The sequence below is a fragment of the Aethalodelphis obliquidens genome, unplaced genomic scaffold (assembly GCF_003676395.1).
Source record: "Aethalodelphis obliquidens isolate GAN/ISIS:26980383/991018 unplaced genomic scaffold, ASM367639v1 scaffold93, whole genome shotgun sequence".
NCBI classification, from domain to species: Eukaryota; Metazoa; Chordata; class Mammalia; order Artiodactyla; family Delphinidae; genus Aethalodelphis; species Aethalodelphis obliquidens.
The window spans coordinates 4888182-4960270 of NW_020838037.1; the positions used below are offsets into that span (position 1 = coordinate 4888182).

Consider the following 72089-nt stretch of genomic DNA (forward strand, 5'->3'; position numbering starts at 1 on the left):
AAATGCCCTTTGCCTTTTTCTCTACTAGTCCAAGCCCCTCACCAAAGCCCTGCAGAACCTAATGAAAATTCACAGCCTCATAGAAGTATTTTCCAGTTGAGGGATTTCTACCTGATCTGCCCTAGCTCTTGATTATTTCTGTTGTCCCATATTAGAATGTGGTAAGAGAAATACTACTGCTTTGTAAAAAGGATTCTGTTAATTGGGATTTTCCCTTGTTTTGTCTAAAAGATTAAATCTTCTATGTCTTGCATGTCTTCTAAAACTTTATGCTTCATGCATGACTGACGCTCAACAAATATTAGCTAATCTTCAGTAATAACAAATTACAACAACAATAACTGACATTGATGATAAGTAGGAAGACCTGCTTATATATCAGGTAAGGTGCTGCTGCTTTACTCATATTATCTCTATTCCTTATATTGTTATGAAAGAAGGATATTTTTCACTCCTAGTTTATACACAAGAAAAATGAAACTCAGAAAGTTAAATAATTTTGCCAAAGTCACACAGCTTTCAAGTCACCCCATGAAGATTACACTCAGTGCCTGTTTCCATTGTACACCAATGGTTAACTTTTTCAGGTGAGTGGACTCTATGGCTCAAGTACCACTGTTGCTTATTACCTGAAATTTGTTTTTATAGCTGTCTACTTTATTTTGAAAATAATTTGCCCTTCTGAACTAAGATTTTTCTTCCTTAAATGGCTTTTAAGGAAATAAAAATTCATTTATTTGTTATTTATATTTCTCTCTTTCTCTCTCTCTTTTGTGGTTATGGAAAATCCAGCAGTGATTCATACATACAGAATCAATTTAAAAGTTTTTATTGAAGGTATGCAGCACCATCTTCCCTGCCCCAAGGGCATGGCTCACAAACTCTTCATATCATTTATACTTTAATCCAATGTTAAGCCACAATCATTGTCTGGAGTTGAAGCCAGACAACATGACTCACATTATTTAGTGACTCTTGGTAACTTAAAATCTTACTAACTTACAAGAGATTGCAAACAGCTTCTTTAAACTGTATGTATTAATGTTAATAGTATAATAATAATATTTAGGTTACTAACATTCTAATTAAATAAGGCTACTTACAATTTAAACTGAATTTGGGTTTAGACGATTTTTCTGTTTAATCTGTCCATCAACCAGGGAATTTTGAGCACTGAGTTCATAAGTATCAATAATTAATAAATAATTGCAAATAGCATGCAACCCACAGAAAACCTTATGAATTATACAGAGGTTAGGTTCACAGAAAATTCTCTTCAGACAACTAAAAAGAAATCTATAAGCCTCCTCCTGATTGATTATATCATGATCAGGGAGTTGCTTTTTTCATATTTTGTTGTATTTGTTTTCCTGAGACTCAAACAGGCGTGTACTGAAAAGGCAATTGCATTTCTATGGCAGAGCAAAGAGCAGATAAATACACTTTATAACAGGTAATCTGGTCTGGGATGGAAGAGTAGTTACAAAGCTCAACTAAGTTACCACCGTTAGTCTTCTTATATCTCTACTGCTCTAATATCTTTCTTTTTTTTTTTTTGCGGTACGCAGGCCCCTCACCGCCGTGGCCTCTCCTGCTGCGGAGCACAGGCTCCGGACGTGTAGGCCCAGTGGCCACGGCCCACGGGCCCAGCCGCTCCGCGGCACGCAGGATCCTCCCGGACTGGGGCACAAACCCGTGTCCCCTGCATCGGCAGGTGGACTCTCAACCACTACGCCACCAGGGAAACCCTGGTCTAATGTCTTTTGCCTTAAACATCATCTCTGGATCATGGCAGTTCAATGCAGACCAGAGCTATTCACAAGAAACTGACAAATCAGTGTGCCAGTGTTAATTTGGACAAAGGAATATCTGCTAGGTAAAAATATGACTATTAAAGAATCATATCCAATAATTTATGCATTCTTTTCCACTGAGATACCTATATGAGTAATATAATCAAGAGCATAGTTTTCTTGGTTTATTTGGAGACAGAGCAAAAGGCCCTGGGTGATCTTAAAGGACGGTTCCTTCAGATTTTATCTGTTACCCCATTCTCCCTCACAGACCAGATACTCCAGACAGAACAAGTAGATATTGCTGCAGACAAATGCGTCTATATGTCAATCCTTACTCTGTTAAAATTATATAAAAGAAACAAAAGTTATAAAACTCTATAAGAACCAAGACAATGCGAGGGTTTATTAACACTTGAGAGATTTCAATAAATTTCTGAAATTAACAAAATGATAATACTGGTGTTTCAGTACTTGTTTCATAAAATTCTGTGTTTGATACTCATTTTATTTTTTAAAAACATATTAAGAATTTATAAAAAACTTAAGAATCATTGAAATAAGTTAGTTAATGCATTTTAAATATAAACATTTATAAGAATATTCTAGGACATAAAATTTATTAGCACTTGTCAAATATGTATTATCTTTCTAAAATAAATTATCAAAATAAATTGTTAAAATAGAAAACAACTTATTTTCATAGTCTTTTGTTTCATCATTTGTAAATGAATTTTTCCTATACATGAACTAATTTCAATATTCTCATCTTCATACCTAAAATTTTGGGGAAATCCTCCACTTTTCTGTCATAACTCAATAATTTGTCTCCATTAATTGTGTGAGCTTGGTCATGAGGAATAATAAAGTGCTGAATTTTTCAAACAATTTACATTTTAACATTTTTTGTATCATTTTCTGGGCTATCTGTTTTGATAGTGTCACTCTCACTGCTTTCTAGTGTGTTTTTTTGAATTGGAGAGAAAGGGGTAGAGTTTCAAGTGGTATCCTGTACAGTTGAATGTTATCTATCACAGGGGACCACAGAACATGGCTGAGAATGGATGCGTTTACATGGATCTCATCAGCAAGTCATTTTTTTTAAAGTGATTATATCATGATTTAGAGACCTAATGTTCTTTATTTTCAAAAAATTAATTAATTTTTTTAAAATTAATTAATTAATTAATTTATTTTTGGCTGCATTGGGTCTTTGTTGCTGTGCACGGGCTTTCTCTAGTTGTGTCAAGAGGGGGCTACTCTTTGTTGCAGTCCATGGGCTTCTCATTGCGGTGGCTTCTCTTCGTTGCGGAGCATGGGCTCTAGGCGCACAGGCGTCAGTAGTTGCAGCATGTGGGCTCAGTAGTTGTGGCTCGTGGGCTTTAGAGCGCAGGCTTAGTTGTGGTGCATGGGCTTAGCTGCTCTGCGGCATGTGGGATCTTCTCAGACCAGGGCTTGAACCCGGGTCCCTGCACTGGCAGTCGGATTCTTAAACACTGCGTCACCAGGGAAGCCCCAGCAAGCCATTTTTGACCACCGCTGGTTTTTGGGAACCATTTCCTGATTGACTGCCTAAATTTGGCGGGTGGGTCATCTTAATTTTTGAGATTGTGACCTATCTCCATTCCCATCAACTGACTAAATTCTATAAGATAATGAGTAATGGTGGAGAAAACTGGTTCAAAATCATTCATTTAATCTGGATATGGCAAAATACCTTGAAGCAAATAAAATATTAGGATGAATGTCTCTTATGCAATGTACTTGCCTCTTCAAACTGAAAGCACTCCACTCTGCAGTCATCCAAAAACTGGCGGGTATAGAACTTTCCAAGATGTGTAAAGTATTTATCATTGGAGGAAGAGTAGATCAAATTCTATATTTAACCTCTTGCTTGAGTGGTTTCATCAGCTTGCATATTTGTACAAGAAGGGGTCAGGATCTACTTAATCGTTTGTGTTTGTCAGTGTTTGGGAAATTTTGAAAAGAATTTTGGTTTTGGAAAAAATTGACACATATCCTCAGTGATGCTATACCAGGAATATGGCTCATTTCCTAACATCTGGATTATATTAATCCCATTAGCATTGGACTCATGGTTAAAATGGTCTGGCAGCAAGGTGATTAGATGAGTTCCCAAATTGAGGCAAACTAGCAGTGAGGGTCCTTGGGTTATGACCCATAGGGAAAATTCCTCCCATCCCTACAGTCCTGTCTAGTTCTGTTAGTATCTTTGTATTTAGGTGTCTGGAACAGACTCACTTGGATTCTTGGCCACCCTCTAGTTAAATAAGAGTCAAAGCAAAAGGACAGTGCTTGGTCCTTTGTTGTTTCAGAATAAATGCCATTTTCTTTCTAACCCACCTCCCTTCCTCCTTACCTTTTCTCCTTCCGTCTTTTTCTATTATGTTGCCCCTTTCCTTCTTTACTCTCCTTCCTTCCTTCCTTTTTCTTCTTCCTTTCTTCCTCCCTCCCTGCTTCACTCATTCTCTGCCTTCCTTTCTCACTCTATTCTTTGTTTCCTCTCTCCCTCCTTACCTTCCTTCCAATGTCAGAGGGCAAATTACAAGATCCCTGTTGCTCAGCCAATTTTAGTGATAAAGTCCTCAAAAAAAAAGAGCAAAACTTACATTCTACATTTAAGGCAACTAAACAAGGAGTGAAGCCTTTGCTTCTATCCATAAACTTTTACTTTGGACAAAAGAATGGGCTATACTTGCTCTGTCCCTGAACAGAAAAGAGTGCAAAAAGAAAATAGTGATAAATAAATCACCTGCCAACATTTTGATCCTATAAAAGAGGCTCAGTGAGGCAGAGGATCAAAGTATCTCCTTCCAAACCCCCACCCTCAAGTGAAGGTCTTCAGAATCCCAAGCAGCAGAGGCCACCATATCTGTGCTAATGGCCTTTCTGTTCTGGAATCTCGATGTCTGCAGGCCCCTATCAATCCCACATCTATTATACTTGTAGATAACAAGATCTCCTCACCAAGGCAGAATTGTTTCTCACAGAGGTGATATCTCCTTCTCTTTTAGTTTTCTGAATTTAGCATGTAGTTGTTACATTTAATGGGTATAATTGTGTGCTTTATTTCTAGCACTATTTGAAAGGCTTTTATCAACTCCCCTTGAAATGAACACATGGGAAGAAGAGCTCCTGGGGAATAGACTTCAGCACATGCAAGCGTTCTTTGGTCTAAAAGCAAAAGACTAACTAGATGCTGAAACTTTAAACCTTATGAAGCAGCTAAGGTGTATGTATATGTGTGTGGGGGCTTCCTGGCATAGTGGAGTATAATTTTTTCCTAAGAAAATGAAATGACTAACTGATAATTTGACCTACAGGGAAAAAAGTGGCTTATAATTTTTTCTCTGTGCAATGTGTAATATTACTTTAGCTGGCAAGATCAGCTTTAGCAGTTTAGCATGTATTAAGAAGTAGTAGGAGGAATACATAGTATCCTAGACTATCCCAGTCAGCAGTCTGAACTTCTAATCCTAGCATTAACTTTATCTTTTGGTGTGGTTTTGAGGAAGTTTCTCAATGTCTTCGAACCTGTTTTCCAATGTAATATAAAGGGATTAGGTTAGATGACCTCTAGGTGTACTTTAGGGGTCTATGTAAGTCTGTTATCCCTAAATCACATTCTTATGTATTCCAGATGAGGCTAATCTGGTCTGGAATACTTGAATATTGACTTAGTAAATCAATATTGACTTAGTAAATATTGATACTTGATTATTGACTTAGTTACTTGAATATTGACTTAGTAAATCTTCCCTAAAGGGCTTAACATATCTTAGAAGAAAATAATTTTTTAATTAAAAAATATGATGGAGAACTAATGATTTCATTTTTACCTTGTGTAAGAATTTTAAATGAAAATTGAAATTTAAAATTGTTAAAATCAGTTGTTTCTTAAGAACAGTAGTGCTAAGAATTTTCCTGCAAATTTAGAGTTCAAAAACAACAAATATTGAACCTATGTTATTGGGCGGAACTGATTCTTTTTTTTTTTCACAACTCACACACACACACTATATTTTATTTTTACAAGAGATAAATAAACTGACACCAAGCATTGTAAATGGATGACCGTAACAAAAGCAACAATGATTGCAATTACCAAAACGAAACACACTCATACTATGTCGTAATATTGACATTCAGTCCAGTAATCCTCCACTGTAACAGCTCCTTTACTTTGCAGTGAAAATTGATTTGTATATTTTTTTGCCTCTGAGTCCTTGTGGGATTTTTTTTTTAATTCAAACAGAAAGTCACAAAAATTATAATCATCCTCATCAGTCCCATGTAATTAATTTTTTTCATCTTGATTTTTGTTAGCACTTTTATGAATTCATCAGTTTTCCATTTGAGTTCTGAAAATGCTTATTCATTCAGTTCAGCAGTATAGTCAGTTACCAGAAACCTGTACTTGTCAGAGTCTTTTCCATGAATTCTTTGAAGATGAAACCCTTTTATAGGAACATTTTTGCGAAAGCATCAGAGTACACCCAGAACTGTCTGTAAATAACAAAAGACTTAAAAATGACCACGGTTAAAGATTTAATGAAAGTTCATAATAATGCAATTGACAAGGAAATTTAGTTATTTCTAAGATATACATTTTAAAGTAATAACTAGAATTATGACTTATAATATTATACCAGACCATATAAGATTTTTAGAAATTTCATGTAATGTCTGAAACATTTATATTAACATATTTCCATACAAATAAACCAAAGAAAGTTTAGTATTAGTTGTTGTTTTTGTTTGTTTTTTTATACAGCAGGTTCTTATTAGTCATCAATTTTATACACATCAGTGTATACATGTCAATCCCAATCACCTAATTCAGCACACCACCATCCCCACCCCACTGTGGTTTTCCCCCCTTGGTGTCCATACATTTGTTCTCTACATCTGTGTCTCAACTATTGCCTTGCAAACCAGTTAATCTGTACCATTTTTCGAGGTTCCACATACATGTGTTAATATACAATATTTGTTTTTCTCTTTCTGACTTACTTCACTCTGTATGACAGTCTCTAGGTCCATCCACATCTCAACAAATGACTCAATTTCGTTCCTTTCTATGGCTGAGTAATATTCCATTGTATATATGTACCACATCGTCTTTATCCATTCATCTGTCAATGGGCATTTAGGTTGCTTCCATGACCTGACTATTGTAAATAGTGCTTCAATGAACATTTATTATGTGTCTTTTTGAATTATGGTTTTCTCTGGGTATATGCCCAGTAGTGGGATTGCTGGATCATATGCTAATTTTATTTTTGGTTTTTCAAGGAACCTCCATAGTGTTCTCCATATTGGCTGTATCAATTTACATTCCCACCAACAGTGCAAGAGGGTTCCCTTTTCTCCACACCCTCTCCAGCATTTGTTGTTTGTAGATTTTCTGATGATGCCCATTCTAACTGGTGTGAGGTGATACCTCATTGTAGTTTTGATTTGCATTTCTCTAATAATTAGTGACATTGAGAAGCTTTTCATGTGCTTCTTGGCCATCTGTATGTCTTCTTTAGAGGAATGTCTATTTAGGTCTTCTGCCCATTTTTGGATTGGGTTGTTTGTTTTTTAATACTGAGCTGCATGAGCTACTTATATATTTTGAAGATTAATCCTTTGTCCGTAGATTCGTTTGTGAATATTTTCTCCCATTCTGAGGGTTGTCTTTTGGTCTTGTTTATGGTTTCCTTTGCTGTGCAAAAGCTTTGACGTTTCATTAGGTCCCATTTATTTACTTTTGTTTTTATTTCCGTTACTCTAGGAGGTGGATCAAAAAAGATCTTGCTGCGATTTATGTCATAGAGAGTTCTGCCTATGTTATACTCTAAGAGTTTTATAGTGTCTGGCCTTACATTTAGGTCTCTAATCCATTTTGAGTTTATTTTTGTGTATGATGTTAGGGAGTGTTCTAATTTCATTCTTTACATGTAGCTGTCCAGTTTTCCCAGCACCACCTATTGAAGAGACTGTCTTTTCTCCATTGTCTATCCTTGCCTCCTTTGTCATAGATTAGTTGACCATAGGTGCATGGGTTTATATCTGGGCTTTCTATCTTATTCCATTGAACTATGTTTCTGTTTTTGTTCCAGTACCATGTTGTCTTGACTACTGTAGCTTTGTAGTACAGTCTGAAGTCAGGGAGTCTGATTCCTCCAGCTCCGTTTTTTTCCCTCAAGACTGCTTTGGCTATTCCGGGACTTTTCAGTCTCCATACAAATTTTAAGATGATTTGTTCTAGTTCCGTATAAAATGCCATTGGTAATTTGATAGGGATTTCATGGAATCTGTAGATTGCTTTGGGTATTATAGTCATTTTCACAATGTTGATTCTTCCAATCCAAGAATATGGTATATCTCTCCATCTGTTGTTATCATCTTTAATTTCTTTCATCAGTGTCTTACAGTTTTCTGTATACAGGTCTTTTGTTTCCCTAGGTAGGTTTATTCCTAGGTATTTTATTCTTTTTGTTGCAGTGGTAAATGGGAGTGTTTCCATAATTTCTCTTTCAGATTTTTCATTAGTGTATAGGAATGCAAGAGATTTCTGTGCATTAATTAGGTATCCTGCTACTTTACCAAATTCATTGATTAGCTGTAGTAGTTTTCTGGGGCATTTTTAGGATTCTCTATGAATAGTATCATTTCATCTGCAAACAGTGACAATTTTACTTCTTCTTTTCCAATTTGTATTCCTTTTATTTCTTTTTCTTCTCTGATTGCCATGACTAGGAATTCCAAAACTATGTTGAATAATACTGGTTAGAGTGGACATCTTTGTCTCATTCCTGATCTTAGAGGAAATGCTTTCAGTTTTTCACCATTGAGAATGATGTTTGCTGTGGATTTGTTGTATATGGCCTTTATTATGTTGAGGTAGTTTCGCTCTGTGCCCACTTTCTGGAGAGTTTTTATCATAAATGGGTGTTGAATTTTGTCAAAAGCTTTTTCTGCATCTATTGATATGACCATATGGTTTTTATTCTTCACTTTGTTAATATGGTGTATCACATTGATTGATTTGCATATATTGAAGAATCCTTGCATCCCTGAGATAAATCCCACTTGATCGTGATGTATGATCCTTTTAATGTGTTGTTGGATTCTGTTTGCTAGTATTTTCTTGAGGATTTTTGCATCTATATTCATCAGTGATATTGGTCTGTAATTTTCTTTTTTTGTAGTATCTTTGTCTGGTTTTGGTATCAGGCTGATGGTGGCCTCATAGAATGAGGTTGGGAGTGTTCCTTCTGCAATTTTTTGGAAGAGTTTGAGAAAGATGGGTGTTAGCTCTTCTCTAAATGTTTGATAGAATTCACCTGTGAAGCCACCTGGTCCTGGACTTTCGTTTGTTGGAAGTTTTTTTTTTTTTTTGCGGTATGCGGGCCTCTCACTGTTGTGACCTCTCCTGTTGTGGAGCACAGGCTCCGGATGCGCAGGATCAGTGGCCATGGCCCACAGGCCCAGCCAGTCCACAGCATGTGGGATCTTCTCAGACTGGGGCATGAACCCATGTCCCCTGCGTTGGCAGGCGGACTCTCAACCACTGTGCCACCAGGGAAGCCCTGTTGGAAGATTTTTAATCACAGTTTCAATTTCATTACTTGTGATTGGTCTGTTCATATTTTCTATTTCTTCCTGGTTCAGTCTTGGAAGGTTATACCTTTCTAAGAATTTGTCCATTTCTTCCAGGTTGTCCAGTTTATTGGCATAGAGTTGCTTGTAGTAGTCTCTTAGGATGCTTTGTATTTCTGCTGTGTCTGTTGTAACTTCTCATTTTTCATATCTAATTTTATTGATTTCAGTCCTCTCCCTCTTTTTCTTGATGAGTCTGGCTAATGGTTTATCAATTTTATTTATCTCCTCAAAGAACCTGCTTTTAGTTTTATTTATCTTTGTTATTGTTTCCTTGTTTCTATTTCATTTATTTCTGCTCTGATCTTTATGATTTCTTTCCTTCTGCTAACTTTGGCTTTTGTTTGTTCTTTCTGTAGTCCCTTTAGGTGTAAGGTTAGATTGTTTACTTGAGGTTTTTCTTGTTCCTTGAGGTAGGCTTGTATAGCTATAAACTTCCCTCTTAGAACTCTTTTTGCTGCATCCCATAGGTTTTGGATCATCGTGTTTTCATTGTCATTTGTCTCTAGGTATTTTTTGATTTCCCCTTTGATTTCTTCAGTGATCTCTTGGTTATTTAGTAATGTATTGTTTAACCTCCATGTATTTGTGTTTTTTACTTTTTTTCCCCCTGTAATTCATTTCTAATCTCATAGCGTTGTGGTCAGAAAAGATGCTTGATATGATTTCAATTTTCTTAAATTTACTGAGGCTTGATTTGTGACCCAAGATGTGATCTATCCTGGAGAATGTTCTGGGTGCACTTGAGAAGAAAGTGTAATCTGCTATTTTTGGATGGAATGTCCTATAAATATCAATTAAATCTATCTGGTCTATTGTGTCATTTAAAGCTTCTGTCCATTGGTGTACATGAGGTGTTAAAATCCCCCACTATTATTGTGTTACTGTCGATTTCCTCTTTTATAGATGTTAGCAGTTGCCTTATGTATTCAGGTGCCCCTATGATGGGTGCATATTTATTTATAATTGTTATATCTTCTTCTTGGATTGATCCCTTGATCATTATGTAGTGTCCTTCCTGTCTCTTGTACCATTATTTATTTTAAAGTGTATTTTATCTGATATGAGTATAGCTACTCCAGCTTTCTTTTGATTTCCATTTGCATGGAATATCTTTTTCTATCCCCTCACTTTCAGTCTGTATGTGTCCGTATGTCTGAAGTGGGTCTCTTGTAGACAGCATATAGATGGTTCTTGTTTTTGTATCCATTCAGCAAGCCTGTGTCTTTTGGTTGGAGCATTTAATCCATTTACCTTTAAGGTAATTATTGGTATGTATGTTCCTGTGACTATTTTCTTAATTGTTTAGGGTTTGTTCTTGTAGATCATTTTCTTCTCTTGTGTTTCCCACTTAGAGAAGTTTCTTTAGTATTTGTTGTAGAGCTGGTTTGGTGGTGCTGAATTCTCTTAGCTTTTGTTTATCTGTAAAGCTTTTGATTTCTCCATCAAATCTGAATGAGATCCTTGCCTGGTAGAGGAATCTTGGTTATATGTTCTTCACTTTCATCACTTTAAGTATATCATGACACTCCCTTCTGGCTTGTAGAGTTTCTGCTGAGAAATCAGCTGTTAACCTTATGGGAGTTCCCTTGTATGTTATTTGTCCTTTTTCTCTTGCTGCTTTCAATAATTTTTCTTTTCTTTAATTTTTGCCAATTTGATTACTATGTGCCTTGGCATGTTTTTCCTTGGCTTTATCCTCTATGGGACTCTCTGTGCTTCCTGGACTTGGGTGGCTATTTTCTTTCCCATGTTAAAGAATTTTTCAACTATAATCTCTTCAAATATTTTCTTGGCTCCTTTCTCTCTCTCTTCTCCTTCTGAGACCCGTATAATGCGAATGTTGTTGTGTTTAATGTTGTCCCAGAGGTCTCTTAGGCTGTCTTCATTTCTTTTCATTCTTTTTTCTTTATTCTGTTCCACAGCAGTGAATTCCACCATTCTCTCTTCCAGGTCATTTATCCATTCTTCTGCCTCAGTTATTCTGCTATTGATTCCTTCTAGTGTATCTTTCATTTCAGTTACTGTATTGTTCATCTCTGTTTTTTTGTTCTTTAATTCTTCTAGGTCTTTGTTAAACATTTCTTGCATCTTCTCAATCTTTGCCTCCATTGTTTTTCTGAGGTCCTGGATCATCTTCACTATAATTATTCTGAATTCTTTTTCTGGAAGGTTGCATATCTCCACTTCATTTAGCTGTTTTTCTGAGGTTTTATCTTGTTCCTTCATCTGGTATATTGCCCTCTGCCTTTTCATGTTGTCTATCTTTCTGTGAATGTGGTTATTGTTCTGCAGGCTGCAGGATTGTACTTCTTCTTGCTTCTGCTGTCTGCCCTCTCGGAACTTATTCTTTCTCAAGTGAGGTTCTAAATTACAACTCAAGTGAAGTGAAGGATTAAGACATGAGATAATTCCAGCATGAAATCTGTAGATACTCACATTGAGCCTGTTTTTATTCGCATCTGTCCATTTATTCATTGGTTTATCCATTCAACACATTTTAATTGAGTAACAAGCCTGGGTTGAATCTCTAGGGATATAAAAATGAATAAGAAGCATTTTTGCACTCAATCTCTAGTACATCAGAAAGATATTTCTCCACTAGTGAATGCCTTTTAAAGTAAAGCCTCACTGATTTAAAGCCTGCTGATATAGTTAAATATTTTATTTAGTATACATAAATCTCATCTAGCAGAATGATGCAGAAAGGAAACACTTTAATGTTTTTCTGTGCTAATGTTTAGTTTTACTTGAAAGGCAAATCCAGTTAGAGTGCAGTAGGTAATTTTTCCCAAGAATCTATGAACTTAATGGTTCTTTAATTTTTTTTACAATAATATTTTTTAAATGTTTTGCCTCCAAACTCTGGGACCACCAATTCAATCATTTAGTGCATTACTTATTGATATATAGCATAGGCTGAATGTTAATTAGTTGTACTGAATTATCTCTTGCCTGTCACTTAAATGAAATAAAACAAACATTCACACATTTTATATTAAGTGGAATTTTGTACCCTTATTTAAAATTATTAATGTCTTAAGTATTGTTTAAATATTAGCTGATTATAGTGCAATTTAGATTTTTTTTAAGTAAGGATACTTGTATCACATAAAAAGGCTGTGTCTAAAGAAATTTGAATATATCATAGTGTACCTTAGACTTCTGATTCTATAAGGAAATAAGAATCATGAAAAGTCTAGATCCAAAAGTACAACAATCTTTAAAATGTCACATTTTAATGTCTCTCTGTGTTAATCAGAATAGCAACTTACACTCCAGCTCTTTTCCCTAAAACTGTGGACCATGCTGTCCAAGCAGCCTTCAAGGTTTGGAGTGATAAGACCCAACTCAAATTCACTAGAGTTTTCTGGGACACTACTGACATATAATCATCTTCAAAAGCAGAGGTAATAATGATGAAAAGACTGTCTTTATTGAGGATGTCTCATTTTTTAATACACTCCACCTGAAGTGATAGGTTTTGTTCTTGTCTTGACAATTTTTCCACAATTATTTTCTGAGTTGTTTCCCTTTTAGAATATGGAGATTTATTTCCCATTTGAAGGATCATTTGGACCACGAGCGCATGCTTTTTCTCCTGGTGAGGGTCTGGGAGATGATGTTCACTTTGATGATGATGAACTCTGGACAAATGATTCCAAAGGTAAAGGTGAATAACCTTCAGTTAGAATTGATGTAATCCTATTCACTGAACTTGTGTAATCACTGATCTCAAAGAGTGGTGAAAGTTACAGAAATCCCTCATTTGGGAGAAAATTGCTTTTTCCATCTTATGTAAATAGGTTGTCAAAACATTGAGTTTTCCATCTCATATCCCCAACAGCAATTAAGGCAATAAAACAGAATCAACCAAAATGCTTTTTGATGTCTTAGAAGGTTAAGCTGACACTGCAGGGATTGTGTGGTAACACTACAAAGTTTGAATTGACCCAGGTTTTTTCCCTCCTATGGTTGAAGAAAGTGTAACATAGTTTGCTAATTGATCATTTAAACTTCAGCATGGTGGAAATAATTTATAGTGATTCACAAATAAAACATATTGTCATATATTCAGATATAAAACAATGACCTTTATTTCATGTTTTGCTGCTTTATGTTATATTCCTATTCTTCACTAACACTTTGACTAAATATCATATCAAGGGGTAGACAACACAGGCATTAAATATCAATCTATAATCTCTCTTCTTTCTTATTAGAAAAACAATGTGTCACTCTGTCCCCAAGCTGGCATAGAAAATATATCCTTCATAGTAAACTAATGAGCATTAGAAAAGCTTGCTGTAAAAAATTCTCTAACTTGGGCAAATATGGAATTAGGAGGGTGTGTGTTTATATCAACTACATAGTAATAGTCATGTTTGCCAAGTACTTTCTGCCAGAAGGCTTGCCTGAATCAACAAGAATTACTGTGATTGGCATGTTTATTGTTTTTATGCAAATATTGCTAAATGCTTTAAAACAACCTAAAGCTTCAAATTTGAATACCCCTAGTGTGTCTATTATTGCTTGCAGCTCAGCAATTTTTTTCATAGTGCCAAAATAAACTCTGGATAAACTCCATTATTAATTTATATTTCAATCTTTGTAGATACTGTACATTAGGCACTTACTATTTGCTGGGTCCTTTGGATATTAATAATATAAACAACAAAACTAATCTCTAGTACAGTGGTTGAATTCTTATAATGTGCTATGTGCTTTACCATTAAATACTCTCACTAATCCTGTAAGACTGGTTTCGTTATCCTCACTTCACAGGTGAGGAATCTGTCTGGCTTCGGGGCCCATATCCCCTACCAGTACAGGATTCGCTATTTCTTTTACATATTCTAAACTAATTAAGTTTTTTTTTAAACATCTTTATTGGAGTATAATTGCTTTACAATGGTGTGTTAGTTTCTGCTTTATAACAAACTGAATCAGCTATACATATACGTATGCTCCCATATCTTCTCCCTCTTGTGTCTCCCTCCCATCCTCCCTATCCCACCCCTCTAGGTGGTCACAAAGCACCGAGCTGATCTCCCTGTGCTACGTGGTGCTTCCTACTAGCTATCTATTTTACATTTGGTAGTATATATAAGTCCATGTCACTCTCTCACTTCATCCCAGCTTACGCTTACCTCTCTCTGTGTCCTCAAGTCCATTCTCTACGTCTGAGTCCTTATTCCTGTCCTGCTCCTAGGTTCTTCAGAACCTTTTTTTTTTTTTTTAGATTCCATATATATGTGTTAGCATATGGTATTTATTTTTCTCTTTCTGACTTACTTCACTCTGTATGACAGACTCTAGGTCCATCTACCTCATTATAAATAACTCAATTTTGTTCCTTTTTATGGCTGAGTAATATTCCATTGTATATATGTGCTACATCTTCTTTATCCATTCATCTGTTGATGGACACTTAGGTTGCTTGCATCTCATGGCTATTGTAAACAGAGCTGCAATGAACATTGTGGTACATGACTCTTTTTGAATTATGGTTTTCTCAGGGTATATGCCCAGTAGTGGGATTGCTGGGTCGTATGGTAGTTCTATTTTTAGTTTTTTAAGGAACCTCCATACTGTTCTCCATAGTGGCTGTATATACTTGTACAGTTTTGTGGTGTCCAAATGTTCTTTTTCACTGAAAGTAAAGTGACCATAGTTTTTCCCTTATTCATTACTGCCTAATAACACAGCAGTCAAAGTGCACAACAAAATCAGTAATGGAATCTCAGTGGCTCCAACCTGCACCACTTGGGCACTTGCTGTGTCAGGGTCACTGACGAATGTATCCTTACAGATTTTGGTTTTTGTCCTTCTTCATTAAATATGCAACAAGGGAGAGATGTAATTAATAAGGCTTAAAGAATTTGTCTAAAAAATCTTTTAAAAGAACTGATTTTGGTGTGCTTCTACTTACATCATCAACACTGTGTTCCTTCATAGACATTAACCTGTTTGCTGTTGCTGCACATGAATTTGGCCACAACTTGGGCCCCCATCACTCCAGGGACCCCAAGGTTCTGATGTACCTTATCTGATATACACCCACTTTAACCAGAGGAAGATCTTCTCTGAGGATGATGTCAAAGGCATCTGGGCTTTCTGTGGTTTGCTGATGTTTGGTTTTCTTCTCATTCTAGAAGTATTCATTTGCCCTGCTAATTTCATAAAACAGCTTTTCTCAGTCTGTGTACTGTGGAACTCCAATGCTTCAAGAAGCAACTGAAAAGACTGTTCCAAGCTCAAATAACTGAGGGACTCATTCCAAGCTCTAGCCCTTTTCTTAGATTATCATGATGTCATGAAGCTCTAGGAAGTCCTCCAGGAAAGAAACTGGTTCACAGTTGTTTAACTCAACATCTCCTAAGTTTATTTGACCATAGACATTTCCCTCTTTTTCTCCCTCCTTCCCTCGCTACCTTTCTTCATTCCCACCATTAATATTGGTGGAACATCTCTGATATCCCATGGAATGAGGTTTCACAGCACCCCCTTTGAAAAATGCAGTCCTAAGACACATAACAGTGAGGAGTGATTTTCTCCATGAGTTTGTGGAAGTCCAGATCTGAGAGAATCGGGATTACCAGGTTGGCCGCCATTTACTTTTCACCCAAACTTTTAATCTTATTTTAAAAGGCATATTTTATAGTAATTTAGTTATCTCTGTACCTGTAGTTTAAGATTCTCCAAATCTTTTTCCCATCTCAGAAGAGAAGCTCATAATTGTATGCTGCACTTTAGCAAATGCATGGCTGGTGCAGACTAGAGAATACCATTTTATAAAATCCATCCTGTTAAAATTCATATAATTTATATTAAATTCATTCCAAATTTTGTATGAGAAAAGAAATTTCTGGGAGTTCCCTGGTGGCCTAGAGGTTAGGATTCTGGGCTTTCACTACCGTGGCCCGGGTTCAATCCCTGGTAGGGACACTGAGATCCTGCAAGCCATGCGGTAAATCCAAAAGAAAAAAAAAACCCAGAAATTTCTATTAAAGGTGGGAGATTTATTAATTGAAATATATAATCTAATTAAAATATAACTTAACATAGAATCTAATTAATGAAGGACATGACATCTGTCTTTGGCCAGACCTAGGAGAAAATGTTCATTACCTATAGGTCCTGGGGACCGGGTAAAATAATTATTATGTTTGCTGCCAAAATACAATTTTCATTTCATTTTCTCACTCTCTGTGAAATTTTAAAATAGGGAGCTATTATTTTCCTTGTATCTGAAAATAAGTATATAATTTATACATGAAGATATACATTAAACTATACAAGAAGATACAGTAAGTCAGTGCTGATCGTGACTGGAAAATGTATTACAGTTTTCCCATTTTAATCCTTATATTGTCAACTTTATCCATCAGGACCCAACCAGGAGCCAGAAATCACTTTAGGTATTAAAACAGGATTAGAAGAGAAACAGAAACAACCCACAAATTAGCAACACCGAAAACCTCTACCAGCCCCTGGGGCTAGAGGGACACAGGGAGCAGATGATGTGACCAACCCAGCACCCTGAGTGATGAGGAGTTAGAAAGCATGGTGGGGCTGCCTGGGAGGAGCTGGAACCACAGAGGGAGGGGCTGTCTACAACGAACTGGAGACAGCCACCACTCCTCCCAAGGAAGAGAGAGGAGAGGACAAGAAATACTGGTTTTTCTCCTGCTCTCTAGTGTCTCCCTTTGGCTGACCCTACCTAGAAGCCATTTGGCAAGAGGGCCCAGGAAAAGTACTAATTAGCAGAGGAAGTGTTGAAGATTGGAAGTTAAGAACATCAACTTCACCTTAAAGCTAAGCAGTGGCCCTTTCCCCAGACACAGGGAAACACAGGTCAGTATTTGAGACTAAGAATTAGGAATAAGCCACAATATATGATCTGAAGACGTTTTCCTATCTCATTTTAATCTAGACATCAAAACTAGAATGCTAATGGTTATTTTGCTTTTGAAAAGAATCTGGAGACAATCTGAAGAAAATCAAGGGACCATGTTGGGTCATTATTTTCTTACTTTTATGTCCAAGAAAGAGATCATTCAGTGGGCAAACTCCAGAGAAATGTGATCTAGACTTCACACTTGATGCTATTATGCAGTTACGAGGAGAAAAAATTATCTTTAAGGACACGTAAGTCAAATTTGAGGCCTAACATCAGTGGAATACCTGGGAAACACCCCAAGTTGACAGTCTTCAAATTCCCCAGTTCAGCTTTTCCCACCACTCTCCTTGTTTGCTATAGTCTGGCACATGTTTTTCCTTTTCCCTGAACAGAAGCTTTCTTCCATGCTGTGCCTTTGTGCTTGCAATTCCTTCTGCCTAGACTAATACTCTACTCCCAGGTATTTTCATGGCTGAGACTCTCTTGTCATCTGGTCTCAGTTTTAAGTGTATCTCCTTGGAGAGGCCTGCCTTAACATTCAGGTATCCCCCCAGCCCTGCCTCTATAGCTTCACTTCATTTTACATTCTTAATAATATTTCTAACTAGCCAAACTTGCTTTTTTTTTTTTTTTTTTTTTTTTTTTTTTTTTGCAATGTCTACTTTCTCCTTCTAATATCTAAGAGTTCTCGTCAATACTGTTTATGCAATATCCTGTATGCCTACAAGAGTGCCTGGCACAATGGTTTTGCTGGGTGCTAGGTAGGTTAGTTATTGTTAATTAATGATATATATCAGGTGCTTCCTGTGTGCCAGGCACTGTTGCAAATGCCCTCAATCCTCATATAACCTATAACACAAGTACTGTGACGATCCCATTTGTATAGTTAAGATTGAGTAACTTTTCTCCTCACTCTGCTCCAGCCACACTGGTCTCCTTGCTGCTTACCCCAATTATACCAGCACAATCTTACCTCAGGGCTATTGCACTTGCTGTTCTCTCTGCCAAGAGCATTCTTCCTCAGACAGTTCCATAGCTCATGCCTTCACTGACCTTGCCTCAGGTCTTTTCTCAAATTTCACTTCCTCAGTGAGCCCTTCCCTGTCACCATATATAAATTACAACAGTCCTCCCTGAGCCCTCAACTCTCTATCTTGCTTTACTTTTCTCCTTTTCTCTCTCTCTCTCTACTAGAGTGTTCGCTTCATGAGGACCAGGATTTTGATGTGTTTTGTTCACTGTTGTATCACTGAGATTAGGGAGCTAATAAATGGCAGAGTTGGGATTTCGGTTGGTGTAACTGATTCCAAGCCCTGTGCTCTCCATCTCTATGTGAGCTCCACAGACTTAGCTAAGGACTGGATCACTGGAGAGGTAAAAGAAACAAATACACATCCTGTAGTCCATAACTTAGAAGGATTTACTTGTAATTTAGTTTATGTTCAGTCAGTTTATTACATTCTTTGCCTTAGACATGTCCCTTGCTTGGTCATATCTTTCCAACCAAAAATAAGGTCTTTCTTTGAAAATTCATTGTTATTAACAAGAATAAACTTTAGGGCCTTCATGTCGTGTTGGATGAATGTCCCAAGGGAATTAGTGAGCTTGGATTTCCAGGAGACACCTAAGAGATTGATATTGCTGTCCAAGAACCTAACACTGGGATGACCATCTTTTTCACTTGCAGACCAGTGCTGAAGGGATGAAATCATCTTAGCAGCCAGGTTGAGGTAGAAGCCTTTGTTGGTAGTTCATGGTTGCAGTGAATTCCTGTCTATAATTTTCTGAAATTAACTAACTAGAGCATATAGAAAAAATTTAAATGTTAACCTCTTTAATGTATAGCATTATTAAGTTACATTTTGTGCATTTTGAGTTCATTCTCAATTTTATAATAGACTCAATCAAGAAAGGCAAACTATGGAAGATGGCTACCCCAAATTTATTAAAGATAACTTTCCTAGAATTGAAAATAAAATAGATGCAATGTATGACTAACCTGACAAGTTTTTCTATTCTAGAAAGTACTGTTTTTAAAAACTTTTAAGGTTGACTGTCATCTAAATATATCAATTTAAAGGATATATATATATCCTTAAATTTTATATATATATGGGGTTATTTAAAAAATCTTGGGGTATTACAGTAAATTTTGTCTTGTAGTTTTCTCCCTATTTTCCAGTCTTTATGTAATAAGTTTATTACTTTTTTGTATTTTACTTTTTAAATCAGAAAATTTATTGCTTAAAAATATGTAACAATTTCTACTTTAGTGAATTGAGGCAGCAAGGTGAGGTTAGGCTGTTTCAAAAATAGACTTTTTGATTCATTGTTTAAATATTAGGGATTTTAAAATACACTGAAATTGCTTGTTGTTAAAACCTCAGGCCCCGTTTCTCAAGCTGGTTTTCATTTCTATTATTCACTGCCAAACCCTGTTTTTTTTCCTTTTCAGAGACATTTGGGCATGAATGGGCTAGAATGTGTGTTCTATTCCTGGTTGTTTTCTCTTACAGTATTTTGTTAAAGCTGGCAGAGGTGGACATTCAGTGACCACCCTTTTTAACAAAACACAATAAAAATTAAAATTCATTTAAGAATAGAGCCCAGGAAATTGTGTCTTGACTTTCAGATGTCATACTCGAATAAGAACTGAAAAGACTTTTATTTTTTCTTGCAGATTCTATTTATTTCTTTTGTGGATCAATCCAGTATGAATGCAGGATCTCTGACGACTATGCAATTCAAATGTTAAAAGTAAATGACCTCCTAAATTGCTGATCTTCTGCTTTGTATCTTCAGCATCTAAAATAGTGGATTATGACATGATTGTGCATAAGTAGGTTAGGTAGGGCACTCTTACACCTTAATCTAGGGTGTAAATATGATTAAGTGTTTAAATTCTAGTTTAGTTCTCTTTTTTTAAGAGTATGTGAGCCCATTTCATGGGGCCATGGGCAAAAAAAAAAGGACAGAATGAAAGAAAATCAGAGACTAGAGCAAAGCAACCATCAGAGAGTGTTTAAAAAAATCATTACTTTATGCAGTTACAGAATCAAATCATTTGCCTTTTAGAAAAATAAAGATACTACTAAGTGTCGTTGTCAACACTGATCATTTACAATGCTTTAAGCTGAAGCCAAATTTTTTATCATAAAGGTTCTTTGGTTTACACAATTTTCATAATTTCAACCCAACTCAAATGGCCCATTGTTCCTATTATTTCATTATTTCTAATCAGGAACACCCCTGTGCTTTACTCAAGAGTTGTTCATAGACATTTTAGATTCTCTTCTGGGTGATGTTTTGAACTTAGAAACTGATGATAACATATGTTTTAAAAATTCCCACATTGCTTATATCTGAATCAGCAGTAGATACACATACTGCACATATCTAATTTTGTCTACAGTTTTGCTTGCTTGTTCTACAGGTTTTCAAATTTCCCAGTGATTCGTAAACTTCTTAGAACCATTTGTATATACCTGTTCAGCCTGTGTGTTTAAGTGTTAACCAGAAGGCCTGGCTTTCATTTTAATAATTAACCTGAGATAAGGACTTGTGTTGACAAGCAGTTTGCCAACACATTTCCATGTGTTGACACATCCTGATCGCTGTATAAAACCAGTCCTCCATGAAAAATAGCCTATAGTCGAGCAGTCTGATGATTTTCCTAAGAAATCAATTTCTATTTTAATCTTCTGCGGAATTTTTATTTATTCCAGTAAGAAAATTGTGAAATGTGTAACAGTATGTTATCATTAAACTTTCTGTGTTTTATCTTTTGCCCTGTCTATATTCTTAAGTGAAATAAGAAACTAATAAAATATTAAAGTGGTTTGACAGTAAGCATAATTTTGAAAGTTGAAAAATGGTTACATTTATTTTTATTGTTCATTAAAAATCCTTCTTTATGGGGTAGATAATATTACAATCACTGCAAGTAAAAGGCTCTTATCTTATCCTTCATTCCATCTTCATAGTGACTAGCATAGTATCCTGCATAGTTGATGTCCAATCAGCATTCATTATTTAATAATGAAAAGGGCTTTAAAAAATTCTAGTTTCAGGTGGTAACATTTCTATAAATATATGAAATCTGTAAGTAGAGTTAGCTTATTTGATTCTTTTCACCCACTTTCAAACATTAAATAAAATGACACTTGTTTTTAAACTTCTTGTTCAAGGACTTCTTTTTTATTATCTAATGTGACCTTAAAAGACTATAAAAATGTATTGGTAAAAGCAAATGCTTTCTAATGAATCGATTTCTTATAAGCTTAATAGATGAATCAAATTTGTAGACAATTTTCACTTAATCTCAAAGTTAAATGTTATACATGGAAGAGGCTTAAATCAAATTATTATTTTCCATTGCTGATTGAGCCCAAATGTAATATTGAACTCTGGAAATAATCTATTGTAAGGATCTATTTGGCTTTATTTTGGATAAAAGCATAATAAATTTCCCTCAAGTGATTGCTTACATGTGATAGGTTTTTCTGGTTTTCTCTGAGGTACTGGCTAATTTAGATGATAGCATTTTACCCACATGTTGGGATACGCCTTCCCTACTCACCTTAATCTGTCTTCATGCTCCTCCTGTTTGTTAGTATTCTCTGACCTAAACTTCTCTCTGACTCTTAATCACTTAAATTAACTTGTGTTTTCAATCATTCAGTCAATCTGAAGATCATGGCCCATATTTCTCTATCCATTTACATCTGCAAGGGACCAAAGATGGCATTCTGAATTCATGGTATTAAATGTGTGAAGTTCTAAAGGGAATAATAGACTAGAGGCCCCTAAAGGACAGTTTTCTGGAATTGTTGGAGCAAAGGTACTTCTATTATTCAAACTTAAAAGTGAAAATCAAGAAACTTGAAAATGGCCATAGAGTCTTAGTTTTCCTGAGCACTCCCAGAGGTGTGGGAACTAAGCAGCTCTGTTTTTGAGAAAATATCTGAGAATGGATGGAGTAGAGGTCATATTCCACGGTGGTCAAAAACATGAAGTCTACTGGCCTGGATTCAAATGCTGGTAGTAGCATTTATTAACCATGTCACCTTAAACAAATATTTAACTTCTCTGTGTCTCAGATTATTCATACGTAAAGTGAAAAACAAGCCTTCCTACAATACCTACTTTACAAGACTGTTGTAAGGATTAAATGAGATAATACCTTTTAAGTCTAGCATGCAGTAATCCCTCAATATGTGTTAGCCATTACACTGTATTCCAATATACTGTATTCTAATACATTCTTCTACCTCTGCCTGAACCTGTAGGGAATTCATGCAGGGCTCCATATTTGTTGAGAGGTCACACCAGTGCTTTTAAATTCCAGCTGCAGCACTCAATCCTGTGATGAGTCTCCAAGCTTGGTTCTGGTCCATTTCTGTGGCCTTCAGGTATATATAATATTTCCCTCTTAGGTTCTCTGGAGAAAATGAAGTTTAAAACTCACCAGGTTATAAACATTCTGGAAACAAGATTACATTTCTTCTTATGGAAGTAGGTGTACCATCTTGATATTCTTATCTGAAAAAGTAGAATAAGCTACTTTCCCACAAAGAGGAAAACATTTTTGCCAGTGAAGTGAAAATTTTACTCTTCCCACAATAGCCATAAATATGCTGAGGCCGTTATTTTGCCAGATGGTTTTTGAGACCCTGCTGAAATGAGAGAAGGCCTCATTTTATATTTCCCTCAAATTCTACCAGAAACCACACTTCTTGGGAGGAAAAAAGTCCCCATGTAAGCATGTTTACCTTTAACTGACTAGGAAGTTGAAACTTGTCCATAAATGATGACTCACCATCATAGGCCTATAAAAGTAAGGGTACTTGTCTGTGGAAAAGCAGCAGCCTCCAGGCACAACCACTCAAGATGTACCCAGGCGTCCTGGCTGCCTTCCTCTTCTTGAGTTGGACTCACTGTTGGTCCCTGCCTCTTCCCAATGATGAAGATTCTGACGATTTGTCCGAGGAAGACTTCCAGTTTGCAGAGGTAGAGTATTTTGCCAACCCCAGTGGTGTGATACATCTCATAAATGTCCTTTTCTTTTAAAAGAGGATCACTGTGGTCTCTTTCCTAGAATTACCTGAAATCATACTACTATCCTCTGAATCCTGCTGGAATCCTGAAGAAGACGGCAGCAAGCTCTGTGGTTGACAGGCTTAGAGAAATGCAGTCTTTTTTCAGCTTAGAGGTGACTGGCAGACTTGATGATAACACCTTAGACATCATGAAAAAACCAAGATGTGGGGTCCCTGATGTGGGTGAATACAATGTTTTTCCTCGAACTCTCAAATGGTCCAAAATGAACTTAACCTACAGGTAAATCATAGACTATCTTTCTTTAATATTTGTTATATTTTTCAGTATCAGATGTCTAATTTTCAGCACAAGCTACAGGTGACAGAACACGTGTGGTCCCATTATTTTACATAGGCCTTAGATATTAAACTGGAAGTTAAGTATGTCCAGGAATAACTTTAATACTGTTGATGAGAATATCTCATAACATCTATTATGGTTACATTAACCCAGCATTATTTCTCATTGCAAATCTCAATTTATTTCTTTCAGATATGAAATCAAAATAGAAGTAAAAGTAGTTTCAAGGCAATTTGCAGAGATGCAGTAATCAGGCATATTTATTATAACAGTGCTAAAAATAGAGAGTTTCATTCTCTATGAACTTTACAGAACTATTTCATTTGTTTAGGTTACAGTGATACAGAACTTTTAGCATGCAGTATAAGTTATGTTAAACATCTAAATACTTTAAGATGTCAAATGGTCAAATCTTTGGAGATACTCAAATATCTGATTGAATTTTTCATTTTATAGTCTTTGTATGGCATCATAATTAATACGTTCTTGGAAACAATGGACGTTTAGTAGAACTTTTAAAGAAGCCATTGCATTTTGAGTAGAAAAGCAGTATTCCAAGAAAATATATTCTAAAATAGCTTTCACCTTCCGAAAATTTGATGGAAACTTTCTCTGTTGAATAGAATTGTGAATTATACCCCTGATTTGACTCATTATGAAGTTGAAAAGGCATTCAAAAAAGCCTTCAAAGTTTGGTCTGATGTGACACCTCTGAATTTTATCAGAATTCAAAATGGCACTGCGGATATCATGATCTCTTTTGGAACTAAAGGTAATGATGCAGACTTTGTATATTCTGCTCCTTAATTGGCTCCATTCTTTTATTCCTTCTTTCAGTTATTCATTAATTTTTATAGAATTCAACAAAAATTCATTAAGCACCTGTGCTAGGCACTACTTCATATAATTAGAGTCTTAACTCTTGTTTTTGTGTATAGAGCATGGTGACTTCTACCCATTTGATGGACCCTCTGGTCTATTGGCTCACGCTTTTCCTCCTGGACCAAATTATGGAGGAGATGCCCATTTTGATGATGATGAAACCTGGACAAGTAGTTCCAAAGGTAGTATTTCTTATAAAGATATAATTCATGATTATCAGATTAGATTAGATCATTAACCCATTAATAAGAAGTTTAAGCATACTGTAAATTATATTTGGTATTTGATTCTATTTTCCAAGTTAACAAGTATGATAATCTTCTACTTATTAGTCTCTACAAGTGACATTTCTATAAGCTAATATGAAACATTAAAAATGAGCAAAATCTACTAAGTCTAGTGGCTCGAGGGATACTAGCTAACTTTGAAACAGGATCAGAATGCTTTCTGTCAACGAAGGTGCTGTTATTGTGGATTACCTTTGACATGTTGAAGAAGTACAGTTTATTACAAATATAAATCTAAAAACTATTAGGGCTAAATATGTAGATCGTAAATGAGTTGGATGTGAGTTGGAATAGTTTTTTCCCTTGTAGAAATATTAATGGCACAAGTCCAGTCAAATTTCTGTTCTCTATTATATGTTACTTGTTTTAGACTTGTCTGCATCACTGATTTTACAAATACCACTCTAACAAATCAATATAGTGCCTTACTTGAGAAAGCATGAGACAAAACAGATTAAATTACATTTACAAGAGCAAAATGAAACTGACTGTTGAGTGAATTCAGTCAGTAGTTGAGTCTTCAAGGCTCAAAAGGATTGGGAATATTAATTTAGGCAGAAAAGCAGGATTATCACAACTAGGACTTAATTTTGGAGCTATATGGACTCTTAGTTGTGACAATTAAAGGGTAGTCTTCAAAAACAGCTACTTTTTATTATTCATTTAAATATAAAAAGAATTATTTTTCCAAGAAGTAAAACTGGGCCTTGAATAGTCAATGTCTCAATGCATACATCTCCAATCTGTCTTTGGAAGGGAAGGTGAGAATTTATATATTTAAGGTCTGAATATTTAGCAGGTAGGAATGATTTTAGGAAGAAAGAACAACACGTAGTATTGTTAAGACATAGTCACAGTAAGCTTCAGTTTTTGGTTCCTGCATAAATTCTGGGTTTGAAAAATTTAAGTAAAATGAATGAAAACATCCATAAGTCAGGATTAATTTTTCAGCTGAAGGCCAAGAATGATACCCACTGCTAGTTATTTCAATGAAGAATTACTTGTTATTCAGATTATCATGAACTTTGATCACTCTTATGGTCTGCACAATTCACTAAGTTTGTTATACATTTTCTTCATGCATAGGCTATGAGAGCAAAGGGTATTCAAGGTCAAATTGAAACCACTGACTCCAGCTTTCATCTGTTCTTTTGATATTTTATTATTTTTTTCCAATTTAAATTACCAGTATTAGGAGGCTCAATAATTGGTGGAAAGAGTGACTAGAGGAAATAGTGTAAATACAGTGACATAGTAGTCTTCGAGAATAGAGGAAAGTTGGCCAATCATGTCCAGAGTTTCTGTTTCTTTAAATTCTAGAGTCTAGAGATATTCTGGAAAGGATCATTTGGTTGGAATTTGCTCCCAAGTAGATTCTCGGAGATCCTATTTAATGCATCCTCTATGCTTGGTCATTATACCTTTGGATGCTGCCTCTGGTTTAGATGATGTTCTAGGCAGTACTGTAGATATGTATCATCCTATATTTTTTCCCATGAGTTTCCAGTTAAAGTCATCACTGTCTACTTTCCTCACCTGACATGAGAAAACAAAGAGCAAATCAGGATTACTAGTGTCTTCACAATAAATTGTTTTTGATTACTAATCAATGTGTTGGTACTCTGTGTAGGCAGCTATAATCGAAGAGAACACCAAATTATTTATAATGATTAAATCAGTGTTTTAAATCTTCCTTTAAGACACTGAATATTAACTTTAAAAAGTGAGTTAAATAGCCAAGAAAGAGAAATGGTGACATAATAATAATAAACAAAATAATATTTATTCTGTGAATTGGTCGTTGGAGGACTTTTTTTCTCAGTTTCTTTGTTTTCTTACAGGTTACAACTTGTTTCTTGTTGCTGCCCATGAGTTTGGCCATTCCTTAGGTCTTGACCACTCCAAGGACCCAGGGGCACTCATGTTTCCCATATATACCTACACTGGCAAAAGCCACTTTATACTTCCTGATGATGATGTACAAGGGATCCAGTCTCTCTATGGTAACTATTAATTTATCCGTTTAACAGCAGAAGAGATATATACATTTATTTTCTAAATTATTAGTGAATTTACCATTACCAATATTGCTGTCCTGGTTTTGTTATTAAAACCTGGAGAAACACGCTCATTTTTTCTTTCCAAATCAAACTACCTGCTCAAGTAGAAAATATTCCATTCTCCAAAGTTTTTGCAGAATGTAACTCCCCATGTTTGTATTTTATACATTGTAAGGTACATTTGATATCCTCACAATACTTCTGACATCAGAAAGAAATATTTTATTCACCATTTAACCAATGAAGAAACTAAGCCTGTAGAGTTTAAATAGTGTATCGATAGCAGCACAGCTGGGTGAAACACAGCTGGATAGTAACACAGCTTTTGGGATAGCTTTCACCCAGCTTATACAGGGAGAAAGTGAGATTTTAACCAGCGTTTACAAAATCTGGGTATTCTTTCAACTACTCCTGTTTGCCACAGTAGAATCCATTCAAGTGGCCTGTGTTAGTTTTTAACCAACATCTACAGTGACCATTTGTAAGAATCTGTTCCTTTTTTTTCTTCCAAATTTTCAATAATATTTACAAAATAATTAAACTTCAACCCAAACAAGCAAAAGTACCTACCATAAATAGAAGTAAAACCACAGTACACAGTCATCAGTGTAAACACTTCTAGAACACAGAGCTCAGAAAACTAGCTCAGGCCACCTCAACCTATTATTTTCCCTTCTGGATTTAAATCTACTACAGCAGCTAGTGTAGGCACAGGCAAGAATTTTGCAATTTTTACTATTTCTACAATATCTTGACTGAGGAACTTAATGATAGAACTAATAGGACCTATTTAGAGAAAAATAAGTTTAGAATTATTTTATTTACTGCACCTCTTCTGCACTCATGTGAGTGGAACAGTTCCCAACATGCGGCCGGTCATACCAGAATGGCTGAAGACCTAGCTTTTCACTGAGATGCAGCTGTGATGTGGTCAACTGGTAAAGCAACATGAGCTGATGTTGACAGCTGATAAAATAGGCAAGAGAAAGAGCCCAAATGAGGGCTGCCACAGAGACAACATGCCGCCAGAAATGGATTTGAGAGGAATGTGTTTCTCAAGCGAAGTCCATCAATAGGTTGTGCAAAGCATGGGGAAAGTTTCCTCAAAGTCTTTTCTCCCCACCCCCCGCCACCCCATTTCTATCACCAACCTCAAGAAAGCTAAATTTGTAGCTGAGATGATTCTCAAGGGTCTTGAAAGATGAAAACAGAAGGAGAAGTCCTGTAGACAAGAACTTGGTAACCATGGAGGAAGGAAGTAGGATTACAGGTTCTTTGGAGAATTATGTAGTGGTGGCAGGACTTACTGCCCTTTCTGCTCTCCATTGGCAGAATCAGGTCATCCTCAGTAACTTCCTTCACTCATTTCATGACTGCAGGTCCAGGAGATGAAGACCCCAACCCTAAACATCCCAAAACGCCAGACAAATGTGATCCTTCCTTATCCCTTGATGCCATTACCAGTCTCCGAGGAGAAACAATGATCTTTAAAGACAGGTACTCTTCATATTATTTTATAAAACCTGCATGTAACAAACATTTGTGAGGCCATGTCTTCAAATTGCCAAAACATGTGGTCAAACTTCCAAAGAAAGGTGAAGTTAGTGAAAATAATAGAACTTTGGGTAGTTTATTTACATATATGAGAGGAAGTAAATAACTGATGGATAAATGTTTTACTTTTCAATGGATAATCTTGGCATTGTATAGCTTCCTTTTACATCTTTGGTTGTAGTTTTTCTTATAAAGACATATTTACAAAGTAAATATAGAAATACAATTTATTTATTTTAAAATGCAGTTATTGAAATCAATTACCATGTTAGTAAGCTGTTACTCATAATTCCACATGAATTCCTTTTGATATGGAAAAACTTTGGTTCTGGTAACATATGTTGGAATTTAAGAGAGGAAGCACTGTACAACCTAAATCTATAGGTGACGAAAAATGAAATACTAATTTTTAATTTTGATATTGTTTTAATATCCTTATTTGTTCATTTGTTCATCTATTCAATGAATTAATTGTTCCCTCATCTGTGATCCTATAGCATTCCTACCTCCTCTATTATAGCTCTAATTTCATTGGGCTCCAGTATTTTCTCATATATCAGTTTCCCCAGGCCATGAGATCTTGGGAGCATAGTTTGTGTCACTCATGTTTTCTTTCCAGAGCCCAACACAGTGCCTGGCACATTTGCTTGCCACTTAAAAGATATGCAAAATTGAACAAAGCATGGTCCCAGCCCACAAATGACTTGGAGCCTTCACAAAGGCTCTGTGAGATTTTAGACTTCAATAATTTAGGATAGAGTTAAGATAGCAACAGCTTGTTTAACTGGCACTTAAGGGAAGTGGAAATCTTTCACCCTCACGGGTGCTAGGGAGTGGTTGTGTCTAACTTACCTGTATTGATGTGGAGAAAGGTGGCTAGCAGGATAGACATATTGCACTTGAAAAAATGATGGCAAACTCTGCATTTTTACTTTTGTGTTAGATTCTTCTGGCGTCTGCATCCTCAGCAGGTTGACGCAGAGCTGTTTTTAACAAAATCCTTTTGGCCAGAACTTCCCAACCGTATTGATGCTGCATATGAGCACCCTTCCCATGACCTTATCTTCATCTTTAGAGGTAATCTTTCCACCAGTGGGACCTCCCACATGTCCAGAGCAGGCAGTGATGAACTTGATGTTACCAGAGACTTAATAAAATGATTGTTGTCAAAAATACACCTAAATTAAGAATCAAGTATAACAAAATGGGAACCAGAAAGCACCTGAAACCTTTCTACCAAGTGTCCCCAAATTTGACAAGTAAAAAGTCTACATTATTACTTATCATATCCACTCTTTATTTCACACCAATCATGTCAGTTTTTTTTCTTATTTCCTCTTAAAAATTATTTACTAATCAAATGTAATAACAATGTACATTTTTAAAAATTGAAAAAAATTATCCATAATCCCCCCTTCTGAAAAGTCAACTTATTTTATTTTATCACTTTATTTTCTAGTCTTTCACCATATGAAATACATATTTTAAATATTTATATTCATAATGTATATACATTTTAATATTCTACTTGACATAGGTTCCCAAATTGCTATTCCAGCTTCGTGATCATAATTTATAATGGCTACATAGCATTTTACTGACATTGTTTCTATTGTTTGACTATTATAATAAAGCTATAATGAAGTCACTTTTTAGAGAAGAAAATAATTTTCTACTGGTATAAAATTTGAGTTTTCAAATTAATTTCCTATTCCTACTGTGCTGCTTATTCATACAGAAATCTTAATGTATTTTTCACCCAGTTCCAAACTTAATATTCAGAGGTAACAAATTGTCAAACTAATCATGATATTTGGTGGGCTATACTTACAGTTAGGAAACTGGCATCTTAAATCCTTTTTTTTGTTTGTTTGAAGAATGTGCATATTTCTGTGTTTCATAAACATGGTGACCACAAACACTGACTAATTTATTTCTAAATGTGTAAAATGAGTCTTTCTTTGTTAAATATCTACATATGTGAGTTTTAATAGATTCCCTTGAATAATAAAACAATTCTTTTACTTATTCTAGGCAGAAAATTTTGGGCTCTTAATGGTTATGATATTCTGGAAGGTTATCCCAGAAAAATATCCGACCTGGGATTTCCAAAAGAGGTTAAAAAGATAAGTGCGGCCGTTCACTTTGAGGATACAGAGAAGACGCTCTTCTTCTCAGGAAACCAAGTCTGGAGGTATGGCAGCCATATTTACTGACCCATCATCTTATATCATAGAGGCAAAGTGAGTCTCGAAAATCCCTTGCTACTTAAAATTATCTCATGAAGTATTGTAAATGTCATACCCGTCATTCATTCTCTTCCATGCCAGCTCCAGCAGGTAGCTCTTAACACAGGTATTTAAAAGTCTCAAGCCCTCTTGAAAATACACATATAATTCTTGCCCTTTCTGGGCCACTCTTCTCTTTCTTAGGCATTTGTTGTACTACAACCATGGCAAAACTCTCTCTCTTATTTTGACATCTTAATTCCTTGTAATCTTTCTCCTGGATTCTCTTTCTTGTCATCCTCTCCTAATTTACATGGAGCTCCATCTTCTGTGGCCAGAGAGGACACAAGAATAGGTACAGGAAAAGACTGAGCAAGAGAAGGCCACAATTTCTAGTCTGTTGATTCATCGGAGAGGTTGGCCAGGAAGCTGCTAGGCTTGTAGTTTGTGAAGCCAGCTCCTTCTGAAGAACAAGTAGAACAGGAATATCGAAAACACATGTAGAGCTCAAGGCAGCATTGATATTGGCAATATTTATGAGCCCAAATCCATGTCTATATTCAGGGATGATTATCTCATAGGTACACAATAGTTGAAATATTTTAAATGGTAACTTTACTCCCTCTATACACACACACACATACACACACACACACACACACACATATATATATATACACTCATTATATATATATATATTATATATATATACATATATATACACTCATGCATGCATGTGTACCCACACATACACACTCTTACATATCATCTTTACGTTTTGGCTTCTTTATTTCTGATAATGACACTTACCACTTTAAATATTACTGCCAGGTTCTACCTGCACTAGTGTTCCAGTCCCTTTACCTTATATGAGGTCTATGGCTCAGTCAAAATGGATTGCTTATCATATCTCAAATGCACTGTGCTTTTATCTCCCCATAACCTTCCCTTATACAATTTTCTTTGCTAAAGGTCTTTCCCTACATCTCTGTCTTTTGAAATTCCATCCACTGTTTAAAGTTAACTTGAAAGTCTTTCTTGATCACCCCATTCAAAATTATCTCCCTTCTCATGTAACTCCCATGACATCTCATGTTTACTCTCTCATGATGTTTAGCCCCTATTGCCTAATGTTGCAGTTTTGTGTGTATATGTCTTAGCTTTCTTGATAGTGCAGTGGTTCTTACTTTTTATCTATTGAAAAATACCTCAAAAATATAAAAAACTTTCATCAATAACAGTAAGAATATTACATCACAGGAAGCTGTTCTCTCAGGTTAATTTCAGAGTGTGTTTGGTTGGCTAGGGTGTGAGTATGTGCAGGGGAAGAAGAGTATGGAATATAAAGTTATGAGAGGGGAAAGCTGTGCTCCCCTTCCTAGTTTTATTTCCACTGTATGCCTCTATAACTTTTTAGTGCAGAAATTGAACCTTAAATAGTTTGGCATCCGTTACTGCACTTAGCAAGTTGTCTTACACATAGTGGGAGCTCAACAGATAATCGTTCAATGCATAAACATATATTTCACTCTAAGAACACTTTCCTAATAATATACTTTTATAGCAGCTATACAAATTTTGAAATGGAAATGAGCTTATAACTGTCTTTACAAAAATGGTCTTTAGGCAAGTCAAAATACCTCACCAGGTATCCACTGTATACTCAGTATTATAATTCCTAATTTTAAAAAGCTACTGGTTGTTTCAAATGGACTTAAAAATTTGAAACTTTTGTCAATTTTGAAAGCTGCCATTATATCCATTGTATTATTTCTAAAGTAATTTACCTACGACCTACTCAAGAGTTTCTTTTTCTTATTAAATAGCTATGATGAAACTAACCATATGATGCATAAAGACTACCCCAGACTAATAGAAGAGGACTTCCCAGGAATTGGTGATAAAGTAGATGCTGTCTTCGAGAAAAATGGTAACTAGTTCCATTGAACTGACCTTAATGGAGGGCTTCTGTAGCCCCTTGAAATAATTTCCTTATAAAGGAATTTTACACAGAACTTAGATGTGCTGATAAATGTCTGACAGTTAAGGGATTACTCATTCTTGTGTGACTACTGACACAGACAGCAAACAAAAATTCATATGCTTAGAATAAATGAGAATTTTACTTAATGACTGCTAATTCTATGAATAAAAGATGCCAAATCTTAAACACTACCTTAAATTTAAAGATATTAAGATGCAAAAAGTATAGTTCAAATCAGGGGTGGAGTGGGGAGTAATTTATATATGAAGACCAATAATCATAGCTATATAATGATTTTTTGCTTGAATTATGGAAAGAGATGTTATCTCTAACTTACAAAAAATAACCAATATCAATAATTCAACCATCAAAACTGGAACTCCTGCCAATACAGCAATTAATTCGTGGTGACAGTTTAAGAGAGCTGGAGACATTTATACCTTTCCCCCTCTTTAAATTATAAGCAATATATTAAAACATTAGTGGTATTTATAAAGATAAACACTGGAATGTTAAAAAAAAGTGAAGCTAACAGATTGGGCTTTTAAAAGTAGCTAGAGTAAAACATTATTTTCAAACTCTGAAATTTTCTTTTTGGTCTTTTTCTTTTAGGTTATATCTATTTTTTCAATGGGCCCATACAGTTTGAATACAGCATCTGGAGTAACCGTATTGTTCGTGTCATGCCAACAAATTCCCTATTGTGGTGTTAAATGTTTTAAAAATATTGTTATTTAAATCCTGGAGACCATTTGGGATAATGCTTCCAGACATTTTTGAGGGGGGCCATGGGGGAGGGAGAGAGATCGGGGAAAGCTTAGTTCTGTGAACAAGCTTCAGTAAGTTATCTTTGAATATTTAGTATCTATACAGCTATGCGTGGGGCTGGAACCACAATGAATTTTAAAGTCATGAAATTCATTATCTCTAAGGGTCACCTAATTCTTGTGTACTATACAGAAGCAGTAGTTGACAATATTCAACATCAAAAATGGGATATATGATCTGTCAAAGAGAGTTAGCTTAATATATTTATAAGGAAACTTTGCAAAGACATAAAAGTAAATCACATTTATATAATTAATGAATCATCTTTACCAAATAGTATAAAGTCATATGAAAATGCAATTTTGGGGGAGCATATGACAGCCATACACAAACAACAATAAACCAAAGGGAAATGTCTGTAATAAATATATTATAGACAACTTTCCAAAGAAATAACTTGGGTTTTTCACTAAAAATATTTGGATGTATGTGCCCCTCTTCATTCAGAAATATCAGAGTCACTAAAGATATGAGACAAAGACTAATGGTGAGGACAGCAGATGTGGCCTTTGTATTGTGTTTAATTTTCACTATTGGCAATGACTCAAGGACTACTCTCAAAGAAGACAAATATTTCTTTTCATATTTATAGAAGACAAAGAGAGATGATCTCTCTTTGTATTAAAATATTTCAGGTCTTTCAAAAATATCAAAGTATACTAAAATTGTTAACAAAATGATCTAAGGCCACAGAACCACTTTTTCATAAATCATCTGATTATTTAAGGCTAAAAGTAGTGTTTTAACCCTATTTTATCTAAACAATTGTTTTAATTGTCCAGTTTACCTTGGATATATAAGCTATTTTTGAAAGAAATAGACTAAAATTTATGATAAATTGGAAGTATATATGTTAAAACAGAGATATCCAAAATAAAGGAAATATTCTACTGGATTGTGGTCCTCTTGAAAAATGAAACTATGCCTTTTTTCTCCTTTTTTTTTTCTTTAATCCCTCGGAACTTTTTACAGTGCTTGGCACTTGGTACTTATTGAATATATGAATGGTCATCAAGGGAAGAACCTTTGTGTTGAGAAATCATGTTCCTAAAAACTCAGGCAAAGAAAAGAAAGTGTATTATATATGTGAAAAGTATTAGGAAGTGTTTATATTGTTTATAATAAAAAGTTATTTTCAACAGACATTGTCATACGGTATATTTTTGTCTTTTGGTATAATTTTAAGCTTTTCCTCACACAAAGAATGCCCATTTAAATTATTCCTTTTTCTTGCTAACCTCTTTGTTGGGTTGTTTCTTATAAAAACACTAAATTCAAATTTAGTATTAATTGTACCCGGCTTTTTTAACTCAAGTTCTGGTTGAGTTTGGTCAGCCTCGTGCTGATGAGTCCCATTTACTGGGCCAGCTTCCTTAGATGGAGCCCACAGGCTCCTCAGAATCTTCTCTGCTGAGAGTATTACTTGGTAATGAAGTGGAGAAAGCAGTAGATCTAGAGTTAGGAAGACTGAGTCCTAACACCAACTCTGCCATGAACTCGGGCATGTTACTTCAGGCAGCTCATTTAATCTGTGTGGGCTTTACTTTGCTGATGTTTAAAATGAAAGGAATAGCAGCTTTGGGGAAATATGAGGAAGCAGGGAACTCTAATGGGGAAGACAAACACTACCTAGGAAACTCAGGGCCTCTGAGCTTAAACATTAGGTCTTTTGTGTTTTCTTAAACAGTGTTCATCCCCAAACATTTAATAAGTATCTGTTCTATGTCAGGCACCTAAGACATTGAGATAAACTAGAAAAACTTGATCTCTACCCCTGAAGAGCTTTTATCCTACTATGAAAACAAAGCGATTAAAATTGAGTAAATAAAGTGCTTTTCCAGGGGAGAAATGACCACCTGTTATGGGTGCAGAGAAGACTGCTCTTACCTTCCTCCCAGTGCACCCCCAAAGTCAGTCTATGCACTTTTCATCTTCCTTGACAATTTAATAGGATTACTGATTTCTAAATTTTGCTATTGGTGTAGAACATCATCTACCCATCCATCCAATAAATATATAAGGTATAATAAGTATTAATTTCTGTCCTGTGTCAAGAACTTAAGTAGATGCTGGGAGTACAGTTAAAACCAAAACCTCATTACTTTCTTGGAGCTCGCAGTGTAGTTGGGGAGACAGACATTAATCAGATAAGTATAAATTACAACTGTGATAAATGCTATAAGGTAAGGAAACTTGCTCTGAGATCCTCTCATAAGAGGGATTTTACCTACTGTATATATTGGGGGGAGGGAAACAGGAGGGTCTTTCAAGAAGGGCAACACAAAGGAAGAGATAGATACCCAAGCTGACATAAAAAATGAGTACAAGGCAGTGAAGGGAATCAGGGAAAGAGTTCCAGGCCCATGCCTTCAGACTAGAATGGATCTGTTGGAGCTCAGTAGAGTTACAGAGAGGGTTTTTTTCGCCTGCACCACACAGCTTGCGGGATCTCATTTCCCCGACCAGGGATTGAACCAGATCTCAGCAGTGAAAGCTCAGAATCCTAACCACTAGACCAGGGAACTCCCTTACAGATAGTTTTATGATGATGTTGGCAGAGTATGGATAGGTAAAACGTACCAGGAAACCCCCTAAATCCAACCATGTTCCTCCTATCTTTCACTATGCCAAATATAAATCAGAGAATCTCTCTATGATCAATAACAACAAAAAAAGTATTGATTTTTAAAGACTGTTAGCACAAAATAACTGTCTATGCTAAAAATAAGCATAGGTCATTGCAGGAGTTGGCATGTGAATATCTACTTCTTGGTAATTGAGTCAGTTGATGGAAATATTAACTTTTTTGAGCATATGGGTGTCTACATTATTCTGAAACAAGGTGGGGTCCTGTTTCCATCAGAGCACTGGGGAGGCCCTTCCCCAGTGAAGGCCTTGGTCCTGCCTGGTGCCCAGTGGGTCAGTGCATGGTACTGGTGTGGTAAAAGGCCACTCACCAACCCCGCCCCTCGTCTTAAGTGGATGACTTAACTCTGAGGGAAACCCCAGGTAGATGGTGTCTAACTCCTCTCTGCATAAGAATGGTTGCTTTGGAACAATACTTCTCAATGTGTGTTCTGTAAGCCAGCAGCATCAGTGCCACCTGGGAACTTGCTAGAAATGCACATTCTGTGCTCCCCCAGAGCCAAGGAATGAGATCTGTGTTTTAACAAGGCTTCTAGTCCCTCAGGTCCCAGAGTCCCTCAGAAAATCTCTTGTTCTGAGAGAGATGACATTGGTGTTCCCAGGGGTCAAAGCTTCCTGCTAAGATCTTGGGGAACACTGTATTCTACACTCCTTCCAGAAGATTCATAGTATATACTAGCATATTAAAGGCTACAAATAATCCTGTGTCAAAGAAACTATTTAACCTATTGAACAAGGTTTTCCAAACATATCTGAACATGGAACATCATTTACTTTCTTTTACTCTCTTTTTAAAAGAGATGTTTAACTTGATTTCAGAAAAATTTTCATTTGCTTTATTATTTGCTTGCATGGTCTCTCTCATGGATGGCTAGATAGATAAACCAGTAGATAAGAGATATATAGTCAGGATTTTTCCCAACTCCCATCTCTGCTCCAGCCTCAATTTCAAATGCCCAATCTGATTGGTGTTACTTGGATCAGTGTCCTTCCACTGTGGCCAGAGTACCAAATTCAAATTACACCAAATGTCTATCTGGAGTTTACCAGTGGGGGCAGGGGTACTATTTAAAAAGAACTCAATATGAGTTGAGTGGTTGGGCTTAATATGTTATGCTATAAAATATGTTACAGTTAAAATACAAATAGCCTGTTCACACAGATATTCATGTATGATGTGAAGAGACCAAGTTAGAGTGCATTTGCCCAACACACTGCACTCAAGTCAAATTGTAGATAGTAACAGCCTCTTCATTAAATAATAAGGGTGAAAAGTTTGAAAACCCCCTCGAAGTGAACCAGTAGTTTAAATGTTTTGAAATAGGAGCAATTGACGAGATCCCATGCTGGTGAAACAAATTTTGCCCTAGAAATTATCCTGGGAGAACTTTCACGTTAAATTAAAAATAGAGTCCTCAATCCCTGCATCCTCATATCAGAATAAAAATGCCAAGATATATATAGCAGGCCTCACAAAAAGATAGCCTCCATACTTCTCTACTAAATTTAAGTCCCAGTTACAGGAAATACCTTGGTATTTAAGGATTCATCATAAGGTTGTGAGATTCAAAATACTTCCATTAGGTGGCATCAGCCATACTGTTTTGAAAATGATGAATCGATTTAATTACAAAACGAAACTAATACTTCGCTCTTTAATGTAAGGATGAGGAATCTGGCCAAATTGCTGATTGTTTAATCCCTGACTTTATGCCATTGACTTTCAAATAAGGTTTAACAGCTTAGGAATTCAAGAATAGCTTGCTCTAGTTTCCTTATGTGTCCCTGTCACTCATCTCAACTCTAAAATTTTCCTTCACGGGAGGTGAGAGTCAGGAAGGTGTGTCACACCAAGCCACAAATACCTGCTGCAGGCCCCTTGGAGCTGGGGTTTGTGCGTCACCACAGACCTCTGGGTGACAGGCTCCAACATGAACCACAAAATACACAATGTACCCAGAGAATGGAATCACACTAAAAAGAAACCAAACTAGATGGCAGCAAGAGGGAAGAAAATCCCAAATTACCAGTCCAATTACCTGGAGACAATGTTAAGCATAGAGGAAGAGAATGCTTAAGCTTTCCAAATGTTCTTTCTCACATGGTTTAGTTTTTCTAAATTTTTTGGACTTTTATACCTGCCTGATATTCTAGAGTTTGCGAAATGCTGATTTAGGATTTCTTGGCTTTGTTCTACCTCACTGCTCAGAAGGTACTCAAATGGGACTACAGCTATTCTATTAATGACCTCTGGAAGATCAAAGATATGGTAGGTTTACACCAACAGCATGGTCATTTTGGTAAGAGTTTATCATGGTATCTTATTGGACTTAAATGGTCAAAATTATGCCCTAAAATTAGATGCTGTGAGAAAGAAAATTTCTCTTCCATATATTTAAAATTTGTTATAACCCAGTCCAGAAGTAATCATTCAATAATGTCCCCACACATCAACAGAGCAAGGAAGGATTATAAGTACTTGATATCCGGTGAGTCTGTGAGACTCTTAAATCTTGGTTGAAATGGTAATGGACTCACATTATTCAAAATTGGCTTGTTATATTTTACAATTCTTTACAAGTGAAGACATTACTCTTTTTCATTTCCATGGCTTTATGCTGGATTAAAGGATATCATCCAAGTGTCCTTAGCTATGGCCTCATCTGTTATGCCAAAAAGATTTAAAATTAGTAACTAACAGTGTATTTTGGGTTATTTGTTTTTTAACGTTTACATATACCAGTAGGCTTCCTTTTCTCGACAACCCTCCCTTTCCTTTAACAGACTCGGCACTAAAGGCTAGCACAGTACAAGTCGCAAGCAAAACAGTTCACAGAACCGTTCTAATTCTATCTGAAAAGGACTATTGCTTTCTGTGGTTAAAGGTGTGGGCTTTCTGTGTTTTATCCTCTAGCTAGTCTGTGCCTCAGCTTAATGTGTTCCAAGTGGCTTGTGACTTTGCTTCCAAAGCAACATGAGGAAAAAGGAAATCTGTGAGTTCTAAGAACCTCTGAGTATATGGGGCACAGTGTGTATGCTTATGCTGGCTCTGTTTCTGGAAAACTCTGGTTCGGATCATTTTGAGCTGAACAGAGGGCTGAGAAACAGCACCTATGCCTCCAGCCAAGCCCACCTTTCTGAATTCACTTATCAGGATTTATCCCATAATAAATAAGATACCTCCTAAGTAGTTGTATTCCCAATTTCATAAGGAATGTCCAAACTGATTAATGGTGTGAATAACAGAGATAAAATAAAGGCCAAGGAACCAGGGTAATAAGGGAATGAAATAATGGGCAGTATTATTTTGCAGTAGTGGTAATAGAAGCAGAATACTTGTACAACAAAGTTACCCAGGGATTATGTGGAATTAACTGGAATATGAATGAAGAACTCAGAGCTATTTTACTAGAATTGCCTTATACCCTCTGTATGTGTAATATGCTTCTGCTTGATATTTACATTTAAGTTCAAAACATTTCCTGAAACATTTCAATGTGGCAAATTTGGGGGCTGGGGGCACGTGGCAATATTGTATATCCTGTGTTTACTTAAGATGAAAATAACTAGAGGAACCAATTAGATCATCTGATTCATTTTTTATTTTTATGAATGAGAATGAGGCCAAGAGAAAGGAAATGATCTCTCTAAGACCATACAATAGTGTTGGAGGCTGGACCATAAAAATCATCCAGATCTCGGGTGGCCTCGGCCTGCAGTGCCTTGAAGCAGGGTTTTGGTTCCCATCTAGTGATTGAGGTCAGGTTGTGGCGGTGAGAGCACTGAATCCTAGCCACTAGACCAGTGGTCAGTGACAAGGCCCTGGCCCTATGACTTTACAGAAAAAGAATTCCCACAAAGACGGAAAGTAGTGAAACAAGTAAAGTATTTATTTGGAAAAAAAAGAAGTATAGTACGTGTGGATAGACACACGGGTGGGCTCAGAGAAAGAGTCGTGCCCTCTTGGCAGTTTGAATCACTTATATGGGGCATTTCTTCCATGTTTCCTTTGACCAATCATTTTGATTTGCCTGGTTCAGAGTCCATATTTGGTGTATCTCAGGATCTTCCCACGTGTGCACGCGCATCTCTTAGCCAAGATGGATGCTACTGAAGAGGCCTATGGGTAGACTTAGCCATTTAACATCACTCCATTTTTGACCTCCAAGGAGCCTTTCTGCTCATGTGTAGTCAGGGAGGTCTCCTAACTTCGAGAATGAGGGATATGTGGTCTCTTATCTTCTGTCTGGGCAGGGGCCAGCCTTCTCTCTTAATTGTCCTGTTATTCCCATCTCAGAGTATCGGTCCACAGGGAACGAACTCAAACCATTTAGCCTGAGGGCCTATCTATCACCTGCCTCAATCCCACTTTTCTCCTTCTAGCTTATTAATTCCTCTACTACTTCCACAGTCCACTATGTGTTTAGATATCCATTATTTATCAAGGGTCATGAAATACATTTAATTCTACCGTAAGGGTACCACTAATCTGACGATACAAGGGGAGCTGAGTCCATGTGTCTATATTATCTTGGATAACAGTCAGGCCCCCCCAGGCTTTCAGCCTTTGCTGGCCACCCTCTCCCCACAGCTCAGGTCTCTGATTGACCTTAGTCAGGAGAGATTAAAAGGGCTCTGGCTCAGTTGTCTGAGATTCAGTAAGAAATTTTCTTTGCCAGGACAACTTTGGTTTTGCATCCAGTTTTGACAACTCAATTTCTGTGATTTTCCCAAGACTGAGTCCCTACCCTTGTTAAAAACTGTCTCCTCCTTTAGTCCCTATGCCAGAATCCCTGTTTCTTAATACTCTGTGCCCAAAGGATACTGACTTCTTTTCACCAGATCTTACCGGTTCAAGTTCTGGTCCTTGCCTCAGCCCAGAGGCTGGGCCCCACCGCTATTTTTTTTTTAATTAATTAATTTTTTTTTGGCTGCATTGGGTCTTCGTAGCTGCGCACAGGCTTTCTCTACTTGTGGCGAGAGGGGACTACTCTTTGTTGTGGTGCTCAGGCTTCTTATTGCGGGGGCTTCTCTTGTTGAGGAGCACAGGCTCTAGGCATGTTGGCTCAGTAGTTGTGGCTCACGGGCTGTAGAGCTTAGGCTCAGTAGTTGTGGTGTATGGGTTTAGTTGCTCCACGGCATGTGGGATCTTCCCGGACCAGGGCTGGAACCCGGATCCCCTGCATTGGCAGGCGGATTCTTAACCACTGAGCCACCAGGGAATCCCCCCGCCCCACACTGCTTATTGATGAGGGGCTGGTCTCTTCCTTCAGTGAAGACAGAAATATTGACAAATACATACAACTATCTCAATTTTCTTCAGTCCATCCCAAACATCTTATATATTTCCCCCCCTCTCACTCTTAGCCATCCAATTGGCTTCTTCAGGAAAAAAAAAAAAGTACAACTACAAAGATCGCTCCTTCATAGCACCTGAGCACCCACTCCATAGCCCCTCTGGATACCATCAGCACAAAAGCTAGTCACAGCTCTCTGTCGGGAAGAAAGTAATTTTCCTCTACCCTTTTAGGTTCTTCTGGCTGGTGTAAGAATTAAATTGATGTGAGACAGATTAAAAGAAAATCAAACAAAAGTTTAATAACAGGTACACATGGGAGAGACCCAGGAGAACTGAGTAACCTGTCAAAATGGCTGAAACCCTCACCTTAAGCACGATCTTCAGATGAAGACAAAAGAGGGTGTTGGGGACAGTGGTCTGGGACATCAAAGGGGAGAAAGCAATTCACATGGAGATGGAAAAGCAAATGTTTGGTAAGCAAATGTTTGCTGGCCCATGCAGAGACAGTGGGGCACAGAGAAGAATTTTAACAAGCCACTTGACTTTGCGGGGTGCCTCCCTGTGTGCACCTAGTTCATACTATAGTTACCTATGGTGGCAGCTCCTTTCCTGGAACAGGTCCTCTATCTACCTTCTTTCAGGCAGTTAGGGGAAGGTCAAAGTTTCTTCCTGAGTCTTTCGGGCCTTGATTGTTGAAACAATCCATATGCATAGGAAATAATCCATATGCCAAAGAGACATTTTGGGGTGCGAATTGTGCTGTAATCCGAAAGAATTCATGTAGAGCCCTTAGCAGACTCCTAGGCCTGTAGCAAGTGCTCAAGAAATAACAGCTGCTACTTCAACAATGCTGAAGATGGTGGTAGAGGTGGGTCGTGGGACGGTAGAGGTGTGGAATGACAGGTCTAACTAAATCAGAGACAGGAAGCACATCCTCAAAACCAGTAGCTGAAGTCATTCTTGTTTTTTTGTCTTTTTAAAAAAATACAGTATTATTTATCTTCCCTCTGTTAAAACCCGAGTCAACCACTTTCCCCAGACTGCCTGGGGGCTTATAGGAAAAGAACATACAATACAGGGCAGATGAAACATGGGAGAAAGAACTATGGGAGAGGAGATGGCTCCTTCACATGGCACAGAGGATGAGAAAGGTCACCATCAGACAAAAGAGCCCCTTGCCTCTAAGAGGACGAAGCCCTTCACTGTTGCTTCAGAGAAGGGTTCCTGGCATAACAAATAATGAGGCTCCCAAACACAGTCCCAATTCCAGCCCCAGAGCTAACCACCCCTAACTTGGCAACCCAGACCCAGTGAACGTGGCTTCTGTGTCAATGTCCCTTGAAATGGTGTTGGTTTGGAAGCCATGGCTAGGAAGGACTGAGGTCAGGATACCTGAGCAGCCAAGCTACTGGGGCTCCCATCAGTCACTTCCACACCACTGCAGACAGTGATGGGCGCAGTGGCTGACAAAGGAGGGGGTTGGAGATGGACTTAGTGCAGGCACACATTTTCAGGGGTTGAGGGGCTGTGGCCAGAGAGCTGTTCTCAGTGCAGAGAAGACGGTGGAGGGGGGAGGCAATAGTGAAAATGAAGTCATTTTTTCAGGTTTACAGCTGTAATCCTCAAGTACTTCCTTGTTCATGCAAACTAAATGTTACTTCTCTTCAGTTTAGTCAAATGACTAAGTGCTTGTATGTCTGCTATTTTTCTTGAGAATATGGAATTCTTTTTTTTTTTAAGATTTTTGTTGTTGTTGTGGATCATTTTTAAAGTCTTTATTGATTTTGTTATAATATTGCTTCGGTTTTATGTTTTGGTTTTCTGGCCGGGAGACATGTGGGATCTTAGCTCCCCAATCAGGGATCGAACCTGCACCCCCTGCATTGGAAGGCTAAGTCGTAACCACTGGACTGCCAGGGAAGCCCAGAGAATATGGAATTCTGCTATTAAAATTCCTAGAAGGAGCTCTCTGGAATTGAAAATAAAAAAATATCAGTCATCCATTTCTTTACAGCTAATGAGTCCTGCCTCCCTTTCTTTGGTTCTGGGCCAACAGAGGAGTCTTCTTATGTGGGTGGTAGCATCAAAAGGCCCTTCTGCTCTTTGCGAAGATCATCTAGTCAACTACTGTACTATCTATACTAACAGTAGATATCAGCATCTGAATACAGTAGTTTAGAAAAAAGGAAAGAATACCTAATAAAGGATTTATTATTATTTGTCCGTGAAATACATTTTAAGGTTTATTGGAGGAAATAGATTTTCTTTACTAAATGTCTTATTTAGGTTAGTCTTAAAATTTATCCATATTTCCCCAGTATGCACAAAGCCTAGAGGAAAGACCCAGAGGCTTCTAAATTGCAAGGAAGATTAGCCAGTCATCAAGGATTTCTCCCAAGGAAAGGTAAGGTCTAGGTGGGATGACAGAGACACTGCACTCTGGGGTATAGCTCATCTGAGACTAAAGTCCTGCTGGATCCTCAGAATGAGCATGGACAGAAATTGTTATATGCAGTCCTTTCTTAAACCTATTTCTTCCGATATGTTATACAACTTAACCGTGTCACATGGCCAAATCAGCTGAAGCACAAGATAGTCAATTTTTCCAACGATGTGCCTGACTTTATTTCTGCATCAGTAGCTGAATCAACTCTGAGTATTCATATTGCAGCTGAAAAAGCCACATCCTCTGGGCCTAAACTTAGTGTTTTAAAGCTATATGGAGTGGATGTACTCATTCCATAGACAGTACATCGACATGGCCACACCCTTAGGTTACAGCATTACAGATGTGTCTCACGCTCCCTGGAGGATATGCTGACGTATCTCTGCCCATCTTCAACCCCAGCTGACAGCTGATGCTATCAACTCCCAGTCCCTCCTCCTTGGGAAAAGAAAGAAAATAGATTAAGGTGTCCCCTTTGGCAAGTTCCCTTTGGTGGTATAATCATTGATGATTCTTTACTTAGTGAAGAAGAATTAAGACTTTGGGCCTGGGGGGCAAAACACACCCTATAAAAGCATGTTTTTTTTACCAGCTGAATGCCTGTTACTGAACAGGAAATCATGATAATCAGAGTTGAGTCAAGCTTGAGAAGGCTTTTGTTATATGCCCTCGAGTAGAATTCTCCCAGCTGAAGCTCTCAAAGAGACTGGCAAGCTTACCATTGATAAGATTGTCTTCCAAATTTCTTAGAATAAAATTTAACTGTTAGAGTTTTCATTCATCACTTCCTCATTCATTAAACAAAGTAGTTTTGAATATATTGCAGCCTAATTTTGCTAACTGAGGCTGTTGGCATATTTCTCAGGGAGGAAGTGAAGTTAGGTTTAGGTGTAAAACTGGGCCACGGCACCTAGGCAACAAGTTTCAGTAATAAGTGCCAGGACATGAAACTGAGTCCCCCTAAAACCAAGTTCCCCTGTGAGTTTATGATTAATCTCTCTATCCAAAATTTTATTCACGTTCTTGTCCGACCCCTGTGATGCTCAGGATTGAGGAGTATCAAAAGAAAAGGGGGATTGAAACCAAGCAGAACCCTGCAGGGCCTTCCTGGGTACAAAACCCCTCCATATTCCCCATTTGTTTTTTGTAGAAAGAGGTTTTAGTCTCCTAGGCCTTCCCTGATTTACAAAGAGCAGACTCAAGCAGTTAATGATTAGAACAGTAGAGTCACAGGACTCCTAGATCTCCCTGAAGGGATATAGAGAACAATCTGATGCATATCTTTGAAATGTTCTGCAGAAACTAGGACCCCAGTGGAGGATGGTGACTACATGCTGAACACAAGCACAGAGACCTCAGATGGAACCAGAAGGTTGATGATTGAGATTCCCGAAATATCACACTGTTACCTCACAACCAACCAAACAGAAGAAGGTCCACAAACTGATCAGGCATCCTATGACCCTCTCCTCTAACATTGTCTTTATTTTAATCTTATTTTATATTGCAGTATAGTTGGTTAACAATGTTGTGTTAGTTTCAGGTGCACAGCAAAGTGATTCAGTTATACATATACATGTATCTGTTCTTTTTAAAATTCTTTTCCCATTTAGGTTATTACAGAATGTTGAGCAGAGTTCCCTGTGCTATATAGTAAGTCCTTTTTGGTTATCTATTTTAAATATAGCAATGTGTACATGTCAATCCCAATCTCCCAATCTATCCCTCCCCATACTCCATCCTTCCTCCCTGGTAACCATAAATTCATTCTCTAAGTCTATAAGTCTGTTTCTGTTTTGTAAATAAGTTCATTTGTATCTTTTTTCGTTTTTAGATTCTGCATATAAGTGATATCATATGATATTTGTCTTTCTCTGTCTGACTTACTTCACTTAGTATGATAATCTCCAGGTCCATCTCTGTTGCTGCAAATGGCATTATTTCATTCTTTTTAATGGCTGAGTAATATTCCATTGTATATATATACCACATCTTCTTTACCCATTCATCTATCCTAAAAGCCATCCAGGGAGTTTGGGTCTTTTGAGCATGAGCTGCCCATTCTCCTTTCCTGGAACCCTGAAAATAACCCTTACTTTGCTGCAGATACCTGCTGTCAGAATTTGGCTCTCTGCACTGTGGGCACAGGAAACTTTGCTTGATAACAGACACATTTAGTCAAACATGTGAATTGATTTGTAGGTTAAAATTACAAAGCGTCAGGTTGTATATAATTTTACAAATAGGGATTAAGCAACTTTCATGGCAGAGTAGGTAAATACCTGACCACTGGGAACATAACTGGTGGACAAGGGGAGAGTAGATTGGGAAATAGTGAGTCTTAGAAATTGATAAGTTTTCCCTTCTCACTCTCAATGAAAGTGCAAAAAGTTCCAGTGATTTTCCCTATGTAGCTGCTCTCTTGTATAGTTTTACTGTAATACCCAATCACTGAATTAAGAAAAGTAAGACAAGTGTTCATTTTATTTTTGTGGCATAGAGCAATTTCTGTCTTCACCTGCAACAAAGGACAAGAACTTCAATGTGTCATGGGGTGGTGGCCTCCATGGGCAGTATTTCCCATAGGCCTGGCTATGTGAGGAGGTGACTGGATGACATCACTTTCAGACCAGGGCCTGTTGTACAGCCTTGAATGAATCTGGCAGTCATTTTGCTTCAGAGGTAGTCATGTTGACTACAAAGTTCCCTGAGTTCATGGTCTTATTCTGACTCAGAAACATCGTTGTGTATGAAATGCAAGATTTGAGAGAATCTGCAGATATTAGGTTGGAAAAGAGTGAAGAGAAACATAGAGAAGAGGCACTGAGCAGAAGCCAAGAGGCAGGAAAAGTTGTGAATGGGAAGAGACCATCATGCAGAGAGCAAAGTTCCTTGACAGCAAGAGTAGAAGTGGAAATGGTGATAGAAAGTGACTGATCCACCTGATGGATGCCTGTTGGATATACTACCTCCTCCATGAAGTCTCACCTTGTCCTTCTAGGCAAAGTCATCTGCCTTCTGAACTCAGCACCTAGCCCCCCTATTTTGGCCTTATTGCACTTTGTATCTCTCTCAGGGCTCTTTGAGTTTGAGAAATATAGAATGCAACTCTGGCTAAGCATTCTGAGTAGTTCACAGAATTGAAAGGACAGATTCCAGGCCAGTCCTGATATCTCAAGAGGAGGAATCCAGACTTTCTCTGGGCAGTTCCATTGAAATGATTCTACTTCACTGCTTCCATTTTATGTCAGTCCACTCAAGAGTCAGTTTCCAGGAAGAGAGAGTTGTGTTCTCTCAGCTCAAGACTGCTGGCTACTCTTGGTAGGGGCGAGTGGCAATGGGCCAGAACTGGACTGACAGTTCCATAGCACAATCATCCCATGGGTTAGAGAAGAGAGAATCAAAGTAAAGGAGGATGCATTTTATTAAAAGAAAGAAGAGAGGATATTGTGCAGGCAAACAAACAAAACAAAACCAAAACAGGTGTGCAGTACACACCCTTCTCTATTTTACAATTCTTTGCAGAGTTGTCTTTGTCACCTACTAAATGGGGCAAGTAATACATTTTCCTCTTCCAGGCAGGGTCCATTCATTAATTTTATTTGATCCTTTAATATTCCGAATATTATTATCAATGTCTAACATTTATTGAGCAAACACAGTGATACTGTGTTGGGTGTCTTATATGCATTATCTCATCTGATTTTCTCAGCAGATGTATACAGTAGTTGTTTTATTAAACTCACTTTACAGACAGGAAAACCATGACTTGAAGAGGTTAAGAACTTTCCTAAAAACACATCCTGTAAGAAATAGAAAAGGCTTTAAAATTCAGTTTGTGTGACCCCAAAACTCAGGCTTTTAACCACTCTGATATATTGACTCCACATTATATGAGATAATTGATGCATATTTTAATTAATTAATTAATTAATTGATGGCTGTGTTGGGTCTTAGTTGTTGTGCTCTGGCTTTCTCTAGTTGTGGTGAGCAGGGGCTACTCTTCCTTGCAATGCGCAGACTGCTCATTGCTGTGGCTTCTCTTGTTGCAGAGCACCAACTCTAGCGCGTGGGCTTCAGTAGTTGTGGTTCGCAGGCTCTAGAGCGCAGACTCAATAGTTGTTGCACACTCAGTAGTTATTTGCTCCACAGCATGTGGGATCTTTCCAGACCAGGGCTCGAACCCGTGTACCCTGCTTTGGTAGGTAGATTCTTAACCCCTGTGCCATCAGGGAAGTCCTGATGCATATTTTTAATAAAAGTATTTTTCCACTCTTGTACAAAATATCTTTTAATAATTTATGCAGCCCAGGACACAGCACCTCAATCTAAGACTTAAAAAAGCTGGAAAAGACTTAGAGAAAAGCTATTGAGAGGCAGCATGGTAGTGAAGAAATGGCTGATGAATGAAAGTCTCAAAAAAATTATGACTGTCATGTGAAAAACTCCAAAGTACCTGGTCAGGCCAAGCCCAGTGTCCACGGACTAAGCGAAAGCCGAGGTAGGGAAAAATAAATGAGACTTTCTATGAGGACTTTTTGTAGATTGAAAGGCTCTGAGTAAAGAGAAGACTTGGTTATTTTTACTCTAACCTATAGAAAATATTGAAATGTAAGAAGTAAAACCAACAAGTTTTAAATAAATTTATAGTTCACATAAAGGCTAAGGTGTTCTCTGGCTGCCTCTATTCTTGTAGGCTGTTTGTGGAGTTCTCTAGCACTCCGCTGGATACTGCTGACTGGGCTGGAGAGAATTTTAACTTGCCTCACCTTGGTAATCCTCATGTTTTTAGAATGTGACTTCTCTGCAGAGAAGTGAAACTACAGGTACACCTTGTTTTATTTTGCTTCGCAGATATTATGTTTTTCACAAATTGAGGATTTGTGGCAGCCCTGCATTAAGCAAGTCTTTCAGCATCATTTTTCCAACAGCATTTGCTCACTTCATGTCTCTGTGTCACATTTGGGTAATTCTTGAAATATTTCAGATTTTTCATTATTTTCATATTTGTTATTGTGATCTGTGATCAGTGATGTCATTGCTATGACTCGCTGAAGGCCGAGATGATGGTTAGCATTTTTTAGCAATCAAATATTTTAAAGTTAAGTATGTACATTGTTTTCTCAGACATAATGCTATTGCACACTTAAGAGACTACAGTATAGTGTAAGCATAACTTTTATATGCACTGGGAGACTAAAAAATTTGTGCGGCTCACTTTATTGCAGTGGTCTGGAACCGCAACCACAATTATCTCTGAGGTATATGTCCGTACCAGGCCTTTCAAGCTAGCTACTGCTGGACATGTCCACTGTAGGGACAAATTTGTTTCAAAGAGATCTCAAGTGAGTCATTCGTGTTCCTAGAATGCAGGCCTGGGGACAGGAAAAAGACATCATGGGCAAAACTGGTCTGAAATGAATGGAATACAAATACTTTTGGGAATCCAAGTGGCCAAATCCTGTGCACTGGCCATCACAACAAAGATTCATGGTCTTACACTGGAGGCCAAAGTCATCTAGTAGTCATTGGCTTTTGTTCTTGGAGGAGAGAGAGGGGTCTGGTCAATTCCTCCTTATTTAGCAATGTGTCACTCCCTTGCATAAAACCCAGCAATGGTTCCAGTTAGCTCTCAGGAAATAATTCCAACTGCTCAGTGTGGCTTACAGACATCACCTGGTCTGATCCCATGCCCCCACCTGACCCTCTAGCCTTGTCTCTCATTTCTGTGACCCTCCATTCCCTTATGTCCCCTCCCACCTTTCCACTGCCCTCCCTGATTCAACCATCGTTCTTTCCTTGAAGACACCAAACCCTTTTTCCTTTCTGGCCTTAGAATATGTGTTTACTTCCTCTTCAACTTTCAGATCTAATTTTTTTTTTCGGGCCTCTCACTGTTGTGGCCTCTCCCGTTACGGAGCACAGGCTCCGGATGCGCAGGCTCAGCGGCCATGGCTTACGGGCCCAGCCGCTCCGCGGCGTGTGGGATCTTCCCGGACCGGGACACGAACTCGTGTCCCCTGCATCGGCAGGTGGACCCAACCACTGCACCACCGGGGAAGCCTTCAGATCTAATTTTAAATGTCATTTCATCTGGGAAGCCTCCCCTGACCCTAGGTCTGGGTTAAGGACATGAGCCTCCTTTTTGCATTATAATTGTGTGGGTTTTTTTTCTGTATTCTCCCCTAAGACTCTAAGCCCAGTTATGGCAGGAAATGAAAGCCTTATTCATATATATATATATATATATACACACACACATACATATACATACACTTATATACGCATATATATGTATACACACATATTATACACAGACAAACTGAGAGGAAAGAGGTAATGAGGTAATGTGACTTATCTTACACCTCACGATCTAGTTCCCTGCAGTTATGTTCATTCAAATACCAAGCACAGGAAAACCCTGGGTTACATGATAGTGGGAGTTCCTGGTGAGGATACCTTTGCCTGCAGACATGAGGAAGATAGACAGAAGCTCCACGGGCACACAGCCAGTGCCACCCTTTAAGCAGGGCAAGAAGGGCTCCCAAACTGGGTCCCATACTTTAGAGGGTCTTGCATATCAAAAACTCTAAATAGAGGCTTTTTTCCCCCTGTTTTATATCTTAAGAAGGTTTTTCTGAAATTTTGCTACCACCCTGAGTGAACAATGTTATGGGAGGAGGATACACAAGTTGCATTGGCCCTTCAAGTCAGTACAGGCAAGACTGAGGGTGTGGCAGTGTATATATGTCAGTGATGGGAGGGTCAGGTGAGAAGGATGTCTCCCCCAAATCACATGAAGTGGGTGTCTTTGCAGATGAAGCTCCCCAGACATCTTTTCTCCTTAGCTCCTCTGGGGAGGTGCTTGGAACTACCTGGAAATCTTGAATCAGAAAAGTAAAGCATTGGTGAGGGCGCTTGACCAGGAAGTTCTGGCAAGAGCCCAGCTTCTGCCCTGCCCCAGGAGATGTGCACTATCAGGTTCACAGGCTGCTGAGGGATGGGGGCTGGATGGGGAGTGAAGGTGGAGAGAGTGTGGGGAGAGGTGCGAGTCCACAGCTTCTTTGGCCTCTAGTCTAGATATTTAGACATGTAGTAAGTGGATCTCTACTTGGATCCTTCCTCCTTGGTCCCCCACCAATATTTGGAGTAGACCTGTGCACAGTCTTGCTTCATTAGCTATGAAGGCTCTTGTGTGCTTCTCCTTGGAAGTGGGCATGGTTACTCCTTACTTTAACTTTCTATTCAAGGAGTGACTCAACTTTTAATGTGTGCTTATATTGATTCTTCTTCTGTCTGACCCAGCTGGTTGGCCAGTCACTACTTGGTATGGAGCCCCTCTGTTGAGCAGACCTTTTATGTCCATGGCTCAGAGACCATCTGCCAACCCATAAGTGTCTTGGGTGAAGCATCCCTCTCTGAGCTAATCATCTGTTGGCCACAGAGACAGGTCACATTTTACACAGAAGTGTGGTGATTTGGGGATGAGGAAACCACTTGGCATTGGCTCTGAAGAAGCTGTGAGCAGAGTAGGCACTCAGAGCTCCATGCCCCATACATGCTCTTTCCCATATCCCACACTGCTACCCAGATCACTGAATGCTACTTTTTTTTGAATTTTATTTTATTTTATTTTTTATACAGCAGGTTCTTATTAATTACCTGTTTTATACATATTAGTGTGTATATGTCAATCCCAATCTCCCAATTCATCCCACCACCACCACTCCTGCTGTTTTCCCCCCTTGGTGTCCATACATTTATTCTCTACATCTGTCTCTATTTCTGCTTTGCAAACCGGTTCATCTGTACCATTTTTCTAGACTGAATGCTACTTTTGTATTAATTTTTAAGTCATTCATGCAGTTATTCTCATTCCCACCTAAAGTACGTCAGCTACAAAAATGTATGAGGATCTAAATTAAATCATTCTGACTCTTCTGCAAAAGAGGAAGAGAGAATAAGAACTCTTCAAACGTAAGTGCATGACTTAGAGTTTTTCAAGTTATTTAAAAAGATGTGATCTGTTCTTTCAATGTAAATTTACCCTGGTTTCAGAAATGTCTTGTATGTCTGGGAATGGTTTCATTTCCTCTACAAAGGTCAGTAATAGTCACCATAAAATTAAGACTGGGAAAAAAAGAAACTGCATCTATATCTGGAAAACAAATCAATTCCTTTCCATTACACAACAGTTTGGGCAATTTTAGTGATTATTTTTGCATAATTTATACACAAGTTTAGTTATAGAATTTATATAATTTCCTCATTAAGCTGGCCCAAACACTATGCAGTCCAGTATTTTGGTCACATATACTTAACCATCCCTCATAATGTTATGTGGCTCCTACCACTCTGAGTGTTGTGCTCTCCTTAAAAGTAAATCAGTAAGTTGACCTCAATCTTTCTTCATGCCTGACATTGGCTCTTTACTGGCCTTCCCTCTCCATAAGTGCAGCAGGAGTGGATAAAGGGCGCCCCCAGGACCCTTTCGAGTCATGGCTCCTGGCACTCACACCCAGTCCTAGAAAATGTGAATGTGGATGTCACTGGCTTCTCCACAGATGAACTGTCTAAAAGTCTTGTCCCATCCTGGGAAAAGAGGGGGAAATAGATGAGAAAAGGTGAAATTTAAGTCTACTATCCCAAAGAATGCAAGTTCTCAGAATCAAGGAGAGCTTCAAACATGGATTCTCAACTCTGATTATTCATTAGAGCCAATTGCCATGTTTAAAAGACTCACACTCTACCATCAACCTTAGAATTCTAATGCCGAAGTAATGGGTAGGGATTGGCTTATGTACATGTTTCTAACAGTAATTTTGATGCTCAAGCAGGATTCAAAACCAGTGCTTTGAATGAGATGTTTACAATTTGCTTTTATTTACCCCTCCACAAATGAGCAAGAGATTCATTTCACTGAATGACAGACTACACACATTGGTGCTATTCCAGTTTTGGGAGGAGAGAAGTTTGGTTCCAATAATAATCTCCTCAATCCACCATAGGCCTTAAAAGAAGAGTGTACAGAATCATCTAAGCAAAATCACACAGCAAGAAAGTCTGCCTGACTTTGGATATTTACTTCCCTTTCAACATGTTTGTGATTCAATATGGCTTCCGTTTCTCACGTGTTGAGTTTGATTTGGGAGGAGCATCATTATCAGGTATCCTTGGTACACTATTATATGAGGGATTACAACCAAATGCTTGAAAAAGTCAAAAAAATTGGAATATTACTCAGCAACTAAAAAGACAAACCACTTTTGATACATGTAACAAAATGGATAAATCTTAAAAAGTGAGAGAAGACAAAAGGTACTGCATGATTCATTTCTACAATATTTTAGAAAAAAACAAAAGCACAGAGATACAAATCAGCTCCATGGTTACCAGGGACCGAGTGTGGGAGAGGGAGGTTTTATGCAAAAGAGGAAAAGAATTTTCTTGAGGTAATATGAAATAGTTTATGTCTTTTATTCTAATACATTATGTTTATTAGAGGACAATATGACCCAGACTTTTAATTAATTTATTTATCTATCTATCCATTTATTTATTTATTTACTTATTTATTTATTTACATCTTTATTAGAGTATAATTGCTTTACATTGTTGTGTTAGTTGCTGCTGTATAACAAAGTGAATCAGCTATACGTATACATATATTCCCATAACCCCTCCCTCTTGTGTCTCCCTCCCACCCTCCACATCCCATCCCACTAGGTGGTCAGAGAACACCAAGCTGATCTCTCTGTGCTATGTGGCTGCTTCCCACTAGCTTTCTATTTTACATTTCATTATGTAAATATGTCAATGACACTCTCCAACTTTGTCTCAGCTTACCCTTCCTCCTCCCTGTGTCCTCAAGTCCATTCCCTACGTTTGCATCTTTATTCCTGTCATGCCCCTAGGTACTTCAAAACCATTTTTTTTCTTTTAGATTCCATATATATGTGTTAGCATACAGTATTTGTTTTTCTCTTTCTGACTTACTTAACTCTATATGACAGACACTATTTCCATCCACATCACTACAAATCACTCACTTTTGTTTCTTTTTATAGCTGAGTATTATTCCATTGTATATTTGTGCCACATCTTCTTTATCCATTCATCTGTTGATGGAAACTTAGGTTGCTTCCATGTCCTGTCTATTGTAAACAGTGCTGCAGTGAACATTGTGGTACATGACTCTTTTTGAATTATGGTTTTCTCAGGGTATATGTCCAGTAATGGGACTGCTGGGTCACATGGTATTTCTATTGTTAGTTTTTGTTGGTTTTTTTAAATCTTTATTGGATTATAATTGCTTTGCAATGGTGTGTTAGTTTCTGCTTTATATCTGTTGTTAGTTTTTTAAGGAACCTCCATACTGTTCTCCATAGTGGCTGTATCAATTTACAGCCCCACCAAGAGTGCAAGAAGGTACTCTTTTCTCCACACCCTCTCCCGCATTTATGGTTTGTAGATTTTTTGATGATGGCCATTCTGACTGGTGTGAGGTGATACCTCATTGTAGTTTTGATTTACATTTCTCTAATGATTAGTGATGTTGAGTAGCCTTTCATGTGTTTATTGGCAATCTGTATATCCATCTGTGGAGAAACGTCTATTTAGGTCTTCGGCCCATTTTTGGATTGGGTTGTTTGATTTTTTGATGTTGAGCTGCATGAGCTGCTTGTATTTTTGGAGATTAATCCTTTGTCATTTGTTTCGTATGCAAATATTTTCTCCAATTCTGAGGGTTGTCTTTTCGTCTTGTTTATGGTTTCCTTTGCTATGCAAAAGCTTTTAAGTTTCATTAGGTCCCATTTGTTTATTTTTGTTTGTATTTCCATTTATCTAGGAGGTGGGTCAAAAAGGATCTTGCTGTGATTTATGTTATAGAGTGTTCTGCCTAGGTTATACCCTAAGAGTTTGATAGTTTCTGGCCTTACATTTCGGCTTTAATCCATTTTGAGTTTATTTTTGTGTATGGTGTTAGGGAGTGTTCTAATTTCATTCATTTACATGTAGCTGTCCAGTTTTTCCAGCAGCACTTGTTGAAGAAGCTGTCTTTTCTCCATTGTATACTCTGGCCTCCTTTATAAAAGAAAAGATGACTGTATGTTTATGGGTTTATCTCTGAGCTTTCTATCCTCTTCCATTGATCTATCTTTCTGTTTTTGTGCCAGTACCATACTGCCTTGATTACTGTAGTTTTGTAGTGTAGTCTGAAGTCCAGGAGACTGATTCCTCCAGCTCCTTTTATCTTTCTCAAAATTGCTTCAGCTATTTGGGGTCTTTTGTGTTTCCACACAAATTGTGAAATTTTTTGTCCTAGTTCTGTGAAACATGCCATTGGTAGCTTGATAGGGATTGCAGTGAAGGTGTACATTGCTTTGTGTAGAATAGTCATTTTCACAATGTTGATTCTTCCAATCCAAGAACATAGTATATCTCTCCATCTCTTTGTATCATCTTTAATTACTTTCATCAGTGTCTTATAGTTTTCTGCATACAGGTCTTTTGTCTCCTTAAGTAGGTTTATTCCTAGGTATTTTAATCTTTTTGTTGCAATGGTAAATGGGAGAGTTTCCTTAATTTCTCTTTCAGATTTTTAATCCTTAGTGTATAGAAATGTAAGAGATTTCTGTGCATTAATTTTGTATCCTACTACTTTACCAAATTCATTGATTATTTCTAGTAGTTTTCTGGTAGCATCTTTAGGATTCTCTACGTATAGTATCATTTCATCTGCAAACAGTGACAACTTTACTTCTTCTTTTCTGATTTGGATTCCTTTTATTTCTTTTTCATCCCTGATTGCTGTGGCTAAAACTTCCAAAACTATATTGAATAATAGAGGTGAGAGTGGACAATCTTGTCTTGTTCCTGACCTTAGAGGAGTATTATTCCATTGCAATGGTGTGTTATTATTCCATTTGCAATGGTGTGTTAGTTTCTGCTTTATATCTGTTGGTTTCACTTTTTCACCATTGAAAATGATGTTGGCTGTTGGTTTGTAATATATGGCCTTTATTATTTTTAGGTAAGTTCCTTCTATGCCTACTTTCTGGAGGGTTTTTAAGATAAATGGGTGTTGAATTTTGTCAAAAGCTTTCTCTGCATCTATTTAGATGATCATATGGATTTTCTTCTTCAATTTGTTAATATTGTTTATCACATTGATTGATTTGTGTGTATTGAAGAATCGTTGCATTTATGGGATAAACCCCACTTGGTCATGGTGTGTGATCCTTTTCATGTGCTGCTGGATTCTGTTTGCTAGTATTTTGTTGAGGATTTTTCATCTACGTTCATCAGTGATATTGGCCTGTAGTTTTCTTTCTTTGTGACATCTTTTTCTGGTGCTGGTATCAGGGTGATGGTGGCCTCGTAGAATGAGTTAGGGAGTATTCCTCCCTCTGCTATATTATGGAAGAGTTTGAGAAGGATAGGTATTAGTTCTTCTCTAAATGTTTGATAGAATTCGCCTGTGAAGGCATCTGGTTCTGTGCTTTTGTTTGTTGGAAGATTTTTAATCACAGTCTCAATTTCAGTGCTTGTGATTTGTCTGTTCATATTTTCTATTCCTGGTTCAGTCTCAGAATGTTGTGTTTTTCGAAGAATTTGTGCATTTCTTCCAGGTTGTCCATTTTATTGGCATAGATTTGCTTATAGTAATCTGTAATGAACCTCTGTATTTCTTCAGTGCCAGTTGTTACTTTTCCTTTTTCATGTCTAATCCTATTGATTTGAGTCTTCTCCCTTTTTTTCTTGATGAGTCTGGCTAATGGTTTATCAATTTTGTTTATCTTCTCAAAGAACCAGCTTTTAGTTTTGTTGATCTTTGCTATTGTTTCCTTCATTTCTTTTTCATTTATTTCTGATGTGATATTTATGATTTCTTTCCTTCTACTAACTTTGGGTTTTTTTTTGTTGTTGTTGTTGTTCTTTCTCTAATTGCTTTAGGTATAAGGTTAGGTTTTTTATTTGAGATATTTCTTGTTTCTTGAGGTGGGATTGTATTGCTAGAAGCTTCCCTCCTAGAACTGATTTTGCTGCATCCCTTAGGTTTTGGGTCACTGTGGTTTCATTGTCATTTGTTTCTAGGTATTTTTTGATTTCCTCTTTGATTTCTTCAGTGATCTCTTGGTTATTTACTAGCATATTGTTTAGCACCCATTTGTTTGTATTTTTCACATGTTTTTTCCCTGTAACTGATTTCTAATCTCATAATGTTGTGGTCAAAAAAGATGGTTGATATGATTTCAGTTTTCTTAAATTTACCAAGGCTTGATCTGTGACCCAAGGTGTGATCTATCCTGGAGAATGTTCTGGGTGCACTTGAGAAGAAAGTATATTTTGCTGTTTTTGGGTGGAATGTCCTATAAATATTAATTAAGTCTATCTGGTCTATTGTATCATTTAAACCTTGTGTTTCCTCGTTTATTTTCTGTCTGATGATCTGTCCATTGGTGTAAGTGGGGTGTTAAAATCCCTAGTATAATTGTGTTACTGTCGAAATCCCCTTTTATGGCTGTTAGCATTTGCCTTATGTATTGAGGTGCTCTGATGTTGGGTGCATAAATATTTACAATTGTCATATCTTCTTCTTGGATTGATCCCTTGATCATTATGTAGTATCCTTCTTTGTCTCTTGTAATAGTCTTTATTTTAAAGTGTATTTTGTCTGATATGAGAATTGCTACTCCAGCTTTCTTTTGATTTCCATTAGCATGGAATTTGTTTTTCCATCCCCTCACTTTCAGTCTGTACGTGTCCCTAGGTCTGAAGTGGGACTCTTGTAGAGAGCATACATATGGGTCTTGTTTTTGTATCCATTCAGCCAGTCTATGTCTTTTGGTTGGAGCATTTAATCCATTTACGTTTAAGGTAACTATCAATATGTATGTTCTTATTACCATTTTCTTAATTGTTTTGGGTTTATTATTGTAGGTCTTTTCCTTCTCTTGTGTTTCCTGCCTAGAGAAGTTCGTTTATCATTTGTTGTAAAGCTGGTTTGGTGGTGCTGAAATCTCTTAGCCTTTGCTTGTCTGTAAAGGTTTTAATTTCTCCATCGAATCTAAATGAGATCTTTGCTGTGTAGAGTAATCTTGGTTGTAGATTCTTCCTTTTCATCATGTTAAATATGTCCTGCCACTCCCCTTTGGCTTGTGGAGTTTCTGCTGAAATATCAGTTGTAAACCTTATGGGGATTCCCTTGTATGTAATTTGTTGTTTTTCCCTTGCTGCTTTTAATATTTTTCTTTGTATTTAATTTTTGATAGTTTGGTTAAATGTGTCTTGGCATGTTTCTCCTCAGATTTATCCTGTATGGGACTCTTTGTACTTCCTGGAGTTGATTAATTATTTCCTTTCCCATATTAGGGAAGTTTTCAACTATAATCTCTTCAAATATTATCTCAGTCCCTTTCTTTCTCTCTTCTTCTTCTGGGACCCCTATAATTCGAATGTTGGTGAGTTTAATATTGTCCCAGAGGTCTCTGAAATTGTCCTCAATTCTTTTCATTCTTTTTTCTTTATTCTGCTCTGCAACAGTTATTTCCCTTATTTTATTTTCCAGGTCACTTATCCATTCTTCTGCCCCAGTTATTCTGCTTTTGATTCCTTTTAGAGATTTTTTGAATTCATTTAATGTGTTGTTCATCATTGTTTGTTTGCTCTTTAGTTCTTCTAGGTCCTTTTAATCATACCTTGTATTTTCTCCATTCTATTTCCAAGATTTTGGATCATCTTTACTATCATTACTCTGAATTCTTTTTCTTGTAGACTGCCTATTTCCTCTTCATTTGTTTGGTCTGGTGGGTTTTTACTTTGCTCCTTCATCTGCTGTGTGTTTCTCTGTCTTCTCATTTTGTGTAACTTACTGCATTTAGGGTCTCCTTTTTGCATGCTTCAGGTTCATAGTTCCTGATGTATTTGGTGTCTGCTCCCAGTGGGTAAGGTTGGTTCAGTGGGTTGTGTAAGGCTTCTTGGTGGAGGGGACTGGTGCCTGTGTTCTGGTGGATGAGGCTGGATATTGTCTTTCTGGTGGACAGGACCATGTCCGGTGGTGTATTTTGGGGTGTCTGTGACCTTATTATTTTAGGCAGCCTCTCTGCTAATGGATGGTGTTGTGTTCCTGTCTTGCTAGTTGTTTGGCATAGGGTATCCTGCACTGTAGCTTGCTGGTCATTGAGTGGAGCTGGGTCTTAGCATTGAGATGGAGATCTCTATGAGAGGTTTTGGTTTAGCTGTTTGATATTACATGTAACTGGGAGATCTCTGGTGGACCAATGTCCTGAACTTGGCTATCCCACCTCAGAGGCTTAGGCCTGACACCCAGCCGGAGGACCAAGACCCTGTGAGGCACACAGCTCAGAAGAAAAGGAAGAAAACAAAGAAAGAAAAAAATAAAATAAAGTTATTAAAAATATTATTAAAAATAACAAAATTAAAAAGTATTTTAAAAAACAGAAAAAAATAAATAAAGAAAAGAGCAACCAATCCAAAAAACAAATCCACCAATGATAACAAACTCTAAAAACTATACTAAAAAACATAAAGAAAAAAGTGACAGAGAGAACCCTAGGACAAATGGTAAAAGCAAAGCTACACAGACAAAACCACACAAAGCAGCACACCCATACACACTCACAAAAAGAGAAAAAGGAAAAAAAACATGTATATCTATCTATATAAAAAAAGAAAAAGGAAGAGAGCAGCCAAATCAACAAACAATTCTACCAATGGTAATAAACTCGAAATACTAAAGTAAGATAAATGTAAAACCAGAAACAAATTAGATGCAGAAAGTACACCCCAAGTCTACAGTTGCTCCCAAAGTCCACCGCCTCAATTTTTGGATGATTCTTTGTCTATTCAGGTATTCCACAGATGCAGGATACATTAAGTTGATTGTGGAGATTTAATCTGCTGCTCCTGAGGCTCCTGGGAGAAATTTCCCTTTCTTTTCTTTGTTCTCACAGTTCCTGGGGTTTAGCTTTGGATTTGGCCCCATCTCTGCATGTACGTCACCTGAGGGCATCTGTTTTTTGCTCAGACAGGACAATGTTAAAATAACAGCTGATTAGGTGGCTCTGGCTCACTCAGGCTGGGGAGGAGGGAGGGGTTTGGAATCAGAGGCCAGCATGACATTGCAACAGCCTGAGGCTCACCATGTGTTCTTCTGGGGAAGTTGTCCCTGGATCACGGGACCCTGGCAGTGGCTGGCTGCACAGACTCCCACGAGGGGAAGTGTGGATAGTGACCTGTGCTTGCACATAGGCTTCTTGGTGGCTGCAGCCACTGCCTTAGAGTTTCATGCTCATCTCTGATGTCCACACTGATAGCCACATCTTGCACCATCCCTGGAGCTCGTTTAGGCAGTGTTCTTAATCCTCTCTCCTCACCCACCTTGAAACAATGGTCTCTTGCCTCTTAGGCAGCTTCCCAGACTCCCTCCTTGCTACCTGTGGCACCCTAACGCCCTTCCAGCTGTCTTCACACGGCCAACCCCAGTCCTCTCCCTGGGATCTGACCTCCAGATCCAAGGCCTCAGCTCCCAGCCCCCACCCACCACTGCAGGTGAGCAAACAAGCCTCTCAGGCTGGTGAGTGCTGGTCGACAGCTATCCTCTGTGCAGGAATCTCTCTGCTTTGCCCTCTGCATCCTTGTTGCTGCATTGTCCTCCATGGCTCCAAAGCTCCCCGCTGACCACCAGCCGTCCCCACCAGTGAAGGGGCTTCCTAGTGTGTGGAAAATTTTCCTCCTTCACAGCTCCCTCCCAGAGGTGCAGGTCCCATCCCTATTCTTTTGTCTCTGTTTTTTCTTTTTTCTTTTGCCCTACCCAGGTACATGGGGACTTTCTTGCCTTTTGGGAAGTCTGAGGTCTTCTGCCAGTGTTCAGTAGGTGTTCTGTAGGAGGTGTTCCACATGTAGATGTATTTCTGATGTATTTGTAGGGAGGAAGGTGATCACATCTTATTCCACAACCATCTTGAAGGTCTCTCTCCTTTCCATCACTTTAAATATGTCTTGCCACTCCCTTCTGGCTTGCAGAGTTTCTGCTGAAAGATCAGCTGTTAACCTTATGGAGATTCCCTTGTATGTTATCTGTTGTTTTTCCCTTGTTGCTTTTAATATTTTTTCTTTGTATTTAATTTTTGATAGTTTGATTAATATATGTCTTGGCATGTTTCTCCTTGGATTTATCCTGTATGGGACTCTCTGTGCTTCCTGAAGTTGATTGACTCTTTCCTTTCCCATATTAGGGAAGTTTTCAACTATAATCTCTTCAAATATTTTCTCAGTCCCTTTCTTTTTCTCTTCTTCTTCTGGGACCCCTATAATTTGAATGTTGGTGTGTTTAATGTTGTCCCAGAGGTACCTGAGACTGTTCTCAATTCTTTTCATTCTTTTTTCTTTATTGTGCTCTGTGATAGTTATTTCCACTATTTTATCTTTCAGGTTACTTTTCCATTCTTCTGCTTCAGTTATTCTGCTATTGATTCCTTCTAGAGAATTTTTAATTTCATTTGTTGTGTTGTTCATCATTGTTTGTTTGCTCTTTAGTTCTTCTAGGTCCTTTTAATCATACCTTGTATTTTCTCCATTCTATTTCCAAGATTTTGGATCATCTTTACTATCATTACTCTGAATTCTTTTTCTTGTAGACTGCCTATTTCCTCTTCATTTGTTTGGTCTGGTGGGTTTTTACCTTGCTCCTTCATCTTATGCATATTTTTCTGTCTTCTCATTTTGCTCAACTTACTGTGTTTGGGCTCTCCTGTTTACAGGCTGCAGGTTCATAGTTCCCGTTGATTTTGGTGTCTTCCCCCAGTGAGTAAAGTTGCTCCAGTGGGTTGTGTAGGCTTCCTGGTGGAGGAGACTGGTGCCTGTGTTCTGGTGGATGAGTCTGAATCTTGTCTTTATGTTGGGCAGGACCGTGACCAGTGGTATATTTTGGGGTGTCTGTGAACTTAGTATGATTTTAGGCAGCCTCTCTGCTAATGGGTGGGTTTGTGTCCCTGTCTTGCTAGTTGTTTGGCATGGGGTGTCCAGTCCTGGAACTTGCTTGACCCAGACTTTTGAAGTGATGCTTGGTTGTTACATGTAACTTCAAAACTGGGATTTGGATTGTATTTCATACAAGGAGGAAGGGTTTGAAATACTCTGGATAGAATGGATAGATTCTGTCCCACAGGGAAAGAAAAAATATTGTTGTGGCAGTTAATATTTCTAAAGACAAAAATGTTCTATAGTGGGAAGAACATACACACACACAAGTAATAACCCAATTAAAAAGTGGAACACAGGGAACTCTACTCAATATTCTGTAATAACCTATATGGGAAAAGAATCTGAAAAAGAATGGACATATGCATATGTATAACTGAATCACTTTGCTGTACCCCTGAAACTAACACAACATTGTAAATCAACTATACTTCAATAAATTTTTTTTAAAAATGGGAAATGAACTTGAATAGACATTTCTCCAAAGAAGGCATACAAATAGCCAACAGATATTTGAAATGAGGCTTATTAATAATCAAAGAGTAATCAACATTATTAACTATTAGTGAAATGCAAATCAAAACTACAGTGAGACATCACATCACATGCATTAGGATGACAATTTTTATTGTAGAAAAAACATATAACATGCAATGTATCCTTTTAACAATTTTTTTAGTGTACAGTACTGTATTGTTAACTATATCTACATTGTTGTATAGCCGATTTTTAGAACTTTTTCATCCTGTGTAACTGAAATACTGTACCCATTAAACAGATACTCTTTATTTACCCCTCACCCAAACCCCTGGAAACCACCATTGTACATTCTCCTTCCGACTTCAGTTTTTTTTTTTTTTTTTTTTTGGCTATGTTGGGTCTTTGTTGTGGACTCTTCTCTAATTGTGGCGAGCGGGGGCTACTCTTTGTTGCAGTGAGTGGTCTTCTCTTTGCGGTGGCTTCTCTTGTTGTGGAGCACAGGCTGTAGGTGCACAAGCTTCTGTAGTTGCATCACATAGGCTCAATAGTTGTGGCACGTGGGCTCTAGAGCGCAGGCTCAGTAGTTTCGGTGAACGGGCTTAGTTGCTCCAAAGCATGTGGGATCTTCCTGGACCAGGGATTGAACCTGTGTGCCATGCAATGGCAGGTGGATTCTTCACCACTGCACCACCAAGGAACTCCCTTTGATTATTTTTTGATACCTCATTTAAACGGTGTCATACAATATTTGTCCTTCTGCAATTGGCTTATTCAAATAGCATAATATCCTCAAGGTTCCTTCCTGTTGTAGTGTATGACAAGATTTTCTGCTTTTTAAGGCTAAATAATATTCCATTTTATTTATATAGCATATTTTCTTCATTTATTCTTTTTTTTTTTTTTTTTTTTTTGCCACTCTTCTCTTTTTTATTTTCTTGTTTGGACCTTGAAAATTATGCAACTTATTCAGCCGCAGTGATATGTATGTTCCTTTTTTTGCCACTTAATTTATTAAAAGGATGTTACCTGTAAGCATTTGTATTTTGAAGAATAATTTCCCAAACAGTCCATTCCATCTTATTATTACTCTGTAGTTATTTCCTTGGCAAAAGATACCTAAAACACTACACCATTTTTCATCATAAAAGTCATACAGCCAAGACATCCAATTATCAGAAAGCTTCTTCCCATTGAGACAACAGCCCAATTTGTTGAAAAAAATTGCTTACTATAAATTCAAAATGCTTATTACTGTTTTTTTGTTGTTGTTGTTTATTTTTTTAATTTTTTACGTCTTTATTGCAGTTTAATTGCTTTACAATGGTGTGTGAGCTTCTGCTCCACAACAAAGTGAATCAGTCACAAATATACATATGTTCCCATATCTCCTACCTCTTGCGTCTCCCTCCCACCCTCCCTATCCCACCCCTCTAGGTGGTCACAAAGCACTGAGCTGAACTCCCTGTGCTATGTGGCTGCTTCCCACTAGCTACCTATTTTACGTTTGGTAGTGTATATATGTCCATACCACTCTCTCACTTTGTCACAGCTTACCCTTCCCCCTCCCCATATCCTCTAGTCCATTCTCTAGTAGGTCTGTGTCTTTATTACTGTCTTACCCCTAGGTTCTTCATAACGTTTTTTTTCCTTAAATTCCATATATATGTGTTAGCATATGGTATTTGTCTTTCTCTTTCTGACTTACTTCACTCTGTATGACAGACTCTAGGTCCATCCACCTCATTACAAATAGATCAATTTCCTTTCTGTTTATGGCTGAGTAATATTCCATCATATATATGTACCACATCTTCTTTATTCATTCATCTAATGATGGACATTTAGGTTGTTTCCATCTCCTGGCTATTGTAAATACAGCTGCAATGAACATTTGGTACATGACTCTTCGAATTATGGTTTTCTCAGGGTATATGACCAGTAGTGGGATTGCATGGTCATATGGTAGTTCTATTTGTAGTTTTTTAAGGAACCTCCATACTGTTCTCCATAGTGGCTGTACCAATTCACATTCCCACCAGCAGTGCAAGAGTGTTCCATTTTCTCCACACCCTCTCCAGCATTTATTGCTTCTAGATTTTTTGATGATGGCCATTCTGACAGGTGTGAGATGATATCTCATTGTAATTTTGATTTGCATTTCTCTAATGATTAACGATGTTGAGCATTCTTTCATGTGTTTGTTGGCAGTCTGTATATCTTCTTTGGAGAAATATCTATTTTGATCTTCTGCCCATTTTTGGATTGGGTTGTTTGTTTTTTTGGTATTGAGCTGCATGAGCTGTATATAAATTTTGGAGATTAATCCTTTGTCACTTGCTTCATTTGCAAATATTTTCTCCCATTCTGAGGGCTGTCTTTTCGTCTTGTTTATGGTTTCCTTTGTTGTGCAAAAGCTTTGAAGTTTCATTAGGTCCCATTTGTTTATTTTAGTTTTTATTACGATTTTTCTGGGAGCTGGGTAAAAAAGGATCTTATTGTGATTTATGTCATAGAGTGTTCTGCCTATGTTTTCCTCTAAGAGTTTGATAGTTTCTGGCCTTACATTTAGGTCTTTATTCCATTTTGAGTTTATTTTTGTGTATGGTGTTAGGGAGTGATCTAATCTCATACTTTTAAATGTACCTGTCCAGTTTTTCCAGCACCATTTATTCAAGAGGCTGTCCTTCCTCCACTGTACATTTCTGCCTCCTTTATCACAGATAAGGTGACCCTATGAGTGTGGGTTTATCTCTGGGCTTTCTATCCTCTTCCATTGATCTATATTTCTGTTTCTGTGCCAGTACCATACTGTCGTGATTACTGTAGCTCTGTAGTATAGTCTGAGGTCAGGGAGCCTGATTCCTCCAGCTCCGTTTTTCATTCTCAAGATTGTTTTGGCTATTTGGGGTCTTTTGTGTTTCCACACAAATTGTGAAATTTTTTGCTCTAGTTCTGTGAAAAATGCCAGTGGTAGTTTGATAGGGAATGCATTGAATCTGTAGATTGCTTTGGGTAGTAGAGTAATTTTCACAGTGTTGATTCTTGCAATCCAAGAACATGGTATATCTCTCCATCTGTTTGTATCATCTTTAATTTCTTTCATCAGTGTCTTATAATTTTCTGCATACAGGTCTTTTGTCTCCTTAGGTAGGTTTATTCCTAGATATTTTATTCTTTTTGTTGCAGTGGTAAATGGGAGTGTTTTCTTGATTTCACTTTCAGATTTTTCATCATTAGTGTATACGAATGCCAAAGATTTCTGTGCATTAATTTTGTATCCTGCTACTTTACCAAATTCATTGATTAGCTCTGGTAGTTTTCTGGTAGCATCTTTAGGATCCTCTATGTATAGTATCATGTCATCTGCAAACGGTGACAGCTTTACTTCATCTTTTCCAATTTGGATTCCCTTTGTTTCCTTTTCTTCACTGATTGCTGTGGCTAAAATTTCCAAAACTATATTGAATAAGAGTGATGAGAGTGGGCAACCTTGTCTTGGACCTGATCTTAGTGGAAATGTTTTCAGTTTTTCACCACTGAGGACTATGTTGGCTGTGGGTTTGTCATATATGGCCTTTATTATGTTGAGGAAAATTCCCTCTATGCCTACTTTCTGCAGGGTTTTTATCATAAATGGGTGTTGAATTTTGTGGAAAGCTTTCTCTGTGTCTATTGAGATAATCATATGTTTTTTCTCCTTCAATTCGTTAATATGGTGTATTACATTGTTTGATTTGTGTATATTGAAGAATCCTTGCATTCCTGGAATAAACCCCACTAGATCATGGTGTATGGTCCTTTAAATGTGCTGTTGGATTCTGTTTGCTAGTATTTTGTTGAGGATTTTTGCATCTATATTCATCAGTGATATTGGCCTGTAGTTTTCTTTCTTTGTGACATCCTTGTCTGGTTTTGGTATCAAGGTGATGGTGGCCTCATAGAATGAGATTGGGAATGTTCCTCCCTCTGCTATATTTTTGAAGAGTTTGAGAAGGATAGGTGTTAGTTCTTCTATAAATGTTTGATAGTATTCACCTGTAAAGCCATCTGGTCCTGGACTTTTGTTTGTTGGAAGATTTTTAATCACAGTCTCAATTTCAGTGCTTGTGATTAGTCTGTTCATATTTTCTATTTCTTCCTGATTCAGTCTTGGCAGGTTGTGCATTTCTAAGAATTTGTCCATTTCTTCCAGGTTGTCCGTTTTATTGGTATAGAGTTGCTTGTAGTAATCTCTCATGATCTTTTGTATTTCTGCAGTGTCAGTTGTTACTTCTCCTTTTTCATTTCTAATTATATTGATTTGAGTCTTCTCCCTTTTTTTCTTGATGATTCTGGCTTATGGTTTATCAATTTTGTTTATCTTCTCAAGAAAACGGCTTTTAGTTTTATTGATCTTTGCTACTGTTTCCTTTATTTCTTTTTCATTTATTTCTGATCTGATTTTTATGATTTCTTTCCTTTTTTTATTTGGGGGGTGTTTGTTCTTTTTTTCTAATTGCTTTAAGTGCAAGATTAGGTTGTTTATTCGACATGTTTCCTGTTTCTTAAGGTACGATTGTATTGCTATAAACTTCCCTCTTAGAACTGCTTTTGCTGCATCCCATAGGTTTTGGGTCGTCGTGCCTCCATTGTCATTTGTTTGTAGGAGGTATTTTTTTTATTTCTTCTTTGATTTCTTCAGTGATCACTTCATTATTAAGTAGTGTATTCTTTAGCCTCCCTGTGTTTGTATTTTTTACAGATCGTTTCCTGTAATTGATATCTAGTCTCATAGCATTGTGGTCGGAAAAGATACTTGATACAATTTCAATTTTCTTAAATTTACCAAGTCTTGATTTGTGACCCAAGGTATGTTCTATCCTGGAGAATGTTCCATGAGCACTTGAGAAAAATGTGTATTCTGTTGTTTTTGGATGGAATGTCCTATAAATATCAATTAAGTCCATCAAGTTTAATGTATCATTTAAAGCCTGTGTTTCCTTATTTATTTTCATTTTGGGTGATCTGTCCATTGGTTAAAGTGGGGTGTTAAAGTCCCTTACTATGAATGTGTTACTGTCAATTTCCCATTTTATGGCTGTTAGTATTTGCCTTATGTATTGAGATGCTCCTATGTTGGGTACATAAATATTTACAATTGTTATATCTTCTTCTTGGATCGACCCCTTGATCATTATGTAGTGTCCTTCTTTGTCTCTTGTAATAATCTTTATTTTAAAGTCTATTTTGTCTGATATGAGAATTGCTACTCCAGCTTTCTTTTGGTTTCCATTTGCATGGAATATCTTGTTCCATCCCCTCACTTTCAGTCTGTATGTGTCTTTAGGTCTGAAGTGGGTCTCTTGTAGACAGCACATATATGGGTCATGTTTTTGTATCCATTCAGCCAGTCTGTCTCTTTTGGTGGGAGCATTTAATCCATTTACATTTAAGGTAATTATTGATATGTATGTTCCTATTCCCATTTTCTTAATTGTTTTGGGTTTGTTATTGTAGGTCTTTTCCTTCTCTTGTGTTTCTTGCCTAGACAAGGTCCTTTAGCATTTGTTGTAAAGCTGGTTTGGTGGTGCTGAACTCTCTCACCTTTCGCTTGTCTGTAAATATTTTAATTTCTCCATCAAATCTGAATGAGATCCTTGCTGGGTAGAGTAATCTTAGTTGTAGGTTTTTCTCCTTCATCACTTTAAATATGTCCTGCCAGTCCCTTCTGGCTTGCAGAGTTTCTGCTGAAAGATCAGCTGTTAACCTTATGGGGATTCCCTTGTGTGTTACTTGTTGTTTTTCCCTTGCTGATTTTAATATGTTTTCTTTGTATTTAATTTTTGACAGTTTGATTAATATGTGTCTTGGCATGTTTCTCCTTGGATTTATCCTGTATGGGACTCTCTGTGCTTCCTGGACTTGATTAACTATTTCCTTTCCCATATTAGGGAAGTTTTCAACTATAATCTCTTCAAATATTTGCTCAGTCCATTTCTTTTTCTCTTCCTCTTCTGGAACCCCTATAATTTGGATGCTGTTGCGTTTAATGTGGTCCCAGAGGTCTCTGAGACTGTCCACAGTTCTTTTCTTTCTTTTTTCTTTATTCTGCTCTGCAGTACTTATTTCCACTATTTTACCTTCCAGGTCACTTATCCATTCTTCTGCCTCAGTTATTCTGCTATTGATCCCATCTAGAGTATTTTTAATTTCATTTATTGTGTTGTTCATCATTGCTTTTTTTATCTTTAGTTCTTCTAGGTACTTGTTAAATATTTCTTGCATTTTGTCTCTTCTATTTCCAAGATTTTGGATCATCTTTACTATCATTATTCTGAATTCTTTTTCAGGTAGACTGTCTACTTCCTCTCCATTTGTTAGGTCTGGTAGGTTTTTATCTTGCTCCTTCATCTGCTGTGTGTTTTTCTGTCTTCTCATTTTGCTTATCTTACTGTGTTTGGGGTCTCCTTTTTGCAGGCTGCAGGTTCGTAGTTCCCGTTGGTTTTAGTGTCTGTCCCCAGTGGCTAATGTTGTTTCAGTGGGTTGTGTAGGCTTCCTGGTGGAGGGGACTAGTGCCTGTGTTCTGGTGGATGAGCCTGGAACTTGTCTTTCTGGTGGGCAGGTCCAAGTCTGGTGGTGTGTTTTGGGGTGTCTGTGGACTTATTATGATTTTAGGCAGCCTTTCTGCTAATGGGTGTGGTTCTGTTCCTGTCTTGCTAGTTGTTTGGCATAGGGTGTCCTGCACTGTAGCTTCCTGGTCGTTGAGTGAAGCTGGGTGCTGGTGTTGAGATGTAGAACTCTGGGAGATTTTTACCATTTGATATTATGTGGAGCCAGGAGGTCTCTTGTGGACCAGTGTCCTGAAGTTGGTTCTCCCACCTCAGAGGCACAGCACTGACTGCTGGCTGTAGCACCAAGAGCCTTTCATCCACACAGCTTAGAATAAAAGGGAGAAAAAGTAGAAAGAAAGAAAGAAAGAAAGAAAGAAAGAAAGAAAGAAAGAAAGAAAGAAAGAAAGAAAGAAAGAAAAGAAAGAAAGAAAGAAAGAAAGAAAGAAAGAAAGAAAGGAAGGAAGGAAGAAAGGAAGGAAGAAAGGAGGGAGGGTGGGAGGGAGGGAGGGAAGGAAGGAAGGAGGGAGAGAAGGAAGGAGGAAAGAAAGAAAAGAAAGAAAGGAAGGAAGGAGGGAAGGCAGGAAGAAAAGAAAAAGAAAGAAAGAGGATAAAATAAAGTAAGATAAAATAAAGTTATTAAATAAAAAATAATTATTAAGAAATAAAAAATTTTAAAGGAAAAAAACAAAAACGGACACATAGAACCCTAGGCCAACTGGTGGAAGCAAAGCTATGTAGACAAATCTCACACAGAAGCATACACATACACACTCATGAAAAGAGGAAAAGGGGAAAAAATCATAAATCTTGCTCTCAAAGTCCACCTCCTCAATTTGGGATGGTTCGCTGTCTATTCAGGTATTCCACAGATGCAGGGTACATCAAGTTGATTGTGGAGCTTTAATCCGCTGCTTCTGAGGCTGCTGGGAGGGATTTCCCTTTCTCTTCTTTGTTCTCGCAGCTCCCGGAGCTCAGCTTTGGATTGGCCCCACCTCTGCGTGTAGGTCGCCAGAGGACATCTGTTCTTCGCTCAGACAGGACAGGGTTAAAGGAGCAGCTGCTTCAGGGACTCTGGCTCACTCAGGCGGGGAGTAGGGAGGGGTGCGGATGCGGGGTGAGCGTTCAGCGGCAGAGGCTGGCGGGATGTTGCACCAGCCTGAGGTGCGCCGTGCGTTCTCCCAGGGAAGTTGTCCCTGGATCCCGGGACCCTGGCTGCACAGGCTCCCTGGAACGGAGGTGTGGAGGGTGACCTGTGCTCGCACACAGGCTTCTTGGTGGTGGCGGCAGCAGCAGCCTTAGCGTGTCATGCCCGTCTCTGTGGTCTGTGCTTTTAGCTGCGGCTCACGCCGGTCTCTGGCGCTCCTTTAAGCAGCGCTCTTAATCCCCTCTCCTCGTGCACCAGGAAACAAAGAGGGAAGAAAAAGTCTCTTGCCTCTTCGGCAGGTCCAGACTTTTCCCCAGACTCCCTCCCGGCTAGCCGTGGTGCAGTAACCCCCTGCAGGCTGTGTTCACGCCACCAACGCCAATCCTCTCCCTGCCTCCGACCGAAGCCTGAGCCTCAGCTCCCAGCTCCACCCGCCCCGGCGGTTGGGCAAACAAGCCTCTCGGGCTGGTGAGGGCCGGTCGGGACTGATCCTCTGTGCGGGAATCTCTCCGCTTTGCCTTCCGCACCCCTGTTTCTGTGCTCTCCTCCGCGGCTCCGAAGCTCCCCACTCCGCCTCCCACAGTCTCCGCCCGCGAAGGGGCTTCCTAGTATGTGGAAACTTTTCCTCATTCACAGCTCCCTCCCACTGGTGCAGGTCCCGTCCCTATCCTTTTGTCTCTGTTTCTTCTTTTTTCTTTTGCCCTACTCAGGTACGTGGGGAGTTTCTTGCCTTTTGGGAGGTCTGAGGTCTTCTGCCAGTGTTCAGTAGGTGTTCTGTAGGAGTTGTTCCACGTGTAGATGTATTTCTGGTGTATCTGTGAGGAGGAAGGTGATCTCCGCGTCTTACTCTTCCGCCATCTTCCCTATTCCTCTGAACCTTCTTTAAATCAACCATTCATAGGTCTCAGAAACGCCTGGTTTTTATTTGTTTTTATCTTTGTTTCCAGGAAGCATGAAGCAGGAAGAAGAAGTAATTAAAATCAGATTTTAGTGCAGATCTTTGGTAGAGTCTCCCTTTAAACTCTAGTGCAGTGTTTCCCAAAGCACTGTTGCTGGGCCCACCCTAGAGTTTCTGATTGAGTAGGTCTGGGGAAGGAGCCAAAATTTTGCATGGTTATCGGATTCCTAGGACACGCTGCTGCTGTTGGTCTGGGGCCACACTTTGAGAACCAGTACTCTAGAGCAATTGCTCAAGTACTGCCCTATACCTCTAAGAAGTTTTGCAAGCTTGTCTTCTAACTTGGTGGCTTCCACTCTTATTATCAACCATCACTCTCCAAGCCCAGACTCCTTATTTTTCATTCCAGCCTCACATTATCATTGCCATCTGGATAGGACAGAACAGAATCAAATCCCCCAAAAGCGATGTGAGATTCTTTCAAATTGGAGTAAAAAATAAATAAATAAATCAATAAATTAAATTTGTTTCTTTTTCTGCTGTTAATCTCGTGCCAATTTTATTATTAGTCCAGCCACAAGAACTCAAAATGTGTAGAGGGGGAAATTTCCCCTCCCAGACAAGTCCCATCTCTAGAGATGTCGTCTCTCCCCAACACACACATACATACACACACACACACCCTCTTCCCCAGATATTCCTATTCTTTTTGGCTTTGTACATTCTCTGGCTGCTTCACCTTGCTCACTCCTTGCTTCCCCTCTCTACTCTCACCTGGTCTAAGAGAGTCAGATGACCTACAATCTCCTCTGAGACTTCCTTTGGGAAACCTTTTCTGACCCAGAGGAAAGGGTGTGTGCCCCTCCTGTGTGCTTACCTGACCCAGGCTTCCAGACTGCCTTGTCATTTCTTGATCCCTGTAAGGCCCCCAGGGACAGCTTACCCAGGGCATATCCTTCTCAGTTGATTGCAGTTATTTGTTTTGTTCTCT

General features: G+C 37.9%; 1 protein-coding gene across 1 annotated transcript; it reads left to right on the forward strand.

The window, feature by feature from the left end:
• Positions 1-23234: 23234 nt before the first annotated feature.
• MMP13 (matrix metallopeptidase 13) lies at positions 23235-34145 on the forward strand. Its single transcript, XM_027095687.1, has 10 exons — positions 23235-23376; positions 23465-23706; positions 24390-24538; positions 24705-24830; positions 26777-26938; positions 28375-28492; positions 29493-29626; positions 30584-30743; positions 32604-32707; positions 33374-34145. Exons 1-10 carry the CDS (start codon positions 23257-23259, stop codon positions 33472-33474), a joined length of 1416 nt encoding a protein of 471 aa, XP_026951488.1. The 5' UTR covers positions 23235-23256; the 3' UTR covers positions 33475-34145.
• Positions 34146-72089: the final 37944 nt, after the last annotated feature.

Bases quoted from the DNA above. Each gene is read 5' to 3' on its own strand.
- MMP13 (XM_027095687.1), top strand. From the start codon at position 23,257: ATGTACCCAGGCGTCCTGGCTGCCTTCCTCTTCTTGAGTTGGACTCAC. The intron at 23,707-24,389 runs GTAAATCATAGA...TCTGTTGAATAG, and splicing joins AAAATGAACTTAACCTACAG to AATTGTGAATTATACCCCTG. The intron at 29,627-30,583 runs GTAATCTTTCCA...TACTTATTCTAG, and splicing joins CCTTATCTTCATCTTTAGAG to GCAGAAAATTTTGGGCTCTT.